The sequence below is a fragment of the Ranitomeya imitator genome, chromosome 6 (genome assembly GCF_032444005.1).
Source record: "Ranitomeya imitator isolate aRanImi1 chromosome 6, aRanImi1.pri, whole genome shotgun sequence".
In the NCBI taxonomy this organism is placed as follows: domain Eukaryota; kingdom Metazoa; phylum Chordata; class Amphibia; order Anura; family Dendrobatidae; genus Ranitomeya; species Ranitomeya imitator.
Window position 1 is genome coordinate 498255163 of NC_091287.1, and position 72089 is coordinate 498327251.

The 72089-nt window shown below is 46.1% G+C and overlaps 2 protein-coding genes across 2 annotated transcripts; one reads left to right on the plus strand and one right to left on the minus strand.

Annotated features, from left to right (window-relative positions):
• Positions 1–15887: 15887 nt before the first annotated feature.
• LOC138643012 (uncharacterized) lies at positions 15888–18348 on the plus strand. Its single transcript, XM_069731684.1, has 4 exons — positions 15888–16011; positions 16429–16544; positions 16666–16812; positions 17202–18348. Exons 1-4 carry the CDS (start codon positions 15928–15930, stop codon positions 18118–18120), a joined length of 1266 nt encoding a protein of 421 aa, XP_069587785.1. The 5' UTR covers positions 15888–15927; the 3' UTR covers positions 18121–18348.
• Positions 18349–19149: 801 nt separating this feature from the next.
• Positions 19150–52383, minus strand: LOC138643436 (uncharacterized). Its single transcript, XM_069732348.1, has 4 exons — positions 52054–52383; positions 20319–20454; positions 20090–20234; positions 19150–20009 (listed from the first exon to the last, which is right to left on the minus strand). Exons 1-4 carry the CDS (start codon positions 52381–52383, stop codon positions 19238–19240), a joined length of 1383 nt encoding a protein of 460 aa, XP_069588449.1. The 3' UTR covers positions 19150–19237.
• Positions 52384–72089: the final 19706 nt, after the last annotated feature.

Here is a 72089-nt window from a genome sequence, read left to right on the forward strand (position 1 = left end):
TATATGTGGGGGGCTGCCTTTTCCTTTGGGGAATTTCTCTGAGGCAAGGTAGGCTTTATTTTTCTATCTTCAGGGCTAGCTAGTTCCTTAGGCTGTGCCGAGTTGCATAGGGAGCGTTAGGAGCAATCCACGGCTATTTCTAGTGTGTCTGATAGGATTAGGGATTGCGGTCAGCAGAGTTTCCACGTCCCAGAGCTCGTCCTTTATTATCAGTAACTATCAGGTCATTCCGTGTGCTCTTAACCACCAGGTCCATTATTGTCCTGACCACCAGGTCATAACAGTAGAGGGCAGGGAGTAAGGCACGTGGGCGTGGGCGCGGAGCAGGGAGAGGAGCAGGGAGAGGACATGGTGATTCTGTGCCTGCTGCGGGCACCGGTGACTCATCATCACTCAGTTTCAGCAGGGAACAGTCCTTCATGCGCAGCTTTGTCGGAGAGCGCCGTGCGCCGCTGCTGCGTGAAGATCAAATTGAAGCCGTTGTCGGATGGATGGCAGCTAACGCATCGGCATCGACTTCAATTAGTGCCACATCCTCTCAGGCACAGACCACTAGAGAGCAGCCATCTGTCTCTTCACCACCTGCCAAATTGGCCAGGCAGTCAGAGAGCCCAGGACAGGAGCCGTCTCTACTTCTGTTCTCTGAATCTCTTGGCTTGGAAACAGGGGGCCAGCCAAGCAGCATTGGAGAAATGGAAGAAGAGGCAGTGTGCAGTGATGCCCAACAGCTTTGTCTCTCTGACTCTGAAGAGGCGGGTGGGCCAGTGCCTCAGGTGACCACAGCACAGTACGCATCTGATGATGAAACTTAGGTGCCGCTTTCTGGTGCGTACTGTGCTGACGAGACTACCCAGGAGGAGCAGTTGGTGGCAGAGGGTAGTGGAGATGATGAGGTCCTTGACCCATCGTGGCGTGAGGAACATGAAGGTGGTGAGAGCAGCTCTGAGGAAGAGATTCCTCTAACGGGCCAAAGAGGGAGAGGGAGGGGGAAGACTGCGGAGCCTGTAGCCTCCACTTTGGCACCCGTTAGGAGCTTGTCTCTTCCAAAAGCCAAAAAGGGCGCTCCCAAGACTTGAAGACACAAAAGAGAATAGTAAAACCAAAAACACTCAGTTTGAAAAAATGTTGCAGTAATCCGCAAGTGCTAGTAAAAGATGTAAAAAACAGGGTATTTGGTTGATACGTTTTTTGCAAAAAATGTATACTAAGCTGCTCTACCAATCTTCACGGTATACCCTTATCAGAGCAGTCCTAACTAATGTATGCAATCCCTATCTGATGTATTTAAAAACCTGATCATCTGTATATAACCTGTGTGAACAGGGTTCAGAGAGGAAAAATCCATGTGTGCATACAGGGTAGAACAGCTTTTGTGCAGATAGCCCAAGAGGAGTGGTGGAACTCCCCAGTCTTGTAGACACAAGAGAACAATTATGGAAACAGGAACACATGGGCTACTTGCACAGTGAACAAGTCTGTATGATCATGTTCACACACCACCAAGAAACCTGAAGACACAAAAGAGAATAGTAAAACCAAAAACACTCAGTTTGAAAAAATGTTGCAGTAATCCGCAAGTGCTAGTAAAAGATGTAAAAAACAGGGTATTTGGTTGATACGTTTTTTGCAAAAAATGTATACTAAGCTGCTCTACCAATCTTCACGGTATACCCTTATCAGAGCAGTCCTAACTAATGTATGCAATCCCTATCTGATGTATTTAAAAACCTGATCATCTGTATATAACCTGTGTGAACAGGGTTCAGAGAGGAAAAATCCATGTGTGCATACAGGGTAGAACAGCTTTTGTGCAGATAGCCCAAGAGGAGTGGTGGAACTCCCCAGTCTTGTAGACACAAGAGAACAATTATGGAAACAGGAACACATGGGCTACTTGCACAGTGAACAAGTCTGTATGATCATGTTCACACACCACCAAGAAACCTGAAGACACAAAAGAGAATAGTAAAACCAAAAACACTCAGTTTGAAAAAATGTTGCAGTAATCCGCAAGTGCTAGTAAAAGATGTAAAAAACAGAGTATTTGGTTGATACGTTTTTTGCAAAAAATGTATACTAAGCTGCTCTACCAATCTTCACGGTATACCCTTATCAGAGCAGTCCTAACTAATGTATGCAATCCCTATCTGATGTATTTAAAAACCTGATCATCTGTATATAACCTGTGTGAACAGGGTTCAGAGAGGAAAAATCCATGTGTGCATACAGGGTAGAACAGCTTTTGTGCAGATAGCCCAAGAGGAGTGGTGGAACTCCCCAGTCTTGTAGACACAAGAGAACAATTATGGAAACAGGAACACATGGGCTACTTGCACAGTGAACAAGTCTGTATGATCATGTTCACACACCACCAAGAAACCTGAAGACACAAAAGAGAATAGTAAAACCAAAAACACTCAGTTTGAAAAAATGTTGCAGTAATCCGCAAGTGCTAGTAAAAGATGTAAAAAACAGGGTATTTGGTTGATACGTTTTTTTGCAAAAAATGTATACTAAGCTGCTCTACCAATCTTCACGGTATACCCTTATCAGAGCAGTCCTAACTAATGTATGCAATCCCTATCAAGACTTGCAGTGCCTGGTCCTTTTTTGACACAGTTGCAGATGACATTTGTTTTGTCAAATGCAAGCTGTGTCATCAGAAAGTCAAAAGAGGTAAAAGTGTCAGCAACCTCAATACCACAAATATGTGGAAACATGTGCGGACCAGGCACGCGGTGGAGTTACAAAAACACACTGAAGACCTAGGCCAAGCAACAGCGGCAGCTACCACCTCTTCAGCTCATGTTGCCTCTTCCTCCAGCTCTCACACAGCTGGTTCGGCTTCCTCCCAGGATCGCCATGGAAAAACCTCTGGCACTGTTGTCCAGAGACCTAGTGTAATTCCACCCACAGCACCACGTTCCCAGTCATCCTCACACTCCCAGCCTACTCTACAGCCATCGGTAGTACAGGCATGGGAGAAAAGGCGGGCATTCTCGGCCAACCACCCCCGAGCACAGGCTCTGAATGCAGGCATTGCCAAACTTCTGTCCCTGGAAATGCTCTCATTCAGGCTGGTGGAGACTGACAGCTTCTGTGACTTGATGGCATTGGCAGTCCCACAGTACAAGGTGCCCAGCCGCTTTTACTTCAGCAGGCAAGCTGTCCCTGCCCTGCACAAGCATGTGGAGGGACACATAAAACACGCGCTACTGAACGCCGTCAGTAGCAAGGTCCACCTCACCACCGATGCGTGGACCAGTCAACATGGACAGGGGCGATACCTTTCCCTCACTGCCCATTGGGTTAATGTTGTTGAGCCAGGTACAGATCGTGCGAGTGGCGCAGGACGTGTCCTGCCCACTCCAAGGATTGCAGGAATCCAGTCTGTACGCATTGACTCCTCCTCATACACAAGTTCCTCAGAATCATCGCTGCAGGAGCCGTCACAGTCCACCTCCACATGGACCCATGAACGTTTACCTGTTACGACCGACATGAGCACAGCCGTGGCCAAACGTCAACAGGCCGTCTTGAAACTTGTTTCTTTGGGGAATCAAAGCCACACAGCGCAGGAGCTCTGGAATGCCATCAAGCAGGAGAGCGATGTGTGGTTTGTGCCAGCGAATCTCCAGCCAGGCATGGTAGTGTGTGACAATGGCCGAAATCTGGTGGCAGCTTTGGCCATTGGCAACCTCACTCACATCCCATGTCTGGCACATGTGCTCAATTTGGTTGGGCAGAGTTTTCTGAGGGACTATCCGGATCTTGATGCACTGCTGCACAAGGTCCGCCTAGAGTGTGCTCACTTGCGGCGTTCCAGCTTGGCAAGATCCCTCATTGCTGCTCTGCAGCGCCAATTCCGCCTTCCGGAACACCGCATCATATATGACCTACCTACCAGGTGGAATTCCACGTTACATATGTTGGAGCGGTTGTGTGAGCAGCAGCAAGCAGTAATGGAATACCAGCTGCATCAGGCGCAAAGAAGTCGCAGTCAGCGCCGATCAGACTTCACAACCACAGAGTGGGCCACTATGAAGGACGTCTGCCAGGTTTTGCGTCCTTTCGACTATTCCACGCGGATGGCAAGTGCAGATGATGCACTAGTCAGCATGACTGTCCCCCTTATCTGCCTGCTTCAACAAACACTGCAAGCGTTAAGGGATGATGTTGTGGAAGAGGTGGAGGATGAGGAGTCACCTTTTCCATCAGCTTCTGGAGAGTCAGCGCCACGTGGTTCCTCACAAAGGGGTAGGCAGGGGCCACTTTGTGAGGAGGATGAGGAGGAGTCAATGGAGGAGGAAGAGCTCCGTCCAGAGGAGGGAATTACACAATTGTCCAGTGGTCAGTGTGTACAGCGAGGGTGGGGTGATGATGAGCGGGCAGAGATCATGTCTGAAGCAGGGGACAGCATTTCTGGGCCAGTTGGCAGTCTGCAGCACATGGTTGATTTCATGCTGCAGTGCCTGAGAAATGACCGCCGCATCGACCACATTCTCAACATGCCTGATTATTGGGTGTTCACCCTCCTCGATCCTCGCTACCGGGACAACGTCCAAAACCTCATCCCAGCGTTGACCCGGGAGCGTAAAATGCGGGAGTACCACGACACACTGGTGAATTCCATCATCTTCTCCAGTCTAACTGAGAGGAGTGCTGCTAGTGCTTTACAAAGCAGCTCAGTGAGTCGAGGCAGTGGAGGAGGCTCTGCACAAAGAGGGAGCAGAAGCAGTGCCTCTGTCCAAGGCAAGACCAGTATGGCACAACTGTGGCAAACTTTTGTGTGCCCGCCCCAAATGTCTACACCATCACCGGCGGCTCCAGTCAGCAGGAGGCAACGGTTCCGTCAGATGGTGACAGACTACATGTCTTGCCCTCTTACTGTACTCCCAGACGGCTCTTCCCCGTTCAAGTTTTAGGTCTCTAAGCTGGATACATGGCCAGAGCTAAACCAGTATGCATTGGAGGTGCTGGCTTTCCCTGTGGCTAGTGTCTTATCGGAACGTGTCTTTAGTGCCGCAGGTGGTGTACTAACAGACCGTCGCATGCGACTATCCTCCGATAACGTTGACCGGCTTACTTTTCTGAAAATGAACCAGGCCTGGATCTCGCAGTAATTTGCCACTCCTCTGCCTGATTAAGTAATTGGGTGTCATCCAGGTCTCCTGATGTGTTCATCTTTCTACCACCTGAACTGCTATTCCTGGGCTCCAACACTGCCAATTGCGGCTCAGAAGTGCAGGCTGCACAGTCAAAACATACGACCCAGTGTTATTGGGTTTCAGTAACGTCAGCTGATCCCCAGCTGTGTAGCCGGCAATGTGTCCTGCGACCGCCACGCTGGCACAACAACCTAAATGTAAGGGAACCTGTAACCCCCCCCCCCCCCTCGGCGTTTGTTACTGAAAGAGCCACCTTGTGCAGCAGTAATGCTGCACAAGGAAAAGGTAGCTCTTTTAGTTTAGCTCCTTGCACACGCAGAACTTAACACTTATAAAGTGTGTTCACTGATACCGTTATACCGTCCCGGAGCTGGGACTTTCCTTCGTAATGTGACGCAGCACAGCCGTCATTCCTCCCCCCTTGGTGCCGTGCGCTGCCTCCTCAGCGTTGTTATAAGCTGTCACGGACCCTGCGCTGTTCTGTTATCCCTTGGCCATGCCCAATTTGCGCTGCCTGTCTTCTGACATAATTTGGTGTCAGGCTGGCTGCGCCTGTGCGGCTGCGCTGCCCGAGATCCCGCCTCGCAGTGTCTTCTGATGGAATCACACTGCGGGCCTGGGATCCATGGGCATGCGCAGTGCATATCTTCCCCTCAGGCTCTCGCTCATCTCCCTCCGCCTTCTTCAGATGATCCCTAATAGCATGCCACGGCCGTGACGCCGCACAGTCTGAAGAAGAGGGAAGGAGGGGAGTGAGAGGCGAGGCTATGCACTGTGCATGCCCATGGATCCAAGGCCCGCAGTGGGATTACATTAGACGACACTGCGAGGTGGGATCTCGGGCAGCGTGGACGCACAGGCACTGCCAGCCTGACACCTAAATGATTTCAGAAGACGAGCACCGCTAAGTGTGCATGGCCAAGGGATAACATAACAGCGCAGGCTCCGTGACAGCTTAAAACAACGCTGATGAGGCAGCGCACGGCACCAAGGGGATAGGAATGACAGCTGTGCTGCGTCCCATTACGAAGGAAATTCCCACCTTCAGGATGGTTTTACGGTATCGGGGGCCACATTTTAAGTGTTTACTTCTGTGTTTGCAAGGAGCATAATTAAAAGAGTAACCTTTTCCTTTTGCATCCTTAGTGCTGCACAAGATGGCTCATTCAGCTACAAACGTCTTGGGGGGGGGGGTTAATGGTTCCCTTTCAACTTGCTCCAATCAGGCTTCGGCCTATACTCTGTTCCTCTGCTCCTCCTGCTGTCCCTGGGCTCTAACACCGCCAGTTGGTGCCTGGAAGTGCTGTCTGCACAGTCAACAGTCGCTCCTCTGTTATTGGGGTTCAGTAACGTCAGCTGATCCCCAGCTGTGTGTGCGGCAATACCTCCAATCTGCTCCTCCTGCTGTCCCTGGGCTCTAACACCGCCAGTTGGTGCCTGGAAGTGCTGTCTGCACAGTCAACAGTCGCTCCTCTGTTATTGGGGTTCAGTAACGTCAGCTGATCCCCAGCTGTGTGTGCGGCAATACCTCCAATCTGCTCCTCCTGCTGTCCCTGGGCTCTAACACCGCCAGTTGGTGCCTGGAAGTGCTGTCTGCACAGTCAACAGTCGCTCCTCTGTTATTGGGGTTCAGTAACGTCAGCTGATCCCCAGCTGTGTATCCGGCAACGTGTCATGCGACCGCCACGCTGGCACAACTAAAATGTAAGGGAACTTGTCCCCCCCCCTAGGCGTTTGTTACTGAAAGAGCCACCTTGTGCAGCACTAATACTGCACAAGGAAAAGGTCGCTCTTTAAATTATGCTCCTTGGAAACGCTGAACTACACACTCATGTAATGTGTCCCCTCACACCGTCAAACCGTCCCGGAGGTGGGACTTTCCTTTGTAATGTGACGCAGCACAGCCGTCATTCCTACCCCCTTGGCTCCGTGCGCCTGTGCGTCCATGCTGCCCGAAATCCCACCTCGCAGTGTCGTCTAATGTGATCCCACAGTGGGCCTGGTATCCATGGCCATGCGCAGTGCATATACTAGCCTCTCACTCCCCTTCTTCACGCTTCTTCAGACTAGGCGGCGTCAGCTGATCCCTAATAGCATGCCACGGCCGTGACGCCTCACAGTCTGAAGAAGCAGGAAGGAGGGGAGTGAGAGGCGATGATATGCACTGCGCATGCCCATGGATCCCAGGCCCGCAGTGGGATTACATTAGATGACACTGCGAGGTTGGATCTCGGGCAGCTTGGACGCACAGGCACTGCCAGCCTGACACCTAAATGATTTCAGAAGACGAGCACCGCTAAGTGTGCATGGCCAAGGGATAACATTACAGCGGGGGCTCCGTGACAGAATCAAACAACGTTGAGGAGGTGGCGCACGGCACCAAGGGGGTTGGAATGACGGCTGTGCTGTGTCACATTACAAAGGAAAGTCCCACCTCAGGAACGGTTTAACGGTGTGAGGGGACACATTATATGAGTGTGTACTTCAGCGTTTGCAAGGAGCATAATTTAAAGAGCCACCATTTTCCATGTGCAGTATTACTGCTGTACAAGATGGCTCTTTCAGCAACAAATGCCTGGGGGGGTTAAAGGTTCCCTTTCAACTTGCTCCACTGCAGGCTTCGGCTTACACTCTGCTCCTACTGCAGACTCTGGGCTCTAACACCGCCAGTTGTTGCCCAGAAGTGCTAGCTGCACAGAGAAAAACACCCGCCATTGTGTCAGTGGGGTTCAGCAACGCCAGCTGTTCCTCTGCTGTGTAGCCGGCAACGTGTCCAGCACAAGCCACGCTGGCACAATAACAGACTTTTTCCTGCCTCCAGTGCAGGCTTCGGCCTACACTTTGCTCCTCTTTGATTCCCTGGGTTTCAACACTGTCAGTTGTCACCTGAAAGTGTTGTCTACACAGAAAAAACACTCGCTGATGTGTCAGTGGGGTTCCGCAACGCCAGCTGTTCCCCTGCTGTGTAGTCGGCAGTGTGTCCAGCACAAGCCACGCTGGCACAACACACCTAAAGCTGCCACCCGTGCAGGCTTCGGCCTACACTCTGCTCCTCTCCTCCTCCTGCTGACCCTGGGCTCAAACACCGCCAGTTTTTGCCCGGACGTGCTAGCTGCACAGAGTAAAACACCCGCCAATGTGTCAGTGGGGTTCAGCAACGCCAGCTGTTCCCCTGCTGTGTAGCTGGCAACGTGTCCTGCAAACGCCACGCAGGCACCTGAACTGAAATTAAAGGGAACCTGCCCCCCCCCAGGTGTTTCTATGTATAACAGCCACCTTGTACAGCAGTAATGCTGCACCCCCCATGGTAGCGCTGCCTGTCTTCTGACATCATTGGTTGGCTGGCTGTGCCTGTGCGTCCGCCCTGCTCGACACAACGACCCTCGTTGTCTGATATATTTTGACTGCGAGGGTGTGATTGATGGGCATGTGCAGTGCATATGTTCGCCTGACTTGACTCATCTCCTTCCGCCTTCTTCAGACTGTGCGGCCTCATGGCCGCGGCATGCGATAAGGGATCAGCGGAGGCCGCCCAGTCTGAAGCAGGTCTAAGGACATGAGTGAGCGGCAAACATATTTACTGCGCAAGGCCACGAATCCCAGCCCTGCAGTGTGACTTTATGAAAAGACACTGCGGGTCTGGGATTCATGGCCATCGCTAACCGCAACGGTCAACATGAAATGAGGTCAGAAGACGGGCAGCGCTAACAGGGCATTGCCAAGGGATAACACAAGAGCGCAGACTCCTGTACAGCAAATAACGACGCTTATGAGTCTGTGCCAACCACCTAGGTGTAAACTTTGACACCTCTGCTGCGTCTCCTTAAAAAGGCAAGTCAGTCACGCCTCCAATACAGTTTGACTGTATAATGGGCTAAATTGTGTACGTGTTTCATTCAGTGTGTGCAAGTAGAAAAATTCATAGAGCAACCTTTGACTTGTGCAGCATTAATGCTGCACAAGGTGTGGCTCTTGTACTTTGCAACACCTGAGGGGGGGGTTAAAGGGTACCTTTGAAATTGGTTCTACTAGGCTTTGGCCTACACTCTGCTCCTCCTGCAGACCCTGGGCTCTAACTACGCCAGTTGGGGCCCGGAAGTGCTGGCTGCACAGAGAAAAACACCCGCCATTGTGTCAGTGGGGTTCAGCAACGCCAGCTGCTCCCCTGCTGTGTAGCCGGCAACGTGTCCAGCACAAGCCACGCTGGCACAACAGACCAAAAGCTGCCACCAGTGCAGGCTTCGGCCTACACTCTGCTCCTCTTTGATTCCCTGGGTTTCAACACTCAGTTGTCACCTGGAAGTGTTGTCTACACAGAAAAAACACTCGCTGATGTGTCAGTGGGGTTCCACAACGCCAGCTGTTCCCCTGCTGTGTAGTCGGCAATGTGTCCAGCACAAGCCACGCTGGCACAACACACCTAAAGCTGCCACCCGTGCAGGCTTCGGCCTACACTCTGCTCCTCTCCTCCTCCTGCTGACCCTGGGCTCAAACACCGCCAGTTTTTCCCCGGACGTGCTAGCTGCACAGAGAAAAACACCAGCCAATGTGTCAGTGGGGTTCAGCACCGTCAGCTGTTCCCCTGCTGTGTAGCCGGCAACGTGTCCTGCAAATGCCACGCAGGCACCTGAACTGAAATTAAAGGGATCCTGCCCCCCCCAGGACCTTGTACAGCAGTAATGCTGCATTTGTACAAGGTGGCTGACTTTTTCTCCTTGCCCACGTGGAACTCAACACGTACAAAATGTGTCTCATTAGAGACCATTACAGTGTCCCTGAGGTGTGACTTTCCTTTTCAATGACACGCAGCACCCCCCTTGGTAGCGCTGCCCGTCTTCTGACATCATTGGTTGGCTGGCTGTGCCTGTGCGTCCGCCCTGCCCGACACAACGACCCTCGTTGTCTGAAATATTTTGACTGCGAGGGTGTGATTGATGGGCATGTGCAGTGCATATGTTCGCCTGACTTGACTCATCTCCTTCCGCCTTCTTCAGACTGTGCGGCCTCATGGCCGCGGCATGCGATGAGGGATCAGCGGAGGCCGCCCAGTCTGAAGCAGGTGTAAGGACATGAGTGAGCGGCAAACATATTTACTGCGCAAGGCCACGAATCCCAGCCCTGCAGTGTGACTTTATGAAAAGACACTGCGGGTCTGGGATTCATGGCCATCGCTAACCGCACTGGCCGACATGAAATGAGGTGAGAAGACAGGCAGCGCTCACAGCGCATGGCCAAGGGATAACAAGAGCGCAGACTCCTGTACAGCAAATAACAACGCTCAGGAGGCTGCGCCCAGCACCAAGGCGTTATTTTTGAACACCTGTGCTGCGTCTCCTTAAAAAGACAAGTCATGCCTCCAATACAGTCTTACTGTATAATGGGCAAAATTGTGTACGTCTTTCATTCAGCGTGTGCAATGAGCAAAATTTAAAGAGCAACCTTTCACTTGTGGAGCATTACTGCTGCATAAGGTGTGGCTCTTCTACATTGTAACACCTGAGGGTGGGTTAAAGGTTACCTTTGAATTTGGTTCAATTAGGCTTCGGCCTACACTCTGCTCCTCTCATCCTCCTGCTGACCCTGGGCTCTAACACCGCCAGTTTTTGCCCGGAAGTGCTAGCTGCACAGAGAAAAACACCAGCCAATGTGTTAATGGGGTTCAGCACCGCCAGCTGTTCCCCTGCTGTGTAGTCGGCAACGTGTCCAGCACAAGCCACGCTGGCACAACAGAACAAAAGCTGCCACCAGTGCAGGCTTCGGCCTACACTCTGCACCTCTCCTCCTCCTGCTGACCCTGGGCTCTAACACTGCCAGTTTTTGCCCGGACGTGCTAGCTGCACAGAGAAAAACACCAGCCAATGTGTTAGTGGGGTTCAGCACCGCCAGCTATTCCCCTGCTGTGTAGCCGGCAACGTGTCCTGCAAACGCCACGCAGGCACCTGAACTGAAATTAAAGGGACCCTGCCCCCCCCCCAGGGGTTTCTATGTATAACAGCCACCTTGTACAGCAGTAATGCTGCATTTGTACAAGGTGGCTGACTTTTTCTCCTTGCCCATGTCGAACTCAACAAACATGTACAAAATGTGTCTCATTAGAGACCATTACAGTGTCCCTGAGGTGTGACTTTCCTTTTTAATGACACGCAGCACCCCCCTTGGTAACGCTGGCCGTCTTCTGGCAACGTTGGTTGGCTGCCTGTGCCTGTGCGTCTGCCCTGCCCGACACAACGCCCCTCGTTGTCTTACTTATTTTGACTGCGAGGGTGTGATTGATGGGCACGAGCAGTGCATATCTTCGCCTGTCTTCACTCCCCTCCTTCCACCTTCTTCAGACTGTGCGGCCTCATGGCCGCGGCATGCAATAAGGGATCAGCAGAGGCCGCCCAGTCTGAAGCAGGTGTAAGGACATGAATGAGCGGCAAACATATTTACTGCGCAAGGCAATGAATCCCAGCCCTGCAGTGTGACTTTATGAAAAGACACTGCTGGTCTGGGATTCATGGCCATCGTTAACTGCACCGGCCAACATGAAATGAGGTCATAAGACGGGCAGCACTAACAGGGCATGGCAAAGGGCTAACAAGAGCGCAGACTCCTGTACAGCAAATAACAACGCTCAGGAGGCTGCGCCCAGCACCAAGGCGTTATTTTTGGACACCTGTGCTGCGCCTCCTTAAAAAGACAAGTCACGCCTCCAATACAGTTTTTCTGTATAATGGGCAAAATTGTGTACGTCTTTCATTCAGCCTGTGCAATGAGCAAAATTTAAAGAGCAACCTTTCATTACTGCTGCACAATGTGTGGCTCTTCTACATTGTTACACCTGAGGGTGGGTTAAAGGTTACCTTTGAAATTGGTTCAATTAGGCTTCGGCCTACACTCTGCTCCTCTCCTCCTCCTGCTGACCCTGGGCTCTAACACCGCTAGTTTTTGCCCGGAAGTGCTAGCTGCACAGAGAAAAACACCAGCCAATGTGTTAGTGGGGTTCAGCAACGCCAGCTGTTCCCCTGCTGTGTAGTCGGCAACGTGTCCAGCACAAGCCACGCTGGCACAACAGAACAAATGCTGCCACCAGTGCAGGCTTCGGCCTACACTCTGCTCCTCTCCTCCTCCTGCTGACCCTGGGCTCTAACACCACCAGTTGGTGCCTGGAAGTGCAGGCTGAACAGAGAAAAACACCCGCCATTGTGTCAGTGGGGTTCAGCAACGCCAGCTGTTCCCCCGCTGTGTAGCCGGCAATGTGTCCTGCAAACGCAACGCAGACACAAAGCTGCCTCCAGTGCAGGCTTCGGCCTACACTCTGCTCCGCCTGCTTACCCTTTGCTCCAACACCGCTAGTTGGGGCTCTAGGAAGACAATCTTGAATAGGCAACGCATCCGGGTTCCAGCACCGTCAGCTGGTCCTCGGTGCCATTGGCTCTTGCACACTTGCGCAACGCATCCGGGTTCCAGTACCGTCAGCTGGTTCTTGGCAGTGTCTTTGTCACAGGTACTCCCTCGTGCCCAGCCTGGTTCCAGCACCGTCAGCTGGTTCCGGGTAGTGTCAAGCTCACTGAGACGCCTATGCGTTGCCCCGTCGTGTTGCGGTCGGGTTAGCCAACTCCATGGTGCCTCCAGTTTAGGAGCTTCCTATGTGGGCTGCAGGAATTGGCAATCAAGGCTGGTTCTGTAGTGCCAGTAGGCCAAGCTCCCCCTGTAGGACTGTTGGTGTTCGGTAACTGCGGCAGCCTCGCGGCCTAGCTGTTCTCTCCTCTCCTGTGGACCTTCTGGTCCACATCCTGGTTCCAGCACCATCAGCTGGTTCCGGGCAGAGCCTTTGGCTTAGGTGCCTCCTTCTGGGTATCCGAGTTCCGCCAACGCCAGGCGGTCCTTGGTAGTGCTTTTAAACGCGGGTACCTACAGCTTACTAACCGGGTTCCAGCACCGTCAGCTGGTCCTCGGTGCCATTGGCTCTTGCACACTTGGGCAACGCATCCGGGTTCCAGTACCGTCAGCTGGTTCTCGGCAGTGTCTTTGTCACGGGTACTCCCTCGTGCCCAGCCTGGTTCCAGCACCGTCAGCTGGTTCCGGGTAGTGTCAAGCTCACTGAGACGCCTATGCGTTGCCCCGTCGTGTTGCGGTCGGGTTAGCCAACTCCATGGTGCCTCAAGTTTAGGAGCTTCCTATGTGGGCTGTGGGAATTGGCAATCAAGGCTGGTTCTGTAGTGCCAGTAGGCCAAGCTCCCCCTGTAGGACTGTTGGTGTTCGGTAACTGCGGCAGCCTCGCGGCCTAGCTGTTCTCTCCTCTCCTGTGGACCTTCTGGTCCACATCCTGGTTCCAGCACCATCAGCTGGTTCCGGGCAGAGCCTTTGGCTTAGGTGCCTCCTTCTGGGTATCCGAGTTCCGCCAACGCCAGGCGGTCCTTGGTAGTGCTTTTAAGCGTGGGTACCTACAGCTTACTAACCGGGTTCCAGCACCGTCAGCTGGTCTTCGGTCGTGCCATTGGCTCTTGCACAGTTGGCCAACGCATCCGGGTTCCAGTACCGTCAGCTGGTTCTCGGCAGTGTCTTTTGCACTTGTACCTTCTGCTCCCCATCCTGGTTCCAGTACCGTCAGCTGGTTCCGGGCAGAGCCTTTGGCTTAGGTGCCTCCTTCTGGGTATCTGAGTTCTACCAACGTCAGGTGGTCCTTGGTAGTGCTTTTTAGCACGGGTACCTCCTGCTTAGTAACCGGGTTCCAGTAACGTCAGCTGGTCCTCGGTAGTTCCATTGGCTCTTGGACCTTCGGCTACCCATCCGGGTTCCAGTACCGTCAGCTGGTTCTCGGCAGTGTCTTTTGCTCTTGTACCTTCTGCTCCCAATCCTGGTTCCAGTAACGTCAGCTGGTTCCGGGCAGAGCCTTTGGCTTAGGTGCCTCCTTCTGGGTATCCGAGTTCTGCCAACGTCAGGCGGTCCTTGGTAGTGCTTTTTAGCACGGGTACCTCCTGCTTAGTAACCGGGTTCCAGTAACGTCAGCTGGTCCTCGGTAGTTCCATTGGCTCTTTGACCTTCGGGTAGCCATCCGAGTTCCAGTTCCATCAGCTGGTTCTCGGCATTTTCTCAGCCTTCTTGTACCTTCTGCTACATTTCCAAGTTCAAGACCCTAAAGACGACGACCCGGAAGACCACCCCTAAGATGACGACGACACCAGAGACGACAATCACTGAGATGACGACGACCCTGGAGATGACGACCCTGAAGACCACCCCGATGACGAAGATGACGGCGGAGACGACGACCCTGGAGACGACGACATGGAAGACCGAGAAGCAGAAGAACAAGATGCTGCAGAACAAAGAGCAGAAGAACATTAAGCATAACACTTAATATCAGAGCAAAAGATATTATCTAAATTAGATGCAGAAGAAGACTAAGCAGTGTATAGGGGTGAGTTTGTTCCTCCTCGTGGTGCCCCTGGATAAAGCCTGATGCTGCAGGCCAAACTGAACGCGGACAAATGTAACTTTTGTGACAGGCAGAACGGAAGGTGTAATCTTCAAACTTTTATAGATAACAACTACGGGAATGCCTGTCACAAATGAGAATATGATGAAGAAGTCGAATAGGAAGAATAATAATAGTTGAAGAAAATGAATATGAATAATGTAATTAAAAAAAAATGTAGAAGATGAAGAAGAAGATGAATAAGGTGAAGAAGAAGTTGATGTCAAAGATGCTGATGATGATGAAGATGAAAGTGTGGGAAAAGTAAAAAAAAAAAGAAGGGGAAGGGCATGGAATAGTGAAACATCAATATCTGACAAAATAAAAAGAAAATTTACATAGTCAATATCTTTGTAACTCCGAACGTCTTTAAAAAAAAATAAAATTCCTGCTATTCTATTTGATTGGGCTAAACCTCTATGCCTTTAATGTCTCCGCCACCTCCCCAAATACATCCTGCATTATTCTTAGTTGTTTTCCTTCATGTAGAATGAACCTACAAGGAAAGAAAGGGTTTATTTTAATTCCGATATTTTGGTCCCATTGACTTGTATTGGGATCGGGTATCAGTATCGGCGATATCCGATATTTTTTGAATATCGGCCGATCCAATCCGATACCGATACTTTCCGATATCGGAAGGTATCGCTCAACACTAGTAAGCAGTTCTTCGTTTGATGGCTTGTGACTATCCATCATCCTCTTGATTACATTCCAGAGGTGTTCAATGGGGTTCAGGTCTGGAGATAGGGCTGCCCATGACAGGTTTTTGATGTGGTGGTCTCTTAATGTTTGCCAGAGCTGTATATAGATAACTCAGGATTCCCCATTCAGGATAGGTGATATCACAGCTCACCTTCGCTTCCTTCCTTCACAATCACCTTTCCACAAATCAGATCACACCACACCCTACAAAAAAAATCCTTATGTGCATCTAAAACTCTTGTCTATGGTTGCTATACAAAACAGGCAGTGTGAGTCTAGTATTAGACTTAGTGACCAGTATAAGGCTATGTGCACACGTCAGGTTTTTTGTGCAGAATTTTCCTGAGATTTTCCTGAGGAGAAATTGGCACCACTCCCAGGAAAACCGTATGCGTTTTTTGTGCGTTTTTTATGCGGTTTTTATGCGTTTTTTATGCGTTTTTTATGCGTTTTTTTACATGCGTTTTTTGTGCGTTTTTTATGCGTTTTTTTACAGCAGATAAAGTTGGTTGAAAAAAAAAAAAAAAAAAACATGAGTTCATTTCCTGGTCCAACCCCTCTTCACCATTTAGCTTCCTTGTTGAATTCAAGATGCCGCACCATCGTCTAACTCCAGAACAGAACTGCCTACTGTTGCATACGGCACTACTTTTGCTGCACCACTACAGCGAGCTGGTAAGAAAATGTCATTAGATGTGAACACTTTCCGTATTAGGCTGGGTTCACAATGTGTACAGCAGCCCGTTCAACACATACGTTCACGGTCTGCTGCAACGCAAGTGCTGACTTTGGCACATCACTAACGCAGATGGAGCATCTGCTAGCTACATCTGCGCTAGCAGTGACAGACACGGAAACGCTGCAGTCAGAGTCTAGAGGTCCGACCGTCACTCAAATGACGGCACATGGCTAGTGATGTCAGACATAGGAGTCAATTGTGGCGCTAGCGGACTACGTTTCACCGCATTATGCAGCGGTGTTACGAAGTCCGTCAAAACGGACTGGGGGAACGCAATGTGAACCCAGCCTTGCCAGCTGTATAACATGTGTTGTACAGTTCCATGTAATAACACATACTATATTCTCCCATAGGAGCAATCGCGGAGAAGAAGGGATAGCAGACGGCAAAAAAGGATGTGGGTTCATCCCATCATTCATGAACGGGAGGAAAAGGGACACTTCCATGTTCTTTATCGTGATTTAAGGAGGTAAGATATAGTGAGAAATGGTATGTTGACAGCTGTGTTTCTTTGTACCTTTTTTTGATATATACAACATACATTATGTGTGTGTTTAAAATTAAAGTTTTATGTTCCTTTTTATTTTCAGCTTTCCAGATAAATTTTCTCAGTTTTGCCGTCTTTCCATTGAGGCATTTGATCGTCTTCTAATTCTTCTTGGTCCACACCTCACTTACGAAGATACGGTCATGCGAAGAGCGATCTCTGCAGAAGAAAGGCTGCTCATCACCTTGCGGTAAGGCCTTGCTGCTAGTGCACCCCTAAATGCTGCCACAAATGCTGCCTGTTTAATCCGTAATGCTGCCGCTATGCTGCGAGTGCCCCCATAATGCTGCCAGTTTCCCTCATAATGCTACCGCAATGCTGCGAGTGCACCGGTTCCCTCATAATGCTGCCGCTATGCTGCGAGTGCACCGTTTCCCTCATAATGCTGCCCCAATGCTGCGAGTGTACCGTTTACCTCATAATGCTGCCCCAATGCTGCGAGTGCACCCTGTTTCCCTCATAATGCTGCTGCAATGCTGCCTGTGTCCCCATAACGCTAGTGGCCATGATGTGGATGTTTTATCTTGCAACACAATTTGTGTTGGTAGGTTTTCTAAAATTTTTTTTTTCTTTCTTCAGGTTTTTAGCCACAGGAGAGAGCTACACATCCCTGCACCTCCAATTTAGGGTTGGCAAATCGACCATCTCGCAAATTGTACGGTGCACATGTACCGTCATCTGGCAGAAGTTGCGGCCCATCGTGATGCCTTGCCCAACCGAGGAGACTTGGCTGCAGGTTGCAGCAGGCTTTCAAACTGTGGCCAATTTCCCCAACTGCGTAGGTGCTGTTGATGGCAAACATGTGAGAGTGCTAAAGCCACCAAGATCAGGATCACGCTTCTTTAATTATAAGAAGTATTTTTCAGTGGTCTTGATGGCGGTGGCTGACGCACATTACAAGTTTGTTGCCATCGACGTTGGTGCCTATGGTAGTACTGGGGATTCTCGGGTGTTGCAATCATCACAGATTGGACTTCAAATTCTTCGAGATGGCGGCACGCTCCCAGCCCCTAGACCTTTGCCAGGTTCCACACATCCAGTACCCTTTGTGATGGTATCGGATGAGGCATTTCCCTTGAAGCCCCACCTGCTGCGCCCATACCCACGAAGAGCACTGGATGACCGGCGGAGGATTTTTAATTATAGGCTGAGCCGTGCACGAAGATATGTGGAATGTACCTTCGGGATCATGTGTAGTCGGTGGAGGATCTTTCACACTGCCATCCAGTTAGATCCGGAGACCGTGGACACTGTGATAAAGGCATGCTGTGTGCTCCACAACTATGCTCGTGAATACAGCACTGAGGTAGTTGAGGAATTACAGGTGTCAGAATTAGATGCAGTGGACAACTTTGGTCAAGGAAGGCAATGTAACACGGGTGTGCGTGTGAGAGAAACCTTTGCAGACTACTTCATGAGTCCTGAAGGTGCCGTGCACTGGCAATACTCTTGTGCCGGTGTTGAGCTGCCAGAACTGCAGAGAAGATCTGATGCCTAAACAGAATCAAGGCCCAAGACTGGACGTGAGATATAACAGCACAGAACATATGACGGCTGAACCCTATCCACTAATGAACCAGTCTGTACGGCACAGATGCTAACACCTGTGAAAATGTGAGGCGTAATCCCTATCAACCGTCGCCAAATCCCTATCTACCAAGGCCCCTTTTTAATTAATCTAATTGTAAACATTGCTAATAAATAAAAAATATTATTTAAACAATAATCGTTTCCATGTTGTTATTGTTTACCGTTGCTTAATCAGATCCCATTTCCGAGCTTCTTATTTTTATGATAATAAGAAATCTGAGTAGTTAAAATAATTTTTTTTAATAAAGTAAAAGAAAAATTAATTACATTAAAGAAACTTTTTTTAATGTATATGAACTTACATTTTATAACAAAACTTAAAGGGAACCTGTCACCCCAAAAATCACGGGTGAGGTAAGCCCACTTCTGTAATGCTGTAGATAAGCCCCCGATGTTATCAGAAAAAGGAGAAAAAGACGTTATGTTATACTCAACCACAGGCGCTCTCGCTGCTGGTCAGGTCAGATTGGCGTCTCCGGTCCGCTGCGGCGCCTCGTATCTTCTTTCCATGACATCCTCTTCTGATCTTCAGCAACGGCTCCAGCACAGGTGTACTTTGCTCGGCCCTGTTGAGGGCAGAGGATAGTACTGCAGTGCGCAGGCGCCGTGCCTCTGACCTTTCCGGCGCCTGCGCACTGCAGTACTATCCTCTGCCCTCAACAGGGCAGAGCAAAGTACGACTGCGCCGGAGCCGTGGCTGAAGATCAGAAGAGGACTTCATGGAAAGAAGATAGGAGGCGCCGCAGTGGACCGGAGACGCCAATCTGACCTGACCAGCAGCGAGACCGCCTGTGGTTGAGTATAACATAACGTCTTTTTCTCCTTTTTCTGATAACATCGGGGGCTTATCTACAGCATTACAGAATGCTGTAGATAAGCCCCTGATGACGGTGGGCTTACCTCACCCGCGATTTTCGTGGTGACAGGTTCCCTTTAAAGAACTTTTGTAAGATTTGGTCATGAACTCAACGGTTTAACATTCAATACACTCCCGTCTCTACTGAAATAGGATGAGATATCAAAACTCAAAATTGATGGTATTCCGGTTGGTAGCCCATATCATTAAATAAGTCAGGTTGGGAGTAGACACTGCTATTGGGCATACTGGAACGATGGCCAGTTGAACTAGGTACAGGTGTATGGCCACTGTACGCATCTACTTGATTGGCCCTGTATGTTGCCGCCTGTCCGTAATGCTGCGATGCAGCAGCTGGTGGTGGTGGTGGTGGTGGAGGCATAATGGGGTTGCTGAAAATGTTGAAAATACCCGTCATTACTTGTGGAGCAGGGGGTAGGGTTGGTGTGTCATCAATTGCCATTAACAGACAATTGACAGCTGTAACGAACATTTGCTGCTTGTCCCGTGGCAGTGTTCTAACACGGTCTGCCAAAAATGACCCAAATTTGTCATGCTCATCTTGCTTAGAAGAATTATCAAGAAGATTGAGCGTTTTACTCGTTAATTGTTCTATAATTTGACCTTGTTTGGTCTTCTTTTGCACCGGTCTTTTCACTGCCACGGGACGGACAGAAGCAGCCCCCCTCCCCATGTGCCTCGACACACCGCCACCAGAGTTTGCACCAGCGTCAGAGGAAGTAGAAGTTGTGGTATTTGCTGCAACGTCATGTTCTCCAAGGGAATCACTTATTTCGTGTGACCTTCCGGACAAAGACATGTTCCCCGGAGATTCTTGGCTGTTCATTATGCTGTCTTCTACTTCCTCTCCAATACTGTCCACCGTGGTGTCACCATCGGTAAGGTCCGGAGGTGTTTGGGCAGAGATGTTGCTTTCTGTTCTGCAGACCCAAAAATAAAACAAAGGTTACAAAAATACAAATCATTACGTCAAGCAACACTATTTCTTTATATTATCTACCTCCTCAAACTCCGGCTTCCCAATATGAACTTCAGCTGGTCTCCATAGGGCACCCTCTTCCTTGGCGGCGAGCTGCCACTCGGAGTCTTGAGTGATTTAAGATATCTGTCTGTGACAGACCGCCATCTCGTCTTCACATCGCCCACTGCAAATTTAAAATTTTTAAATAAAACATTACAAATCCATTCTTCTTACTTTTTTTAAAAAAAGGAAATAAATTTATACTTACAAATCTGTGTTTGCTGCTGTGTTGGGAGATTCGGCCACTCTGGAAAGAGAGCGGTTACTATTTTGGGCCAGGCATCACGTTTTGCCCCCTTGTACTTTTCACTTGACCGGTCCCAGACCTCAGGGTGTTGTTCAATCTTCATAAAAAAGGACAACAAGTAAAAAAAATTGAAATTAATTGTGGCCAACAATAAATACACGGCTATGTACATTTGCATATTTTAGATATAGTAGCATACATCGCAGCAACATAACATAGTGACCAGCCACGTAGTATATTGCACAGGCACTTAGTATATTGGCCAGCCATGAAGTATATTGCCCATCCACGTACTATATATTACCCATCCACGTAGTATATTCCACGTAGTATATTGCCCTACGTTGATGGCCAATATACTACGTGAATGGGCAATATACTACGTGAATGGGCAATATACTACGTGGATGGGCAATATACTATGTGGATGGGCAATATACTACATGGAATATACTACGTTGATGGCCAATATACTACGTGAATGGGCAATATACTACGTGGATGGGCAATATACTACGTGGAATATACTACGTTGATGGCCAATATACTACGTGAATGGGCAATATACTACGTGGATGGGCAATATACTACGTGGAATATACTACGTGGATGGCCAATATACTACGTGAATGGCCAATATACTACGTGAATGGGTAATATACTACGTGAATGGGCAATATACTACGTGGAATATACTACGTTGATGGCCAATATACTACGTGAATGGGCAATATACTACGTGGATGGGCAATATACTACGTGGAATATATTACGTGGATGGCCAATATACTACATGAATGGGCAATATACTATGTGGATGGGCAATATACTACGTGGAATATACTACGTTGATGGCCAATATACTACGTGAATGGGCAATATACTACGTGGATGGGCAATATACTACGTGGAATATACTACGTGAATGGGCAATATACTACGTGAATGGGCAATATACTATGTGGAATATACTACGTTGATGGCCAATATACTACGTGAATGGGCAATATACTACGTGGATGGGCAATATACTACGTGGAATATACTACGTGGATGGCCAATATTTTACGTGAATGGCCAATATACTACGTGAATGGGTAATATACTACGTAAATGGGCAATATACTATGTGGATGGGCAATATACTACGTGGATGGGCAATATACAAAATATAGTATATTGCCCATCCATTTTGTATATTGCCCAGCCACGTAGTATATTGCCCAGCCACATAGTATATTGCCCATCCACGTAGTATATTACCCATTCACATAGTATATTGCCCAGCCACGTAGTATATTACCCATTCACGTAGTATATTGCCCAGCCACGTAGTATATTGCCCATCCACGTAGTATATTACCCATTCACGTAGTATATTGCCCAGCCACGTAGTATATTACCCATTCACGTAGTATATTACCCATTCACGTAGTATATTGCCCATCCACGTAGTATATTACCCATTCACGTAGTATATTGCCCAGCCACGTAGTATATTGCCCATCCACGTAGTATATTACCCATCCACGTAGTATATTGCCCAGCCACGTAGTATATTGCCCATCCACGTAGTATATTACCCATTCACGTAGTATATTGCCCAGCCACGTAGTATATTACCCATTCACGTAGTATATTGCCCAGCCACGTAGTGTATTAATGAAATAAAGACACCGAGTTTTTGACCATATTTTATTATTTGGGTATTGGAAGGGTTAAAAAAAAAATGGTTTACAATGGAACAGGTGCAATTGCACCTGTCCCGTTGTAAACATTACTGCAGATGACATATATCATCTCTGCGCAGCCTCACCGGCTGAACGGAGATGAACTGATAGCATGGGAAAATTTTCCCACGCTCCAGAGTTCACCTCCGGTCAGCCGGAGAGTCCGCGCAGCTGCAGTGACTGCCGAACGAGTTCCCCCGAACAGCGCGAGCTGCGTTTGGGAGAACTCGGTATACAGTGAACGGGATCGCTTTACGATCCCGTTCATTGTATCGGCGGCCGCGGTTTAGAGCAGCCGCATGTTATGTGGCTGCTCTAAACTCCAGATCATCGTGGGACAATCGTTTAATTGGATGCTGCGGAGGGTAGGTATACGTTGTGGTTTGTTATTTTAATTTTTTCTGACAAGGGAATCGTGGAATTGGGCGTTTAGGTGAGTATGGGTTTTTTTTGTTTTTTTTTTATTTTAGGTGGCGATCGCCGGGGACAGGTAATTATAAGGTAACCACTGGCCACCAATGAAATTGTACTTTTTATTATTATTTATTCCACTGTCCACCAATAAAAATAAATAATAATTTACATATCCGTTCCACTGGCCACCAATGATAATTATTAAACACTGGCCACTAATGTTAATACACTGGCCACCAATGTAAATAATTATACACTGGCCACCAATGATCATACACTGGCCACCAATGACAATTAAGTTTAGGGGAGAATAGGGGTATATAACTAAGTTTATTAGGGGAATGGGCCCGTAACCACTGTTCACCAATGACCATAGGGGACATTTCATGGGGGAAATAGTACATTGCAGCAGGGACAGTTCGATGGGAAATACTGCTCCCATCGAGCTGAGCCTGCTGCAACTACTTGGAGGGAACAGACATCGGCCGATGAGACTAGTCTCATCGGCCGCTGTCCGAACACACGCGCACACACATATATACACATACACACACATATATACACATATACACACACACTTACCACACTTATCATCTGCACCACATCCAGCCTCATCCGATCATACCCCTCCATGTCGGCAGCCATAATACAGGAAGACGGGAATGGTGAGTTTCCTCTTCCTGGATTATGGGATGGGCATGAATGGCATGATGGGATAGATGGCATGTCACTTCCTGTAGTTTTTCAGGAAATAAACGCTAGAAATCCGCAAATTTTAATATGATTGCGGATTTCTAGCGTTTCAATACAAGTCAATGCATGCGGGAAATCAGCGATTCCGCAAAAATAATAAACATGTTGCTTCTTTTTCCGCAATTCGTTTTTTTTGCGGAAAAAAACGCTACATTGGCACAATTTTTGCGGATTCAATACAAAAGATTGGGAGCCTTATGTTAGCGTTTTTTTCACGTTTTTATCACGATTTTATTGCGTTAAAAACGCGAAAAAAACGCAAAAAAACCTGAACGTGTGCACATACCCTCACAATTGCAAGAATTTTGCATATTTTAATTTGGATCAAAATATGAAACATTAAAAATTAATCAAACATTGTAGAAAATATCTGTTTAAAATCTGATTTAAACCAAAGGTTATTTTCTGATGACACATTCTCTTTAGCCCCAAGTTCTATCATCCATTCATTACTGATAACAGCAGGAATATCTTTCATAATGGATTCTTCTAAAAAGGAGCATGAAAGCTTCTACACAAGAGCCACATCAGATCTTGTGCTAGGCATAGAATTGTCAGAATTAGATCCTTCATTTAAAGTTTTATAAACAAGCCATCCCACCCATAAAAAAAAGTTTTGGCAGAATAATAAGTTTATTTCTCTGAAAAACTGTACTTCTTAATGAGCCCAATGTTATGATAAGAAGACTGACAATTTATGGATGTGACTAGTGAGCTGTAAATCATTAACGACCACACACAAGTATATAATCAGCGATCTTCCATTTGTCTAGTTTCTGTTTCAGATGTGATAAGATATTTATTTCCTTCTATCAGTAGCGACTGTCTTTTAAATTAATTCTAAGAAACTGTATTCGATTTACTTATTTTAATATATTTGCATATATCTATGCCTCAAACTGATGTTTATTTACTGTCAATTAATCCAGGGAAATGTTAATAGATTTCATAGAATCATAGAATGATTGCTACAAGATAAGAAATTCCTGTAATGATCCATCAAAGGCAATCGACATGTTGTAATTATTGCCTATGGTGGGCTAATGTATTGCTATTAATAAAAACAAAACAAGGTAATATGACAGATCAGACGAATATTACGGATCCTGGTATGCATGGCCCCCTCATCCACATCCTGGTATGCATGGCCACCTCATCCCTATCCTGGTATACACTGCCCCCTCATTCCTATCCTTGTATGCATGGCACCCATCATAAAAACATTAAAAAAAACATCCTACTTACCTTCCCTGCACTCCCTCGCAGCGTCTTTTTTCACAACTGATTTATGCTGCTAAGCAGTGCATGGCAGGGACGTCTTTAATAACGAGCACAGGAACCTCATCTGTTGGCTTGCTGCAGCTGCCAGGCGATCACGTGTGCCCAATACTAAAGGGAATGAATATTCACTGCTCTCCATGCCCATGTGTGTGGAGTGCAGTGAATATTCATTCCTTTAAGTAGCGGGCACACCTGATCATCCAGCAGCTGCAGGAAGCCGGCAGCTGCGACTACTGTGCCCGCTATTAAAGAGCAATGAATATAAACTGCCAGCGCAGTGAATATTCATTTCTCTTTAGCAGCGGGTGCATGCTTTAGCCACAGCAGCCAGTTCATGCCTCCTGTAACCCGCTGCACCGCTGCTCCCCCTCTGTGTTGTGGGACTCTCCCTCGAGTATAAGCCAAGGGGGGATTTTTCAGCATAAAAAAATGTGCTCGAATATATACAGTAAATATTAGTGAGCAGATACACAGAAAGATAGATCTACAGCTCCAATAACAGAATCTAAGTCCCCTCATAACAATCACAGTGATAGTTTCCCCATAAAAGTGTAAGTTATAGTTTCTTAGAATATAATGTGTTCTAATGCAAGATCTAGAGCATGTTCAGATAAGTCCATCTGAAGAACAGTCAAAGATAAAGACTAATGGCCACTGGTTAAAAAATCTTCTTTATTCCAATACTTTAAAACATCGGCGTCGGGAGGATGGGAGCAGGAGTGGAATGGATGACAGCTACTACTGTGACCAGTAGAAGCGCCACTGCAGCGCAAAACGGCTGTCGTCCATTCCACTCCTGCTCCCATCCTCCCGACGCCGATGTTTTAAAGTATTGGAATAAAGAAGATTTTTTAACCAGTGAGTGCCATCCGTTCCTTTCAATTTTTGTGTCCATTGTGACTATTTTCTTTGGAGTGGCACCCCGGCTCATGGAGCACTTACTGCTGTATACATGCTCGCTGCATCAATTCATGCAGTTACCTGTGCACTGAGTGGGCTTCCCCGCTGTGCGGATTAACACTTTGTTGTTTTTACCAGGTAAAAAAAGGACCAGTTTTGCTCTTATTTTATTCCCGTTGGTCCCGAGTATGCCTTTTTAGTTTTTTTTTAATGCACCATAAGGTTCAAGAGATATAGACCTTTTCATGCACTATTAATTAGTGTGGTTTTTACCAAGGGGGAGGTGCTCACAGAGTTCCTTGCGGACTTGTCTTTGGGCTGCTCTACAATATCATACTGTGAGCCACGCACTCTTGGTAAATAACATAAAAATTTGCACTAAATAAGAGCCAAGTGACCACTGGTTACTTTTGACCTCGTGACAGGTCCTCTTTAAACAATACTGTAAGAGAAATTCCACCTAGAGTTTATCTCTTTATGGTTTCTAGTAGAGTTGAGCGACCTTGACCTTTTTAGAGTCGAGCCGGGTTTCGCGAAACCCGACTATCTCAAAAGTCGGGTCGAGTGAAATCAGCCGATTTTGACGTAAAGTCGGGATCGACCGAAACACGAAACCCAATGCAAGTCAATGGGGCAGCATAGTCGGCAGTGAGTGGGGGCCAGGAAAACACCTAGAGTGCCCATTTTAATGTCAAAACCATCCATTCTTCTTAATGAAGCTTGTCAAGCGTAATTTACCTTATAATAATTGGAAGGCATTTGAAATTGGGGGTCATTTGGCTAAAGTTGTGGTGGGTAGGGCTGGTTCAAGTAATTAGTGGGCCCAGGAAATCTGGACCACGTCACGGCAGTGGAGCAGGGAGAGGTAAGTATTTCAACTTTGCAAGTGCTGTGAACCTGAGCAAGCAGGGGGGGGCCCACTCGTTGGCATTGGCACTGGCACAGGGCCCCTCAAAGTACAGCGGTGTGTTTGCACGGCGGGGGCGCCTCCCACCGGCAGCAACACTTTTGCGTACTATGAGAGGCCCTGTGCCAGTGACGTTGCCAACTAGTATTCCTCCCGCCACCTGATGAAGGAACCTGCACTTTCATCTGCACCTTCCTCTTTGTCCCCGTGTAAGGTGGTATGGTATGCGGGAAGAGCAACCTGACTTTCAGCAGGGTCACAATGTTGTTGTGTAGCGTGCACGGGGAATGTTGCGTTATGGGTCAATGTACCAGCAGACTCATCTATCACTGGCTGGGCAATGGGCAGGATGAGGAGGAAACACAGATATAGGCCCAAAGAATAAAGTTGGCTAAATGCAGTTCAAAATTGGTAACACAGGAATAACCAGGGGGCATTGCAGTGGAGGACAACTGGAATGAGAGGCTGACACAGAGAGTAGGCCCAAATCAGTAAGTAGTCGAAATGCAGTTCAAAATTGGCAACCGTAGTAAACAGGCGGCACAGCTTTGTTCAGTGGAGGAGAACAGCAAGGAGTGGCAGACACCGATAGTAGGCCCCAACCCAACTAGTAGGCCAAATGCAGTCTAACATTAACAACTACTTAACGAGCGCCTGAAAACGGAATTTCAGGACAGGAAACCAGGAGAACAGCAAGGAGCGGCAGACACTGTTAGTAGGCCCCAAACCAACTAGTACGCCAAATGCAGTTGTTCCATTTAACCACAATTTAACGAGAGCCTGAAGATAGAAGCTCAGGAAAGGCAACCTGGAGAACACCTTGGAGTGGAACACACCATCTCTCTCCACCCCATACCCATTTTGTAGGCCTAATGCAGTGTAGTTTTCTACAACTACTAAACGAGAGTCGGAAGACCGAAGCAATGGCGAGGAAACCTGGGGAACACCTTGGAGTGTAACACACCATCTCTCTCCACCCGATACCCATTTTGTAGGCCTAATGCAGTGTAGTTTTCTACAACTACTAAATGAGAGTCGGAAGATCGAAGCAATGGCGAGGAAACCTGGAGAACACCTTGGAGTGTAACACACCATCTCTCTCCACCCCATAGCCAATTTGGAGGCCTAATGCAGTGTAGTTTTCTACAACTACTAAACGAGAGTCGGAAGACCGAAGCAATGGCAAGGAAACCTGGGGAACACCTTGGAGTGTAACACACCATCTCTCTCCACCCGATACCCATTTTGTAGGCCTAATGCAGTGTAGTTTTCTACAACTACTAAATGAGAGTCGGAAGATCGAAGCAATGGCGAGGAAACCTGGAGAACACCTTGGAGTGTAACACACCATCTCTCTCCACCCCATAGCCAATTTGGAGGCCTAATGCAGTGTAGTTTCCAACAACTACTAAACGAGAGCATTAAGATCAAAGCTCTGGAAAGGCAACCTGGAGAACACCTTGGAGTGTAACACACCATCTCTCTCCACCCGATACCCATTTTGTAGGCCTAATGCAGTGTAGTTTTCTACAACTACTGAACGAGAGTCGGAAGACCGAAGCAATGGCAAGGAAACCTGGGGAACACCTTGGAGTGTAACACACCATCTCTCTCCACCCGATACCCATTTTGTAGGCCTAATGCAGTGTAGTTTTCTACAACTACTAAACGAGAGTCTGAAGACCGAAGCAATGGCAAGGAAACCTGGGGAACACCTTGGAGTGTAACATACCATCTCTCTCCACCCGATACCCATTTTGTAGGCCTAATGCAGTGTAGTTTTCTACAACTACTAAACGAGAGTCGGAAGACCGAAGCAATGGCAAGGAAACCTGGGGAACACCTTGGAGTGTAACACACCATCTCTCTCCACCCCATACCCAATTTGTAGGCCTAATGCAGCCTACTTTCCGACAACTACTAAACGAGAGCATGAAGATCGAAGCTCAGGAAAGGCAACCTGGGGAACACCTTGGAGTGTAACACACCCTCTCTCTACACCACGGAAGGGCTGATTCTTAGGAAGGAAGGCTGTCGGAAAGAAGCAGGGCGCATCCGAGGGTGATTATATTCTTATTAGGTATATACTCACCCTCGGACGCGCCCTGCTTCTTTATTTGTAATGAATGTTTATTTGCAATGTGGTTTTGACTTACTCTATTTTTTTGGTAAATAATGATTTTATTATTTTCATTGTTTTGCATCTTCTTGGCAATAATATAAAGAAGACGCGACAGGACAACACTCGGTGGATGCCATATCTGTGTTTTAAATTGAAAAAAACTTTCAGTTAACTACTTGCAGGAGAAAGTTATTGTAGCTGGTGGCCATTTTTAGTACTGTACCAGATTTTTGTTGTATGTGTTTGTTTTTAATGTTAAAATGTCTGCATTTGATATCTCTCCAGTATTTTCTTTTTTATAAGCAAAATACTTATTTTTATATTTTCTGATGTTGGTTCAAGGGGTACACGGGCAGCAGTAGACAGGTCAGTGAAGGCCTAGTGGAAGGAGGGACCGCAGACAGGCTTCGAAGGCCTAACATAATAAATTGGGCTGGCTGTAGGCAATTTAAAATTTGTTCCAGGGGAACACGGGCAGCAGTGGCCTGGTCTGTGTAGTAGTAGTGGAAAGAACGGGCCGCAGACAGGCTTCGAAGGCCTAACATAACAAAAATTGGGATGTAGGCAATTTACAATTGGTTCCAGGGGAACACGGACAGCAGTAGACAGGTCAGTGGAGGCCTAGTGGAAGGAGTGACCGCAGACAGGCTTCGAAGGCCTAACATAATAAATTGGGCTTGCTGTCGGCAATTTTAAATTGGTTCCAGGGGAACACGGGCGGCAGTAGCCAGGTCAGTGTAGTAGTAGTGGAAAGAACGGGCTGCAGACAGGCTTCGAAGGCCTAACATAACAAAAATTGGGCTGTAGGCAATTTAAAATTGGTTCCAGGGGAACACGGGCAGCAGTAGACAGGTCAGTGGAGGCCTAGTGGAAGGAGGGACCGCAGACAGGCTTAGAAGCCCTAACATAATAAATTGGGCTTGCTGTCGGCAATTTTAAATTGGTTCCAGGGGAACACGGGCGGCAGTAGCCAGGCCAGTGTAGTAGTAGTGGAAAGAACGGGCCGCAGACAGGCTTCGAAGGCCTAACATAACAAAAATTGGGCTGTAGGCAATTTAAAATTGGTTCCAGGGGAACACGGGCAGCAGTAGACAGGTCAGTGGAGGCCTAGTGGAAGGAGGGACCGCAGACAGGCTTCGAAGCCCTAACATAATAAATTGGGCTGGCTGTAGGCAATTTAAAATTGGTTCCAGGGGAACACGGGCAGCAGTAGACAGGTCAGTGGAGGCCTAGTGGAAGGAGGGACCGCAGACAGGCTTCGAAGGCCTAACATAATAAATTGGGCTGGCTGTAGGCAATTTAAAATTGGTTCCAGGGGAACACGGGCAGCAGTGGCCTGGTCAGTGTAGTAGTAGTGGAAAGAACGGGCCGCAGACAGGCTTCGAAGGCCTAACATAACAAAAATTGGGCTGTAGGCAATTTAAAATTGGTTCCAGGGGAACACGGTCAGCAGTAGACAGGTCAGTGGAGGCCTAGTGGAAGGAGTGACCGCAGACAGGCTTCGAAGGCCTAACATAAGAAAAATGTCAATACAATGGTATTGACAGTGCCAGGCATTGAAGGATGTCAGCGCATAGACTAAACATTGGTGGAGCTGTGAGAGAAAATTTTGCAAGTGGTAGAGCACTGTTTGAGCTGGGGGGGGGGGACTGTCTTGTGGCCGGCGGTACAGGCCCAGGGCCCCTCATATTACAACGGTGTGTCTGACGTTGGGTGCGCACCACCGCCAGACACTCTATTGTACTATGAGGGAACTAGTGGCAGTGCCGTCGACCAAAAGCGGGCACACCCACCTCCTCAGACAAACAGTACTCTCACGGGTGCTGGCGCCAAGTGGCGATACCACGGCCCCGTGTGGGGACTTTGGCCATTTAGGGAGGTGTTAAGATGTCGGATGCTGGACAATCAGGTGCTGCAAATTACGAGATTGGAAAAGTCGTTCAGAATAGTCCACAGGCAAGACCTTTAAATAGGAAAGCTAGGTGTCAGCCGGGCAAGGTGGGGCAAAAGATTTCGAAATCCAGTTGTGGTTCATTTTAATGAAGGTTAGATCATCTACATTTTGGGTAGCCAGACGAGTCCTTTTTTCTGTTAGTATTGAACCTGCAGCACTGAATACTCTTTCTGATAGGACACTAGCTGCCGGGCAAGCAAGCTCCTGCAATGCATATTCTGCCAATTCTGGCCAGGTGTCTAATTTTGATGCCCAGTAATCAAATGGGAATGACGGTTGAGGGAGAACGTCGATAAGGGATGAAAAATAGTTAGTAACCATACTGGACAAATGTTGTCTCCTGTCACTTTGAATTGATGCTGCAGTACCTGTCCTGTCTGCGGTCATAGCAAAATCACTCCACAACCTGGTCAGAAAACCCCTCTGGCCAACGCCACTTCTGATTTCTGCCCCTCTAACACCTCTGGTCTGCTGGCCCCTGCAGCTCGTGTTAGAACGATCACGGGCGCTGTGTGCAGGGAATGCCAGAAGCAAACGGTCAACAAGAGTTGATTGTTTGGTTGCTAATATTAGTTCCAAGTTCTCATGTGGCATTATATTTTGCAATTTGCCTTTATAGCGAGGATCAAGGAGGTAGGCCAACCAGTAATCGTCATAGTTCATCATTTTAGTAATGCGTGTGTCCCTTTTGAGGATACGTAAGGCATAATCCGCCATGTGGCCCAAAGTTCCAGTTCTCAAATCTGTGGTTGTGCTTGGTTGAGGGGCAGTTTCAGGCAAATCCACGTCACTTGTGTCCCTCCAAAAACCAGAACCCGACCTTGCCGCGCCAACAATTTCCACTGGCCCCGGAAAAGCTTCCTCATTAAAAATATAATCATCCCCATCATCCTCCTCGTCCTCCTCCTCCTGTTCGCCCGCTACCTCGTCCTGTACACTGCCCTGGCCAGACAATGGCTGACTGTCATCAAGGCTTTCCTCTTCCTCAGCTGCAGACGCCTGATCCTTTATGTGCGTCAAACTTTGCATCAGCAGACGCATTAGGGGGATGCTCATGCTTATTATGGCATTGTCTGCACTAACCAGCCGTGTGCATTCCTCAAAACACTGAAGGACTTGACACATGTCTTGAATCTTCGACCACTGCACACCTGACAACTCCATGTCTGCCATCCTACTGCCTGCCCGTGTATGTGTATCCTCCCACAAAAACATAACAGCCCGCCTCTGTTCACACAGTCTCTGAAGCATGTGCAGTGTTGAGTTCCACCTTGTTGCAACGTCTATGATTAGGCGATGCTGGGGAAGGTTCAAAGAACGCTGATAGGTCTGCATATGGCTGGAGTGTACGGGCGAACGGTGGATATGTGAGCAAAGTCCACGCACTTTGAGGAGCAGGTCGGATAACCCCGGATAACTTTTCAGGAAGCACTGCACCACCAGGTTTAAGGTGTGAGCCAGGCAAGGAATGTGTTTCAGTTGGGAAAGGGAGATGGCAGCCATGAAATTCCTTCCGTTATCACTCACTACCTTGCCTGCCTCAAGATCTACAGTGCCCAGCCACGACTGCGTTTCTTTCTGCAAGAACTCGGACAGAACTTCAGCGGTGTGTCTGTTGTCGCCCAAACACTTCATAGCCAATACAGCCTGCTGACGTTTGCCAGTAGCTGCCCCATAATGGGAGACCTGGTGTGCAACAGTGGCAGCTGCGGATGGAGTGGTTGTGCGACTGCGGTCTGTGGACGAGGTCTCGCTTCTGCAGGAGGACGAGGAGGAGGAGGAGGAGGGGGTGCGAACGGCTACAGCCAACTGTTTCCTAGACCGTGGGCTAGGCAGAACTGTCCCAAACTTGCTGTCCCCTGTGGACCCTGCATCCACCACATTTACCCAGTGTGCCGTGATGGACACGTAATGTCCCTGGCCATGCCTACTGGTCCATGCATCTGTTGTCAGGTGCACCTTTGTGCTCACAGATTGCCTGAGTGCATGGACGATGCGCTCTTTAACATGCTGGTGGAGGGCTGGCATGGCTTTTCTGGAAAAAAAGTGTCGACTGGGTAGCTCGTAGCGTGGTACAGCGTAGTCCATCAGTGCTTTGAAAGCTTCGCTTTCAACTAACCGGTAGGGCATCATCTCTAACGAGATTAGTCTAGCTATGTGGGCGTTCAAACCCTGTGTACGCGGATGCGAGGCTAAGTACTTCCTTTTTCTAACCATAGTCTCATGTAGGGTGAGCTGGACTGGAGAGCTGGAGATCGTGGAACTAGCGGGGGTGCCGGTGGACATGGCAGACTGAGAGACGGTGGGAGATGGTATTGTTGCCGCCGGTGCCCTAGATGCAGTGTTTCCTACTACGAAACTGGTGATTCCCTGACCCTGACTGCTTTGGCCTGGCAAAGAAACCTGCACAGATACTGCAGGTGGTGCAGAAAATGGTGGCCCTACACTGCCGGAAGGGATGTTGCGTTGATGACTAGCTTCATTGGCCGAGGGTGCTACAACCTTAAGGGACGTTTGGTAGTTAGTCCAAGCTTGCAAATGCATGGTGGTTAAATGTCTATGCATGCAACTTGTATTGAGACTTTTCAGATTCTGGCCTGTGCTTAAGGTAGTTGAACATTTTTGACAGATGACTTTGCGCTGATCAATTGGATGTTGTTTAAAAAAATGCCAGACTGCACTCTTTCTAGCATCGGATACCTTTTCAGGCATTGCAGACTGAGCTTTAACCGGATGGCCACGCTGTCCTCCAACAGGTTTTGACTTTGCCACGCGTTTTGGGCAAGATACGGGCCCGGCAGATGGAACCTGTTGCGATGTTGATGCCTGCTGCGGCCCCTCCTCCTCCGCTTCAGAACTGCTGCCGCCTGCACCCTGTTCCCCCAATGGCTGCCAATCGGGGTCAAGAACTGGGTCATCTATTACCTCTTCTTGTAGCTCGTGTGCAACTTCGTCTGTGTCACCGTGTCGGTCGGTGGTATAGCGTTCGTGATGGGGCAACATAGTCTCATCAGGGTCTGATTCTTGATCAGCACCCTGCGAGGGCAATGTTGTGGTCTGAGTCAAAGGACCAGCATAGTAGTCTGGCTGTGGCTGTGCATCAGTGCACTCCATGTCAGATTCAACTTGTAATGGGCATGGACTTTTAACTGCTTCACTTTCTAAGCCAGGGACGGTATGTGTAAAGAGCTCCATGGAGAAACCCGTTGTGTCGCCTGCTGCATTCTTCTCTGTTGTTGTTTTTGCTGAAGAGGACAAGGAAGCGACTTGTCCCTGACCGTGAACATCCACTAACGACGCGCTGCTTTTACTTTTACCAGTTTCACGAGAGGAGGCAAAAGAGCTAGAGGCTGAGTCAGCAAGATAAGCCAAAACTTGCTCTTGCTGCTCCGGCTTTAAAAGCGGTTTTCCTACTCCCAGGAAAGGGAGCGTTCGAGGCCTTGTGTAGCCAGACGACGAACCTGGCTCCACAGCTCCAGACTTAGGTGCAATATTTTTTTTCCCACGACCACCTGATGCTCCACCACTACCACTACCCTCATTACCAGCTGACAATGAACGCCCCCGGCCACGACCTCTTCCACCAGACTTCCTCATTGTTTTAAAAACGTTACCAAACTAACGGTATTTGTTGCTGTCACACAACTTACACGGTGAGCTATAACTTCAGTATGATTTAGCTACCCCTTTACAGGTGGGTGAGACCACAACGAAAATCAGGCACAATGTTACACACTCTGTTGTTGGTGGCAACAAATGAGAGAGATGCCACACACGCAGGACTGTCACTGAAGCGCAAATGTAAATATTAATCTCCCACTGATTTGTTTGTTTTTTTTTAAAAGGGAGACTTTAGAAAAAAAAAATAATAAAAAAAAATGATTTTTTAAGGAAGAATTTATAAACCAAATAAAATGAAATGATTGTTTCAGGGAGAATTTAGAAAACAAATGTAAAAAAAATAGGCTTTCTATGGCCCACTGAGTGAGAGAGGACGCACACAGGAGTCAGGAGTGGCACACAAGCCCAGAGGCCAATATTTATCTCCCACTGATTGATTTAGTGATTTTTTCAGGTAGATTTTGGAACCCAAATCAAGCAAAAAAATAAATAGGCTTTCTATGGCCCACAATTGGAGAGAGAGAGAGAGATGGCACACCCAGGAGTCAAGACTGGCACACAAGCAGAAAGGGCAATATTAATCTCCCACTGATTTGATTTTTTTTTTTTTTTCAGGGAGACTTTAGAAAAAAAAAATACAAAAAAATGAATTTTTCAGGAAGAATTTAGAAACCAAATAAAATGAAATGATTGTTTCAGGGAGAATTTAGAAAACAAATAAATAAAAATAGGCTTTCTATGGCCCACTGAGTGAGAGAGGACGCACACAGGAGTCAGGAGTGGCACACAAGCCCAGAGGCCAATATTTATCTCCCACTGATTGATTTAGTGATTTTTTCAAGTAGATTTTGGAACCCAAATCAAGCAAAAAAATTAATAGGCTTTCTATGGCCCACAATTGGAGAGAGAGAGAGAGATGGCATACCCAGGAGTCAAGACTGGCACACAAGCAGAAAGGGCAATATTAATCTCCCACTGATTTGATTTTTTTTCTTTTTTTTCAGGGAGACTTTAGAAAAAAAAAATACAAAAAAAATGATTTTTTCAGGAATAATTTAGAAACCAAATAAAATAAAATGATTTTTTCAGGGAGAATTTAGAAAACAAATAAAACAAAAAATAGGCTTTCTAGGGCCCACTGAGTGAGAGAGGACGCACACAGGAGTCAGGAGTGGCACACAAGCCTAGAGGCCAATATTTATCTCCCACTGATTGATTTAGTGATTTTTTCAGGTAGATTTTGGAACCCAAATCAAGCAAAAAAATAAATAGGCTTTCTATGGCCCACAATTGGAGAGAGAGAGAGAGATGGCACACCCAGGAGTCAAGACTGGCACACAAGCAGAAAGGGCAATATTAATCTCCCACTGATTTGATTTTTTTTTTTTTTTTCAGGGAGACTTTAGAAAAAAAAAATACAAAAAAATGAATTTTTCAGGAAGAATTTAGAAACAAAATAAAATAAAATGATTGTTTCAGGGCGAATTTAGAAAACAAATTAAAAAAAAATAGGCTTTGTAGGGCCCACTGAGTGAGAGAGGACGCACACAGGAGTCAGGAGTGGCACACAAGCCCAGAGGCCAATATTTATCTCCCACTGATTGATTTATTGATTTTTTCAGGTAGAATTTAGAACCCAAATCAACCAAAAAAATAAATAGGCTTTCTATGGCCCACTATTTGTGAGAGAGATGGCACGCTCAGGACTGGCACACAAGCCCAGAGGCCAATATTAATCTCCCACTTTTTTTTTTTTTTTCCAGGGAAAATTTATAAACCCAATAAAAAAAATAATAAATAGGCTTTCTATGGCCCACTATCTGAGAGAGAGAGATGGCACGCTTAGGACTGGCACACAAGCCCAAAGGCCAATATTAATCTCCCACTGATTGATTTATTGATTTTTTCAGGTAGAATTTAGAACCCAAATCAAGCAAAAAAATTAATAGGCTTTCTATGGCCCACTGAGTGAGAGATGGCACACACAGGAGTCAGGAGTGGCACACAAGCCCTGAGGCCAATATTTTTCTCCCACTGATTGATGTTGTGATTTTTTCAGGTAGATTTTGGAACCCAAATCAAGCAAAAAAATAAATAGGCTTTCTATGGCCCACTGAGTGAGAGATGACACAGACAGGGATGGCACTCTAGCAGAAATGCCAATCTTAATCCCCACAAAAAAAAAAAGGAACTGTCCTTCAATTACTATCTCCCTGCAGTAATCTCAGCCAGGTATGGCAGGCAGCAATAAGGAGTGGACTGATGCACAAATTAAATAAAAAGTGTGGACAAACAAACAAGATAGCTGTGCAGAAAGGAAGGAACAAGAGGATTTGTGCTTTGAAAAAAGCAGTTGGTTTGCACAGCGGCGTACACACAGCAATGCAGCTATCAGGGAGCCTTCTAGGGCAGCCCAATGAGCTACAGCGCTGAGGAAAAAAAAAAATGTAGCTTCCACTGTCCCTGCACACCGAAGGTGGTGTTGGGCTGTGGAAATCGCTACAGCACAAGCGGTTTGGTGGTTAATGGACCCTGCCTAACGCTATCCCTGCTTCTGACGAAGCGGCAGCAACCTCTCCCTAAGCTCAGATCAGCAGCAGTAACATGGCGGTCGGCGGGAACGCCCCTTTATAGCCCCTGTGACGCCGCGGACAGCAAGCCAATCACTGCAATGCCCTTCTCTAAGATGGTGGGGACCAGGACCTATGTCATCACGCTGCCCACACTCTGCGTTTACCTTCATTGGCTGAGAAATGGCGCTTTTCGCGTCATTGAAACGCGACTTTGGCGCGAAAGTCGCGTACCGCATGGCCGACCCCGCACAGGGGTCGGATCGGGTTTCATGAAACCCGACTTTGCCAAAAGTCGGCGACTTTTGAAAATGAACGACCCGTTTCGCTCAACCCTAGTTTCTAGTCTTTACTTTGCACCTACCTCCTCCTTGTTAGGAAGTAGGCGGCATATAATCTACCAGTCTGTACTCTTTACTTTACTCACAGTGGCATCTTTCCTTTTTTAGCACACATTTCTTTTTGAAGGTAATTCACCTTCTGCACTTCCTTCCGATTCTTTAGGAGGAAAGTGAAGCACTTGATGGCTTTTTAGGCAGTTTAGGTCCGATCCACAATCTTCTAGTCTCTGTTTAGGGCTATCTCTGCTGACACAGGAGCCAATAGAGACTGCAGGTCAGGAAATCAAGACTGTTAAGGAATGGACAGGGTCAGTTGCAGTTTTTAGTTTATTACTTAAATTCCCAAATGAATTGCTTGCTACTCAAGCATAGCAATAAGTTCATCTTATTTTGATCAAGATGAAGTTGATCTGTTTTTCCAGAGTGGATGTGAAGGAGGCAGGGTGGAGGAAAATAAGTGGCTCATAAGTGGAGAAAGAAGCAAAATTCATTGATAATATATGCTTTGTTACAACGTTTCTTATAATTGCCAGTATTATTAATTTATGCAGTTTGCTGAAAAAAACAAGGGAGTGCTTCATTCATTCTGAAATTAAATTAACAAAATATCTTGAAACAGAAAGTTGAAAAATCAAAAATGTCTCTTGAAACTTTTTTTTTTTAGGCTTACATAAGATGTACATTGTGTAATATTCCACTAAATATGATAGGTCATAGAAATGATCTTTGTGCCAATTATGCCAAATATGATAACATCAAAAACTGTGGATGCCATGGGAACCCAGGGCAGGAATGGAACAGCTGAATATTGTCTGTTTTGCTATTGTACCATATAGAGCAGCCAGAGTTCTTTTTTTTTATGTGTGAACAAGTCTTCAACATGCATTTACATTAATACTTAATCTATCAAACTGCAGTGTAACAGGTAGATAATGAGACAGATAGATAGATGATAGATAGATAGATAGATAGATTAAAAAAAAAAGAGTAGAGAAAACAGCACAGTTAAGAGTTAGGGTGCAGACGCCTCACAGGTACATACCAGTCCTAGTAAATACTTATCCAAAAAAGTTGAGGCAGCACACAAAATCCAAAGTTACAAAGGGCCTTTTAATGGCCCACGTGGCGACGTTTCGGTCCTGGGTACAGACCTTTCTCAAGCTAGATAATAGATAGATAGATAGATAGATAGATAGATAGATAGATAGATGATTGATAGATAACTGATAGATAAATAATAGATTGATAAATAGATTGATAGACACTGTTGATATGTGATAGATAGATAGATAGATAGATAGATAGATAGATAGATAGATAGATAGACAGATAGATAGATAGATAGACAGATAGATAGATGATTGATAGATAAATGATAGATAAATAATAGATTGATAAATAGATTGATAGACACTGTTGATATGTGATAGATAGATAGATAGGTAGATAGATAGATAGCAAAAAGTGCATCAGCAAGACATGTGCACTGCAAACACTTAATATATGAAATGTAAACTGCATTACTGACATATTGATCATACTCATAAATTGAGATACTTTGCGCCCAAATTGGCCAATTTGTGTGTACCCACCAGCCTCTACAAGGTGTCCTTACGTCTGCGACAAGGGGACATACTTCTCCTGGTGAAAAAGCCTTCAAATCTAAAAGGGATAATCCATGATTCGATAGTTCTTAGGCCCAAAGCAAAAAACTAACAAAATGGTAGTTACTAACGACATGCCTGTTGTGCACGATGCTGATCTCTGCCAGCACAGAGCAGTCACAGACCACTCCCGCCGGCAATTCTGCAGCTTCTGCTGATATCAAGTTGACAGAGCAGCGGCTTCTCTTCTGCTCTACTCTATTGATGGAGCGTGACTGCCAATGTCATGCTGATAGTCAACCAGGTCTCCGCTGCCCAACTGTGTGCAATCTACCTCACAGCATGGAATTTCACTGTTTTTTTAGAATTTGCATCAGTTCATGTAAAGAACATGCCTACAATATGAACATTTGTTTTTCTTTTTATTGTCAAGCAAACAACAAATAGGATAAAATAACTGAAAACTTCAGTGTGCATAACTATTCACCCCTTAACCCCTCCATGACCCAGCCTATTTTGACCTTAAAGACCTTGCCGTTTTTTGCAATTCTGACCAGTGTCCCTTTATGAGGTAATAACTCAGGAACGCTTCAACGGATCCTAGCGGTTCTGAGATTGTTTTTTCGTGACATATTGGGCTTCATGTTAGTGGTAAATTTAGGTAAATAAATTCTGCGTTTATTTGTGATAAAAACGGAAATTTGGCAAAAATTTTGAAAATTTCGCAATTTTCACATTTTGAATCTTTATTCTGTTAAACCAGAGAGTTATGTGACACAAAATAGTTAATATATAACATTTCCCACATGTATACTTTACATCAGCACAATTTTGGAAACAAAATTTTTTTTTGCTAGGAAGTTATAAGAGTTAAAATTTGACCAGCGATTTCTCATTTTTACAACGAAATTTACAAAACCATTTTTTTTAGGGACCACCTCACATTTGAAGTCAGTTTGAGGGGTCTATATGGCTGAAAATACCCAAAAGTGACACCATTCTAAAATATGCACCCCTCAAGGTACTCAAAACCACATTCAAGAAGTTTTTTAACCCTTCAGGTACTTCACAGCAGCAGAAGCAACATGGAAGGAAAAAATGAACATTTAACTTTTTAGTCACAAAAATTATCTTTTGCAACAATTTTTTTATTTTCCCAATGGTAAAAGGAGAAACTGAACCACGAAATTTGTTGTCCAATTTGTCCTGAGTACGCTGATACCTCATATGTGGGGGTAAACCACTGTTTGGGCGCACGGCAGGGCTTGCAAGGGAAGGAGCGCCATTTGACTTTTTGAATAAAAAATTGGCTCGACTCTTTAGCGGACACCATGTCACGTTTGGAGAGCCCGCGTGTGCCTAAAAATTGGAGCTCCCCCACAAGTGACCCCATTTTGGAAACTAGACGCCCCAAGGAACTTATCTAGATGCATAGTGATCACTTTGAACCCCCAGGTGCTTCACAAATTGATCCGTAAAAATGAAAAAGTACTTTTTTTTCACAAAAAAAATCTTTTAGCCTCAATTTTTTCATTTTCACATGGGCAACAGGATAAAATGGATCCTAAAATTTGTTGGGCAAATTCTCCTGAGTACACCGATACCTCACATGTGGGGGTAAACCACTGTTTGGGCACATAGTAAGGCTCGGAAGGGAAGGAGCGCCATTTGACTTTTTGAATGAAAAATTATCTCCATCGTTAGCGGACACCATGTCGCGTTTGGAGAGCCCCTGTGTGCCTAAACATTTGTGCTCCCCCACAAGTGACCCCATTTTGGAAACTAGACCCCCCAAGGAACTTATCTAGATGCCTAGTGAGCACTTTAAACCCTCAGGTACATCACAAATTGATCTGTAAAAATGAAAAAGTACTTTTTTTTCACAAAAAAATTCTTTTTGCCTCAATTTTTTCATTTTCACATGGGCAATAGGATAAAATGGATCATAAAATTTGTTGGGCAATTTCTCCCGAGTGCGCCAATACCTCATATGTGGGGGTAAACCACTGTTTGGGCACACGGCAGGGCTCGGAAGGTAAGGCGCGCCATTTGACTTTTTGAATGGAAAATTAGCTCCAATTGTTAGCGGACACCATGTCGCGTTTGGAGAGCCCCTGTGTGCCTAAACATTGGAGCTCCCCCACAAGTGACCCCATTTTGGAAACTAGACCCCCCAAGGAACTTATCTAGATGCATATTGAGCACTTTAAACCCCCAGGTGCTTCACAGAAGTTTATAACGCAGAGCCATGAAAATGAAAAATAATTTTTCTTTCCTCAAAAATGATTTTTTAGCCTGGAATTTCCTATTTTGCCAAGGGTAATAGGAGAAATTGGACCCAAAATGTTGTTGTCCAGTTTGTCCTGAGTACGCTGATACCCCATATGGGGGGGTAAACCACTGTTTGGCCGCACGGCAGGGCTCGGAAGGGAAGGCACGCCATTTGGCTTTTTAAATGGAAAATTAGCTCCAATCATTAGCGGACACCATGTCACGTTTGGAGAGCCCCTGTGTGCCTAAACATTGGAGATCCCCCACAAATGACCCCATTTTGGAAACTAGACCCCTAAAGGAACTAATCTAGATGTGTGGTGAGGACTTTGAACCCCCAAGTGCTTCAAAGAAGTTTATAACGCAGAGCCATAAAAATAAAAATAAAAATATTTTCTCAAAAATGATCTTTTAGCCTGCAATTTTTTATTTTCCCAAGGGTAACAGGAGAAATTTGACCCCAAAAGTTGTTGTCCAGTTTCTCCTGAGTACGCTGATACCCCATATGTGGGGGTAAACCACTGTTTGGGCACATGCCGGGGCTCGGAAGTGAAGTAGTGACGTTTTGAAATGCAGACTTTGATGGAATGCTCTGTGGGCGTCACGTTGCGTTTGCAGAGCCCCTGATGTGGCTAAACAGTAGAAACCCCCCACAAGTGACCCCATTTTGGAAACTAGACCCCGAAGGGAACTTATCTAGATGTGTGGTGAGCACTTTGAACCCCCAAGTGCTTCACAGAAGTTTATAATGCAGAGCCGTGAAAATAATAAATACGTTTTCTTTCCACAAAAATAATTATTTAGCCCAGAAATTTTTAATTTTCCTAAGGGTAACAGGAGAAATTTGACCCCAATATTTGTTGTGCAGTTTCTCCTGAGTACGGTGATACCCCATATGTGGGGGTAAACTACTGTTTGGGCACATGCCAGGGCTCGGAATTGAAGTAGTGACGTTTTGAAATGCAGACTTTGATGGAATGCTCTGCGGGCGTCACGTTGCGTTTGCAGAGCCCCTGATGTGGCTAAACAGTAGAAACCCCCCACAAGTGACCCCATTTTGGAAACTAGACCCCGAAGGGAACTTATCTAGATGTGTGGTGAGCACTTTGAACCCCCAAGTGCTTCACAGAAGTTTATAATGCAGAGCCGTGAAAATAATAAATAAGTTTTCTTTCCACAAAAATAATTATTTAGCCCAGAATTTTTTAATTTTCCTAAGGGTAACAGGAGAAATTTGACCCCAATATTTGTTGTGCAGTTTCTCCTGAGTACGGTGATACCCCATATGTGGGGGTAAACTACTGTTTGGGCACATGCCAGGGCTCGGAATTGAAGTAGTGACGTTTTGAAATGCAGACTTTGATGGAATGCTCTGCGGGCGTCACGTTGCATTTGCAGAGCCCCTGATGTGGCTAAACAGTAGAAACCCCCCACAAGTGACCCAATTTTGGAAACTAGACCCCGAAAGGAACTTATCTAGATGTGTGGTGAGCACTTTGAACCCCCAAGTGCTTCATAGAAGTTTATAATGCAGAGCCGTGAAAATAATAAATACGTTTTCTTTCCTCAAAAATAATTATTTAGCCCAGAATTTTTTATTTTCCCAAGGGTTACAGGAGAAATTGGACCCCAAAAGTTGTTGTCCAGTTTCTCCTGAGTACGCTGATACCCCATGTGTGGGGGTAAACTACTGTTTGGGCACACGTCGGGGCTCAGAAGGGAAGTAGTGACTTTTGAAATGCAGACTTTGATGGAATGGTCTGCGGGCGTCACGTTGCGTTTGCAGAGCCCCTGGTGTGCCTAAACAGTAGAAACCCCCCACAGGGCTCGGAAGGGAAGGCACGCCATTTGGCTTTTTAAATGGAAAATTAGCTCCAATGATTAGCGGACACCATGTCACGTTTGGAGAGCCCCTGTGTGCCTAAACATTGGAGATCCCCCACAAATGACCCCATTTTAGAAACTAGACCCCCCAAGGAACTTATCTAGATATGTGGTGAGCACTTTGAACCACAAGTGCTTCACAGACATTTACAACGCAGAGCCGTGAAAATAAAAAATCATTTTTCTTTCCTCAAAAATGATGTTTTAGCAAGCATTTTTTTATTTTCACAAGGGTAACAGGAGAAATTGGACCCCAGTAATTGTTGCGCAGTTTATCCTGAGTATGCTGGTACCCCATATGTGGGGGTAAACCACTGTTTGGGCACACGTCGGGGCTCGGAATTGAGGGAGCACCATTTGACTTTTTGAATACAAGATTGGCTGGAATCAATGGTGGCGCCATGTTGCGTTTGGAGACCCCTGATGTGCCTAAACAGTGGTAACCCCTCAATTCTAAGTCCAACACTTACCCCCCCACACCCCGAACCCTAATCCCAACTGTATCCATAACCCTAATCACAACCCTAACCACAACCCTAATTCCAACCCTAACCCTAAGGCTATGTGCCCACGTTGCGGATTCGTGTGAGATTTTTCAGCATCATTTTTGAAAAATCCGCGGGTAAAAGGCACTGCGTTTTACCTGCGGATTTTCCGCAGATTTCCAGTGTTTTTTGTGCGGATTTCACCTGCGGATTCCTATTGAGGAACAGGTGTAAAACGCTGCGGAATCCGCACAAAGAATTGACATGCTGCGGAAAATACAACGCAGCGTTTCCGCGTGGTATTTTCCGCACCATGGGCACAGCGGATTTGGTTTACATGGTACTGTAAACCTCATGGAACACTGCTGCGAATCCGCAGCGGCCAATCCGCTGCGGATCCGCAGCCAAATCACACTGCGGAAAACGCTGCGGATCCGCAGCAGTTTCCCATGAGTTTACAGTTCAATGTAAACCTATGGGAAACAAAAATCGTTGTACACATGCTGCAGAAAAACTGCACGGAAATGCAGCGGTTTACATTCCGCAGCATGTCACTTCTTTGTGCGGATTCCGCAGCGGTTTTACAACTGCTCCAATAGAAAATCGCAGTTGTAAAACCGCAGTGAAATGCGCAGAAAAAACACGGTAAATCCGCCATAAATCCGCAGCGGTTTAGCACTGCGGATTTATCAAATCCGCAGCGGAAAAATCCGCAGAGGACCAGAATACGTGTGCACATACCGAAACCCTAACCCTACCCCTACCCCTACCCCTAACCCTAACCCTAGCCCTAACCCTAACCCTAGCCCTAACCCTAACCCTAGCCCTAACCCTAGCCCTAACCCTAGGCCCTAACCCTAACCCTAGCCCTAACCCTAACCCTATTCTAACATTAGTGGAAAAAAAAAATCTTTATTTTTTTATTGTCCCTACCTATGGGGGTGACAAGGGGGTGGGGTCATTTATTATTTTTTTTTATTTTGATTACTGTGATAGATTATATCTCAGTGATCAAAATGCACTTTGGAACGAATCTGCCGGCCGGCAGATTTGGCGGGCGCACTGCGCATGCGCCCGCCATTTTGGAAGATGGCGATGCCCAGGGAGAAGACAGACGGACCCCGGCAGGATCGGTAAGTATGGCTGGGTCGGGGGGGGAACACGGGGGGGGGGAATCAGAGCATGGGGGGGTGTATCGGAGCGCAGGGGGTGGAACGGAGCACGGGGGGTGGAATGGAGCACGGGGGAGTGGAACGGAGCACAGGGGGGGTGGAACGGAGCACAGGGGGGTGGATCGGAGTGCAGGGGGGGTGATTGGAGCACGGGGGGGTGATTGGAGCATGGGGGGAGCGGACAAGAGCACGGGGAGAGCGGAGCACAGGACGGAGGGGAGCCGGAGCAGTGTACCGGACAGATCGGAGGGCTGGGGGGGCGATCGGTCGGGTGGGGGCACATTAGTGTTTCCAGCCATGGCCGATGATATTGCAGCATCGGCCATGGCTGGATTGTAATATTTCACCAGTTTTAATAGGTGAAATATTACAAATCGCTCTGATTGGCAGTTTCACTTTCAACAGCCAATCAGAGCGATCGTAGCCACGGGGGGGTGAAGCCACCCCCCCTGGGCTAAACTACCACTCCCCCTGTCCCTGCAGATCGGGTGAAAGGGGAGTTAACCCTTTCACCCGATCTGCAGGGACGCGATCTTTCCATGACGCCACATAGGCGTCACAGGTCGGCTTGGCACCGACTTTCATGACGCCTACGTGGCGTCAAAGGTCGGGAAGGGGTTAAAGTCAGTATTTTGTAGAGTCTCCTTTTGTGTCAATTACAGCTGCAAGACGCTTTGGATAAGTCTCTATGAGCTTACCACATCTTGCCATTAGGATTTAAGCCCATTCATCAAAGCAAAACTGCTCCAGCTCCTTCAAGTTAGATGGGTTTCCTCTGGTGAACAGCAAAATTCGTGTCTGACCTGAAATCCTCAATTATATTAAGGTCTGGGCTTTGACTAGACCACTCCAAAACATTTCCATGTTTCCCTTTAAACCACTCCAGTGTTGCTTTAGCAGTGTGCGTTTGGTCATTGTCTTGTTGGAAGGTGAGCCTCTGTCCCAGTCTCAAATCACTAAGAGACTGAAACAGGTTTTGCTCAAGGATATCCCTGTATTTCGCACCATCCCTCTTCCCCTCTACTCCTACTATTTTCCCTGACCCTGCTGCTGAAAAACATCCCCACCATGTTTCACTATGTGGATCGTGTTCTTGGGGTGATGAGCTGTGTTGTTCTGGTGCCAGACATAGCGTTTAACTCGGTGGCCAAAAAGTTCAAGTTTGGTGTCATCTGATCATAGCAACTTTCTCTATACATTTGGAGAGTCTCCGACATGTCTTTTGGCAAACTCAAAATGAGCCTTACAATTGTTGTGTATAAGAAAGGGATTTTTCTGTCTACCTTTCTATAAAGGTCACCTGTTATGACCTGGTGGTCAGGACAATAATGGACCTGGAGGTTAAGAGCACACGGAATGACCTGATAGTTACTGATAATATCGGACGAGCTCTGGAACGTGGGAACTCTGCTGACCGCAATCCCTAATCCTATCAACCACACTAGAAATAGCCGTGGATTGCTCCTAACGCTCCCTATGCAACTCGGCACAGCCTAAGGAACTAGCTAGCCCTAAAGATAGAAAAATAAAGCCTACCTTGCCTCAGAGAAATTCCCCAAAGGAAAAGGCAGCCCCCACATATAATGACTGTGAGTAAAGATGAAAATACAAACACAGAGATGAAATAGATTAAGCAAAGTGAGGCCCGACTTACTGAACAGGCTGAGGATAGGAAAGGTAGCTTTGCGGTCAGCACAAAAACCTACAAAAAGACCACGCAGAGGGCGCAAAAAGACCCTCCGCACCGACTCACGGTGCGGAGGCGCTCCCTCTGCGTCCCAGAGCTTCCAGCAAGCAAGACAACAATCCAAATAGCAAGCTGGACAGAAAAATAGCAAACCAGAGAAAAACAAGCAGTCACTTAGCTTCTGCAGGGAAGACAGGTCACAAGAACGATCCAGGAGTGAACTAGACCAATACTGGAACATTGACAGGTGGCATGGAGCAAAGATCTAAGTGGAGTTAAATAGAGGAGCCAGCTAACGAATTAACCTCGTCACCTGTGGAAGGAAACTCAGAAACACCCACAGCCACCAGAGAAAGTCCATGGACAGAACCAGCCGAAGTACCATTCATGACCACAGGAGGGAGCCCGACAACAGAATTCACAACAGTACCCCCCCCTTGAGGAGGGGTCACCGAACCCTCACCAGAGCCCCCAGGCCGACCAGGACGAGCCAAATGAAAGGCACGAACCAGATCGGCAGCATGAACATCAGAGGCAAAAACCCAGGAATTATCTTCCTGACCATAACCCTTCCACTTGACCAGGTACTGGAGTTTCCATCTCGAAATACGAGAATCCAAAATCTTCTCCACCACATACTCCAACTCCCCCTCAACCAACACCGGGGCAGGAGGATCAACGGATGGAACCACAGGCGCCACGTATCTCCGCAACAACGACCTATGGAACACATTATGGATGGCAAAAGAAGCAGGAAGGGCCAAACGAAATGACACAGGATTGATAACCTCAGAAATCTTATACGGACCAATGAAACGAGGCTTAAACTTAGGAGAGGAAACCTTTATAGGAACATAACGAGACGACAACCAAACCAAATCCCCAACACGAAGTCGAGGACCCACACAACGCCGGCGGTTAGCGAAACGTTGAGCCTTCTCCTGGGACAATGTCAAATTGTCCATCACATGAGTCCAAATCTGCTGCAACCTATCCACCACAGTATCTACACCAGGACAGTCCGAAGACTCAACCTGCCCTGAAGAGAAACGCGGATGGAAACCAGAATTGCAGAAAAACGGCGAAACCAAAATAGCCGAGCTGGCCCGATTATTAAGGGCGAACTCAGCCAACGGCAAAAAGGACACCCAATCATCCTGATCAGCAGAAACAAAGCATCTCAGATATGTTTCCAAAGTCTGATTAGTTCGTTCGGTTTGGCCATTTGTCTGAGGATGGAAAGCCGAGGAAAAAGACAAATCAATGCCCATCCTAGCTCAAAAAGATCGCCAAAACCTCGAAACAAACTGGGAACCTCTGTCAGAAACGATGTTCTCCGGGATACCATGTAAACGAACCACATGCTGGAAAAATAATGGCACCAAATCAGAGGAGGAAGGCAATTTAGACAAAGGTACCAAATGGACAATCTTAGAAAAGCGATCACAAACCACCCAAATGACCAACATCTTTTGAGAGACGGGGAGATCCGAAATAAAATCCATAGAAATATGCGTCCAGGGCCTCTTCGGGACCGGCAAGGGCAAAAGCAACCCACTGGCACGAGAACAGCAGGGCTTAGCCCGAGCACAAGTCCCACAGGACTGCACAAAAGAACGCACATTCCGTGACAAAGACGTCCACCAAAAGGATCTAGCCACCAAATCTCTGGTACCAAAGATTCCAGGATGCCCAGCCAACACTGAACAATGAATCTCAGAGATAACTCTACTAGTCCATCTATCAGGGACAAACAGTTTCTCTGCTGGGCAACGGTCAGGTCTATCAGCCTGAAATTTTTGCAGCACCCGCCGTAAATCAGGGGAGATGGCAGACAAAATTACCCCCTCTTTGAGAATACCCGCCGGCTCAGGAACACCCGGAGAGTCAGGCACAAAACTCATTGACAGGGCATCAGCCTCCACATTCTTAGAGCCCGGAAGGTACGAAACCACAAAATCAAAACGGGAGAAAAATAACGACCATCGAGCCTGTCTCGGATTCAACCGTTTGGCAGACTCAAGATAAGTCAAATTCTTGTGATCTGTCAAGACCACCACGCGATGCTTGGCTCCTTCAAGCCAATGACGCCACTCCTCGAATGCCCACTTCATGGCAAACAACTCTCGATTACCAACATCATAATTGCGCTCAGCAAGCAAAAAATTTCTAGAAAAGAAAGCACATGGCTTCATCACCGAGCCATCAGAACTTCTTTGCGACAAAACAGCCCCAGCTCCAATCTCAGAAGCATCAACCTCGACCTGAAACGGGAGCGAAACATCTGGCTGGCACAACACAGGGGCAGAAGAAAAACGACGCTTCAACTCCTGAAAAGCCTCTACAGCTGCAGAAGACCAATTGACCACATCAGCGCCCTTCTTGGTCAAATCAGTCAACGGTTTAGCAACACTAGAAAAATTAGCGATGAAGCGCCGATAAAAATTAGCAAAGCCCAGGAACTTTTGCAGGCTCTTCACAGATGTCGGCTGAGTCCAATCGTAAATGGCTTGGACTTTAACAGGGTCCATCTCGATAGTAGAAGTGGAAAAAATGAACCCCAAAAATGAAACCTTCTGAACTCCAAAGAGACACTTTGACCCCTTCACAAACAAGGAATTAGCACGAAGGACCTGGAACACCATTCTGACCTGCTTCACATGAGACTCCCAATCATCCGAAAATACCAAAATATCATCCAAATACACAATCAGGAATTTATCCAGGTACTCTCGGAAGATGTCATGCATAAAGGACTGAAATACTGATGGAGCATTGGAAAGCCCGAATGGCATAACCAGGTACTCAAAATGGCCCTCGGGCGTATTAAATGCTGTTTTCCATTCATCGCCTTGTTTAATACGCACAAGATTATACGCCCCTCGAAGATCTATCTTGGTGAACCAACTAGCCCCTTTAATACGAGCAAACAAATCAGACAGCAACGGCAAAGGATACTGAAATTTGACTGTAATTTTATTGAGAAGGCGGTAATCAATACAAGGTCTCAAAGAACCATCCTTCTTGGCCACAAAAAAGAACCCTGCTTCTAACGGTGATGACGACGGGCGAATATGGCCTTTCTCCAAGGATTCCTTTATATAACTCCGCATAGCGGCGTGTTCTGGCACAGATAAATTGAACAATCGGCCCTTAGGAAACTTACTACCAGGAATCAAATTAATTGCACAATCGCAATCCCTATGAGGAGGTAGGGCACTGGCTTTGGGCTCATCAAATACATCCCGATAATCCGACAAAAACTCTGGAACTTCAGAAGGAGTGGAAGACGAAATAGACAAAAATGGAACATCACCATGTACCCCCTGGCAACCCCAGCTGGACACAGACATAGATTTCCAGTCCAATACTGGATTATGAACCTGTAGCCATGGCAACCCCAAAACGACCACATCATGCAAATTATGCAACACCAGAAAGCGGATATCCTCCTGATGTGCAGGCGCCATGCACATGGTCAATTGGGTCCAGTACTGAGGCTTATTCTTGGCCAAAGGCGTAGCATCAATTCCTCTCAATGGAATAGGATACTGCAAGGGCTCCAAGAAAAAACCACAGCGCCTAGCATACTCCAAGTCCATCAAATTCAGGGCAGCGCCTGAATCCACAAATGCCATAACAGAATAGGATGACAAAGAACAAATCAGAGTAACGGACAATAGAAATTTAGACTGTACTGTACCAATGGTGTCAGACCTAGCGAACCGCTTAGTGCGCTTAGGACAATCGGAGATAGCATGAGTGGAATCACCACAGTAAAAACATAGCCCATTCCGACGTCTGTGTTCTTGCCGTTCAGCTCTGGTCAAAATCCTATCACATTGCATAGGCTCAGGCTCATGCTCAGATAGTACCACCAAATGGTGCACAGCTTTACTCTCACGCAAGCATCGATCGATCTGAATGGCCAAAGACATAGACTCATTCAGACCAGCAGGCATGGGAAATCCCACCATGACATCCTTAAGGGCTTCAGAGAGACCCTTTCTGAAGATTGCTGCCAGGGCACATTCATTCCACTGAGTGAGCACAGACCACTTTCTAAACTTCTGACAATATATCTCCGCTTCATCCTGACCCTGACACAGAGCCAGCAAGATTTTCTCTGCCTGATCCACTGAATTAGGTTCGTCATAAAGCAATCCAAGCGCCAGGAAAAACGCATCAACATCACGCAATGCCGGATCTCCTGGCGCAAGGGAAAATGCCCAGTCTTGAGGGTCACCACGTAACAAAGAAATAATGATCTTTACTTGTTGAACAGGGTCACCTGAGGAGCGAGGTTTCAAGGCAAGAAACAATTTACAATTATTTTTGAAATTCAAGAACTTAGATCTATCACCAAAAAACAAATCAGGAATTGGAATCCTAGGCTCTGACATCGGATTCTGAACCACAAAATCTTGAATGTTTTGTACACTTATAGTGAGATTATCCATCAAAGAGGACAGACCTTGAATGTCCATGTCTACACCTGTGTTCTGAACCACCCAGATGTAAAGGGGAAAAGAGAGACAAAACACACTGCAAAGAAAAAAAGATGGTCTCAGAACTTCTCTTATCCCTCTATTGAGATGCATTAGTACTTTGGGCCACCTGTACTGTTATGACCTGGTGGTCAGGACAATAATGGACTGGAGGTTAAGAGCACACGGAATGACCTAATAGTTACTGATAATATCGGACGAGCTCTGGGACGTGGGAACTCTGCTGACCGCAATCCCTAATCCTATCAACCACACCAGAAATAGCCGTGGATTGCTCCTAACGCTCCCTATGCAACTCGGCACAGCCTAAGGAACTAGCTAGCCCTAAAGATAGAAAAATAAAGCCTACCTTGCCTCAGAGAAATTCCCCAAAGGAAAAGGCAGCCCCCACATATAATGACTGTGAGTAAAGATGAAAATACAAACACAGAGATGAAATAGATTAAGCAAAGTGAGGCCCGACTTACTGAACAGACTGAGGATAGGAAAGGTAGCTTTGCGGTCAGCACAAAAACCTACAAAAAGACCACGCAGAGGGCGCAAAAAGACCCTCCGCACCGACTCACGGTGCGGAGGCGCTCCCTCTGCGTCCCAGAGCTTCCAGCAAGCAAGACAACAATCCAAATAGCAAGCTGGACAGAAAAATAGCAAACCAGAGAAAAACAAGCAGTCACTTAGCTTCTGCAGGGAAGACAGGTCACAAGAACGATCCAGGAGTGAACTAGACCAATACTGGAACATTGACAGGAGGCATGGAGCAAAGATCTAAGTGGAGTTAAATAGAGGAGCCAGCTAACGAATTAACCTCGTCACCTGTGGAAGGAAACTCAGAAACACCCACAGCCACCAGAGAAAGTCCATGGACAGAACCAGCCGAAGTACCATTCATAACCACAGGAGGGAGCCCGACAACAGAATTCACAACAGTCACCTATATGAAGTATATGGCTTATTGTGGTGGTATGGACAGATATTCCAGTCTCTGCTTGAGATCTCTGCAGCTCCTTCAGGATTTCCTTTGGTCTTGTGGTCTCTGTGCTGAATCTTTGATTAATACCCTCCTTGCCTGGGCTGAGAGTTCTGAGGAGTGGCCCTCTCTTGGCAGGTTTGTTGTGGTACCAGGTTCTTTCCATTTGATGATAATGAATATGATGCTGCTTCGGGAGATAATCAGAGATTGTGATATCTTTTTATAATCTAACCATGATTTGTACTGCTCAACAACTTTGTCCCTGCCTTGTTTGGAGATCTCCTTGGTCTTCATGATTTTGTTTGGTTAGTGGTGCCTCTTGCTTATTGGTGTTGCAGCCTCTTTGGCTACTCAGAAAAGGTGTGTATATACTGGCAGAGAGGTGACACTTATGAAGGTAATTGCTTGTGTAACGGGAGCCAGGGCTATAGTCGTGGCCCTTGCTGGCTGCTTTGGCACACCCTGGCCTCCTGCCACATAAACACAGTGTCCCCTCTGTTGTGCACTTGGTAGTTCACTTACTTGCACATCAGAGTCCTCTCCAGGCTGCTGGGGGTTTCTCCCTTTAGTTACCATGCAAAGACAGGCAGAGTCCCGTTTCAACCAAACAACTTTACTCAGTTCTTTACACAGCTCGTCGAGATTAGTCACAGGTACAACACAAGATTCTTTACAAGGTACAGTCTTTCCTTTCCCTGTGCTGTCCCTCACTCCTCCAGGAATATCGCAGGGTCGTACCGTCGCCTTTGGTACCGCAGTGCTCTGTCTGGCCAGCCTAACTCGCTTTAGGAGTTCACTGTCCGTTTTGCACCGGACATTTGGGGTTGATTCCACGTAATTAGCTGTCACCATGTTGAAGCTGCCCTGTATTCCTTCACCTCCAAGGTGACTGTTAGCTCCTAGACCCTGGACAAGCTGGGCTCTTCACCTTTAACATTGCGGGGCACAACTGCCCTGTCCGGGTTCCCAGGCCCTACTAACTAAATGCCGGAAGCTCTCTCTAACTTAGACACAGTTGGCCGCTCCTAACTAACTAGTTTCTATCGTGCCCCCTCTAGTGTGCTAATCTAGTTCGCTTCATCACAAGAAATATATGTACACTACATTATACATTAAAGCAGCATTATCAAACATTTTATAGTAATATACAACATGACAATATTATAAGAAAAGCAAAACATATCAGACATATACCATATCAACTGTACCAGCTTCTCGCTAACGCATGCAGGGAGTGTGGGGTATAAACCAGTCTCTGTATCCCCCTTACACTTGCAGAAAAAAAAAAACGCAAAAAGAGTTTATTTAAGTAAACCAAAATAGATTTTTTTAATTAAAAAATATGACATTTCAGTTTCATTTATGAAGGAAACAAGAACTGCCAAAAATAAAGGACTCAGATACACCCTGTATTAGACATAAAGGTGGGGGCTCATATACATTCTGTTCAAATTGTCATGTATTGGTACTCTAGGCTCAAAGTCTATTCACTTTTGAGGCATATATTTTGCAACAAAATGTTCCCAAAAAGATGTAAAACCGTATGGATGAGCAATATAATACTATACGCGTCCGCTCTTCGCCAGTCGTTACACTGGCTACCCATTCATTACAGGATACAATTCAAAGTACTTGTTCTCACCCACAAAGCTCTCCACAGTGCGGCACCCCCTTACATCTCCTCCCTCATTTCTGTCTATCAGCCTAACAGACCACTGCGCTCTGCAAATGACTTTCGATTAACCTCTGCACTACGTACCTCCCACTCCCGACTACAAGACTTCTCCCGTGCTGCGCCAATCCTCTGGAATGCTCTACCCCAAGATATTAGGACCATCCATAATTTGCATAGTTTTAGGCGCTCGCTCAAAACACATTTGTTCAGAGCGGCCTATCACGTTCACTAATCAAAGTTATGTTATGTTTGTGTGTGTGTAGCCCATTCACTATCCCCATCTATCCCCCACCCCCTGAAGATGGCTGGACCATCATTGTAAATACATCATTGTAAATACACACCTGTACTTTGCATCTCCCCCACCTCATTGTAGATTGTAAGCTCTCACGAGCAGGGTCGTCTTATTTTGCTTTAATTATTGTATTGTTAACGTTGTTACTTATGACTTTTGTGTTTGAAACTGTTAAACTGTAAAGCGCTGCGGAATATGTTGGCGCTATATAAATAAAGATTATTATTATTAATACATTTTTAACAAGTTTTTTGAGGGTTATATTATATACCAACGAAATGTACCCAAGAATATGTGGTCAAAACGTTGGTACCTTTCATTTAATGACAGAAAAACCCACAATGGTCACAGAAATAAATTGAATCTGACAAAAGAAATATTAAATAAAAGATCTATGAACAAATGAAAGTCAGACATTGCTTTTCAACCATGCTTCCACAGGAAAAAAAAATTAAAACTCATGAAATAGGCCTGGACAGAAATAATGGTACCCCTGAAAATAATGTGACAAAAGGGACATGTTAATTCAAGGTGTGTCCACTAGTTAGCATCACAGGTGTCTACCATCTTGGAATCAGTGAGTGGCCTGTATATAGAGCTACAGATACTCACTGTGCTGTTTGGCGACATGGTGTGTATCACACTCAACATGGACCAGAGGAAGCGAAGTAAAGAGTTGTCTCAGGAGATTAGAAAGAAAATTATCGACAAACATGTTAAAGGTAAAAGTTATAAGACCATCTCCAAGCAGCTTGATGTTCCTGTGACTACAGTGGCACATACTATTCAGAAATGTAAGATCCATGGGACTGTAGCCAACCTCCCTGGAGGTGGCCACAGGAGGAAAATTGATGACAAATCAAAGAGACAGATAATACAACAAGAGAGCCCAGAAAAACGTCTAAACAGATTAAAGGTGAACTTCAAGCTCAAGGAACATCAGTGTCAGATCGCACCATCCATCGTTGTACGAGCCAAAGTGGACTTCATGGGAGACGACCAAGGAGGACACCATTGTGGAAACAAAATCATAAAAGAGCCAGACTGGAATTTGCCAAACTATATGTTCACAAGCCACAAAGCTTCTGGGAGAATGCCCTATGGACAGATGAGACAAAAATGGAACTTTTTGGCAAGGCACATCAGCTCTATGTTCACAGATGAAAAAATTAAGCATATCAAGAAAAGAACACTGTGAAACCTGGAATAGGCTCTGTTATGTTCTGGGGCTGCTTTGCTGCATCTGGCACAGGGGTCTTGAATCACAGACTGCACACGAGACAACAGTGTGATGCAGCAGCAAAAGGCAAACACATTTCTAGGATTTATTATGAGAAGCAAAGAGTCTTAATTAATTAAAAGTAATTACCCCCCTCTACTACTCCTTGGTCAGGTCTCACCTGCTATAATACTGTACCAAGTAAGTTCTGGGCACCACATTTTAAAAAACGTGTAATATATAGACTAAAGTTGCAATTGCACTCCCATATCAAAGAAAAAGCGGTGCTTTAGAGGAAAAAACTCGGTATATAGAAAAAAGATAACCTCAAGCACTCATCCATGAATGAGTCTTATTTTTATTGAGTGGAATCCACAGGCGATATAATAACAGAAAAACCTTTTTCCAACGTTTCGGCCTACTTCTGGCCTTTCTCAAGGGTGTTTTTCGACATATAAACATAAAAATACAAAAACATCCAAAGTCATCATATAGTCGATGAATAACATACAAAAACATCATGTGAACAATGAACAATGAAAACATCATGTTATTAACACCATATATATGTCTGCTTGTGGATAGCCTGAAAAAACAAAATAGGTTTGGACTAATATCATCAGAACGCCAGTATCTTGATTAAACATTTTAGCTGCAACACTAGAAAAGGCTACTCCCCTTGCATTCGGGCTTTTTTGGCCTTTTCCGGCCTTTATTGTAGGCGCATGCGCACTTCGTTCACTACCGCGACTGCGCACTTACTCCGTTCTGGCACTCGTCTTTTCTCAGCAGAGTTCACTGCGGATCACATGATGCACCCGGAAGTGGAAGCGGTGATGGCGCATAAAAGGGCCCTTCTCAGCACAGTATATACCTTCTATCACACCGGACCTGGCGCACGGCATACCTGCCGATTTTCCTGTTACAGGTTAGTTACCTGGGTCGCTTACAGATATTTCTGTGACTCTCCTTAACCATGGATTAGTTGCTCTTATACTTAACTGTTGTGAATTCTGTGGCAGAGCTCCCTCCTGTGGTCACAAGTGGTACTTCGGCTGATTCTCTCTGTGAGCTTCCGTTGGTGGAGGAAAGTGGTACTGCGGCTTCTGAGTTTCCTTCCTCAGGTGATGTGGTGAAGTCGTTAGGTGCTGCTCTATTTAACTTCACCTAGTGCTTTGATCCTGGCCTACAGTCAATGTTCTAGTATTGGACCTGTTTCCTCCTGGATCGTTCCTGTGGCCTGCTGCTCTGCATAGCTAAGTTCCTCTTTGCTATTTGTTTGCTGTTTTTTTCTGTCCAGCTTGTCAATTTGTTTTTTTCTGCTTGCTGGAAGCTCTGGGATGCAGAGGGTGTACCTCCGTGCCGTTAGTTCGGTACGGAGGGTCTTTTTGCCCCCTTTGCGTGGTTTTTGTAGGGTTTTGTGTTGACCGCAAAGTTACCTTTCCTATCCTCGCTCTGTTCAGAAAGTTGGGCTTCACTTTGCTTAATCTATTTCATCTCTACGTTTGTCTTTTCATCTTAACTCACAGTCATTATATGTGGGGGCTGCCTTTTCCTTTGGGGTATTTCTCTGAGGCAAGGTAGGCTTATTTTCTATCTTCAGGCTAGCTAGTTTCTCAGGCCGTGCCGAGTTGCATAGGGAGCGTTAGGCGCAATCCACGGCTGCCTTTAGTGTGGTTGGAGAGGATTAGGGATTGCGGTCAACAGAGTTCCCACGTCTCAGAGCTCGTTCTTGTTTTTTGGGTTATTGCCAGGTCACTGTATGTGCGCTGACCTCTATATCCATTGTGGTACTGAATTACCTTTCATAACAGTACTGGAGGCCAAAAGTACTAATGATTCTCAATAGAGGGAAAAAAGAAGTTCTGAGACCATTTTTTTTCCTTTGCACTGTGTTTTGCCTTTTTTTTCCCCTAGACATTTGGGTGGTTCAGGACACAGGTGTAGCAATGGACATTAAAGGTCTGTCTTCATGTGTGGATCAGCTCACGGCAAGAGTACAAAGTATTCAAGACTTTGTGGTTCAGAATTCTATGTTAGAACCGAGAATTCCCATTCCTGATTTGTTTTTTGGAGATAGAACTAAATTTCTGAGTTTCAAAAATAATTGTAAACTATTTCTGGCTTTGAAACCTCGTTCCTCTGGTGACCCAGTTCAACAAGTTAGGATCGTTATTTCTTTTTTGCGTGGCGACCCTCAGGACTGGGCATTTTCTCTTGCGTCAGGAGATCCTGCATTAAGTAATATCGATGCGTTTTTCCTGGCGCTCGGATTGCTGTACGATGAGCCTAATTCTGTGGATCAGGCAGAGAAGAATTTGCTGGCTCTGTGTCAGGGTCAGGATGAAATAGAGGTATATTGTCAGAAATTTAGAAAGTGGTCCGTACTCACTCAGTGGAATGAAGGTGCGCTCTGTTATGAAAGGCAATTCAGTATCACAATGGACATGGAGGTCAGAGCACATACAGTGATCTGACAATAACCCAAAATAATAGAACGAGCTCTGAGACGTGGGAACTCTGCAGACCGCAATCCCTGATCCTCTCCAAACACAACTAGAGGCATCCATGGATTGCGCCTAACGCTACCTATGCAACTCGGCACAGCCTGAGAAACTAACTAGCCTGAAGATAGAAAAAATAAGCCTACCTTGCCTCAGAGAAATACCCCAAAGGAAAAGGCAGCCCCCCACATATAATGACTGTGAGTAAGATGAAAAGACAAACGTAGGGATGAAATAGATTCAGCAAAGTGAGGCCCGATATTCTAGACAGAACGAGGATAGGAAAGATAACTTTGCGGTCTACACAAAACCCTAAAGAAAACCACGCAAAGGGGCAAAAAGACCCTCCGTACCGAACTAACGGCACGGAGGTACACCCTTTGCGTCCCAGAGCTTCCAGCAAAACAAATAGACAAGCTGGACAGAAAAAATAGCAACAAATAGCAAAGAAGCACTTAGCTATGCAGACGCAGCAGGCCACAGGAATGATCCAGAGAAACACAAGTCCAACACTGGAACAATGACAGGAAGCATGAATCAAAGCATTAGGTGGGGTTAAGTAGAGAAGCACCTAACGACCTCACCAGATCACCTGAGGGAGGAAACTCAGAAGCAGCAGTACCAGTTTCCTCCACAAACGGAAGCTCCCAGAGAGAATCAGCCGAAGTACCATTTGTGACCACAGGAGGGAGCTCTGCCACAGAATTCATAACAGTACCCCCCCCTTGAGGAGGGGTCACCGAACCCTCACCAGAGCCCCCAGGCCGAACAGGATGAGCCACATGAAAGGCACGAACAAGATCGGGAGCATGGACATCAGAGGCAAAAACCCAGGAATTATCCTCCTGAGCATAACCCTTCCATTTAACCAGATACTGGAGTTTCCGTCTTGAAACACGAGAATCCAAAATCTTCTCAACAATATACTCCAATTCCCCCTCCACCAAAACCGGGGCAGGAGGGTCAACAGATGGAACCATAGGTGCCACGTATCTCCGCAACAATGACCTATGGAAGACGTTATGTATGAAAAAAGAATCTGGGAGGGTCAGACGAAAAGACACAGGATTAATAACCTCAGAAATCCTATAAGGACCAATGAAACGAGGTTTAAACTTCGGAGAGGAAACCTTCATAGGAATATGACGAGAAGATAACCAAACCAGATCCCCAACACGAAGTCGGGGACCCACACGGCGTCTGCGATTAGCGAAACGTTGAGCCTTCTCCTGGGACAAGGTCAAATTGTCCACTACATGAGTCCAAATCTGCTGCAACCTGTCCACCACAGTATCCACACCAGGACAGTCCGAAGACTCAACCTGTCCTGAAGAGAAACGAGGATGGAACCCAGAGTTGCAGAAAAATGGCGAAACCAAGGTAGCCGAGCTGGCCCGATTATTAAGGGCGAACTCAGCCAAAGGCAAAAAGGACACCCAGTCATCCTGATCGGCAGAAACAAAGCATCTCAGATAGGTTTCCAAGGTCTGATTGGTTCGTTCGGTCTGGCCATTAGTCTGAGGATGAAAAGCCGAGGAAAAAGACAAGTCAATGCCCATCCTACCACAAAAGGCTCGCCAAAACCTCGAAACAAACTGGGAACCGCTGTCAGAAACGATATTATCTGGAATGCCATGTAAACGAACCACATGCTGGAAGAACAAAGGCACCAAATCAGAGGAGGAAGGCAACTTGGACAAGGGTACCAGATGGACCATCTTAGAAAAGCGATCACAGACCACCCAAATGACTGACATCTTTTAAGAGACGGGAAGATCTGAAATAAAATCCATAGAGATATGTGTCCAAGGTCTCTTCGGGACCGGCAAGGGCAAAAGCAACCCACTGGCACGAGAACAGCAGGGCTTAGCCCGAGCACAAATCCCACAGGACTGCACAAAAGAACGCACATCCCGCAACAGAGACGGCCACCAAAAGGATCTAGCCACTAACTCTCTGGTACCAAAGATTCCAGGATGACCAGCCAACACCGAACAATGAACCTCAGAGATCACTTTATTTGTCCACCTATCCGGGACAAACAGTTTCTCCGCTGGACAACGATCAGGTTTATTAGCCTGAAATTTTTGCAGCACCCGCCGCAAATCAGGGGAGATGGCAGACACAATTACTCCTTCCTTGAGGATACCCGCCGGCTCAGATAAACCCGGAGAGTCGGGCACAAAACTCCTAGACAGAGCATCCGCCTTCACATTTTTAGAGCCCGGAAGGTACGAAATCACAAAGTCAAAACGGGCGAAAAACAGCGACCAACGAGCCTGTCTAGGATTCAAACGCTTAGCAGACTCGAGATAAGTCAGGTTCTTATGATCAGTCAATACCACCATGCGATGCTTAGCTCCTTCAAGTCAATGACGCCACTTTTCGAATGCCCACTTCATGGCCAGCAACTCTCGGTTGCCCACATCATAATTCCGCTCAGCAGGCGAAAACTTCCTGGAAAAAAAAGCGCATGGTTTCATCACTGAACAATCAGAACCTCTCTGCGACAAAACAGCCCCTGCTCCAATCTCAGAAGCATCAACCTCGACCTGGAACGGAAGAGAAACATCAGGTTGACATAACACAAGGGCAGAAGAAAAACGACGCTTCAACTCTTGAAAAGCTTCCACAGCAGCAGAAGACCAATTGACCAAATCAGCACCCTTCTTGGTCAAATCGGTCAATGGTTTGGCAATACTAGAAAAATTGCAGATGAAGCGACGATAAAAATTAGCAAAGCCCAGGAACTTTTGCAGACTTTTCAGAGATGTCGGCTGAGTCCAATCATGGATGGCTTGGACCTTAACAGGATCCATCTCGATAGTAGAAGGGGAAAAGATGAACCCCAAAAATGAAACCTTCTGCACACCAAAGAGACAGTTTGATCCCTTCACAAACAAAGAGTTAGCACGCAGGACCTGAAAAACCGTTCTGACCTGTTTCACATGAGACTCCCAATCATCCGAGAAGATCAATATGTCATCCAAGTACACAATCAGGAATTTATCCAGGTACTCTCGGAAGATGTCATGCATAAAGGACTGAAACACTGATGGAGCATTGGCAAGTCCGAATGGCATCACTAGATACTCAAAATGACCCTCGGGCGTATTAAATGCAGTTTTCCATTCATCGCCTCGCCTGATTCGCACCAGATTATACGCACCACGAAGATCAATCTTGGTGAACCAACTAGCCCCCTTAATCCGAGCAAACAAATCAGATAACAAAGGCAAGGGGTACTGAAATTTAACAGTGATCTTATTAAGAAGGCGATAATCTATACAAGGTCTCAACGAACCATCCTTTTTGGCTACAAAAAAGAACCCTGCTCCTAATGGCGACGATGACGGGCGAATATGCCCCTTCTCCAGGGATTCCTTCACATAACTGCGCATAGCGGTGTGCTCAGGCACGGATAAATTAAACAGTCGACCTTTTGGGAATTAACCACCAGGAATCAAATTGATAGCACAATCACAATCCCTATGCGGAGGTAGGGCATCGGACTTGGGCTCATCAAATACATTCCGGTAATCAGACAAGAACTCTGGAACCTCAGAAGGGGTGGACGACGAAATTGACAAAAATGGAACATCACCATGTACCCCCTGACAACCCCAGCTGGACACCGACATGGATTTCCAATCCAATACTGGATTATGGGCTTGTAGCCATGGCAACCCCAACACGACCACATCATGCAGATTATGCAACACCAGAATGCGAATATCCTCCTGATGTGCAGGAGCCATGCACATGGTCAGCTGGGTCCAGTATTGAGGCTTATTCTTGGCCAAAGGCGTAGCATCAATACCTCTCAATGGAATAGGACACTGCAAGGGCTCCAAGAAAAACCCACAACGCTTAGCATATTCCAAGTCCATCAAATTCAGAGCAGCGCCTGAATCCACAAACGCCATGACAGAATATGATGACAAAGAGCAGATCAAGGTAACGGACAGAAGAAATTTTGACTGTACAGTACCAATGGTGGCAGACCTAGTGAACCGCTTAGTGCGCTTAGGACAATCAGAGATAGCATGAGTGGAATCACCACAGTAGAAACACAGCCCATTCAGACGTCTGTGTTCTTGCCGTTCAACTCTGGTCAAAGTCCTATCGCACTGCATAGGCTCAGGTTTAAGCTCAGGTAATACCGCCAAATGGTGCACAGATTTACACTCACGCAAGCGTCGACCGATCTGAATAGCCAAAGACATAGACTCATTCAAACCAGCAGGCATAGGAAATCCCACCATGACATCCTTAAGGGCTTCAGAGAGACCCTTTCTGAACATAGCTGCCAGCGCAGATTCATTCCATTGAGTGAGCACTGACCATTTTCTAAATTTCTGGCAATATACCTCTATCTCATCCTGACCCTGACAAAGAGCCAGCAAATTCTTTTCTGCCTGATCCACTGAACTAGGCTCATCGTACAGCAATCTGAGCGCCAGGAAAAACGCATTGATATTACTCAATGCAGGATCTCCTGGCGCAAGAGAAAATGCCCAGTCCTGAGGGTCGCCGCGCAAAAAAGAAATAATAATCAAAACCTGTTGAACTGGATCACCAGAGGAACGAGGATTCAAGGCCAGAAATAACTTACAATTATTTTTGAAACTCAGAAACTTAGTTCTATCTCCAAAAAACAAATCAGGAATAGGAATTCTTGGTTCTAACATAGATTTCTGATCAATAGTGTCTTGAATCTTTTGTACTCTTGCCGAGAGCTGATCCACAAATGAAGACAGACTTCTAATGTCCATCGCTACACCTGTGTACTGAACCACCCAAATGTCTAGGGGAAAAAAAAGACAAAACACAAAGCCAAGAAAAAAAAATGGTCTCAGAACTTCTTTTTTCTCTCTATTGAGAATCATTAGTACTTTTGGCTTCCTGTACTGTTATGAAAGGCAATTCAGTATCACAATGGACATGGAGGTCAGAGCACATACAGTGATCTGACAATAACCCAAAATAATAGAACGAGCTCTGAGACGTGGGAACTCTGCAGACCGCAATCCCTGATCCTCTCCAAACACAACTAGAGGCAGCCGTGGATTGCGCCTAACGCTACCTATGCAACTCGGCACAGCCTGAGAAACTAACTAGCCTGAAGATAGAAAAAATAAGCCTACCTTGCCTCAGAGAAATACCCCAAAGGAAAAGGCAGCCCCCCACATATAATGACTGTGAGTAAGATGAAAAGACAAACGTAGGGATGAAATAGATTCAGCAAAGTGAGGCCCGATATTCTAGACAGAACGAGGATAGGAAAGATAACTTTGCGGTCTACACAAAACCCTAAAGAAAACCACGCAAAGGGGCAAAAAGACCCTCCGTACCGAACTAACGGCACGGAGGTACACCCTTTGCGTCCCAGAGCTTCCAGCAAAACAAATAGACAAGCTGGACAGAAAAAATAGCAACAAATAGCAAAGAAGCACTTAGCTATGCAGAGCAGCAGGCCACAGGAATGATCCAGAGAAACACAAGTCCAACACTGGAACATTGACAGGAAGCATGAATCAAAGCATTAGGTGGGGTTAAGTAGAGAAGCACCTAACGACCTCACCAGATCACCTGAGGGAGGAAACTCAGAAGCAGCAGTACCAGTTTCCTCCACAAACGGAAGCTCCCAGAGAGAATCAGCCGAAGTACCACTTGTGACCACAGGAGGGAGCTCTGCCACAGAATTCACAACAGCGCTCGCAGCTATTTTCAGAAAAGGTCTCTGACGCCCTTAAGGATGTCATGGTGGGATTTCCTATGCCTGCTGGTCTGAATGAGTCTATGTCTTTGGCCATTCAGATCGGTCGACGCTTGCGCGAGCGTAAATCTGTGCACCATTTGGCGGTATTACCTGAGCTTAAACCTGAGCCTATGCAGTGCGATAGGACTTTGACCAGAGTTGAACGGCAAGAACACAGACGTCTGAATGGGCTGTGTTTCTACTGTGGTGATTCCACTCATGCTATCTCTGATTGTCCTAAGCGCACTAAGCGGTTCGCTAGGTCTGCCACCATTGGTACTGTACAGTCAAAATTTCTTCTGTCCGTTACCTTGATCTGCTCTTTGTCATCATATTCTGTCATGGCATTTGTGGACTCAGGCGCTGCTCTGAATTTGATGGACTTGGAGTATGCTAGGCGTTGTGGGTTTTTCTTGGAGCCCTCCCAGTGTCCTATTCCATTGAGAGGAATTGATGCTACGCCTTTGGCCAAGAATAATAATAATAATAATAATAATCTTTATTTTTATATAGCGCTAACATATTCCGCAGCGCTTTACATTTTTGCACACATTATCATCACTGTCCCCAATGGGGCTCACAATCTAAATTCCCTATCAGTATGTCTTTGGAATGTGGGAGGAAACCGGAGTGCCCGGAGGAAACCCACGCAAACACGGAGAGAACATACAAACTCTTTGCAGATGTTGTCCTTGGTGGGGTTTGAACCCAGGACTCCAGCGCTGCAAGGCTACAGTGCTAACCACTGCGCCACCGTGCCGCCCAGAATAAGCCTCAGTACTGGACCCAGCTGACCATGTGCATGGCTCCTGCACATCGGGAGGTTATTCGCTTTCTGGTGTTGCATAATCTGCATGATGTGGTCGTGTTGGGGTTGCCATGGCTACAAGTCCATAATCCAGTATTAGATTGGAAATCCATGTCTGTGTCCAGCTGGGGTTGTCAGGGGGTACATGGTGATGTCCCATTTCTGACTATTTCGTCATCCATCCCTTCTGAGGTTCCTGAGTTCTTGTCTGATTACCGGGATTTATTTGATGAGCCCAAGTCCGATACCCTACCTCCGCATAGGGATTGTGATTGTGCTATCGATTTGATTCCTGGTAGTAAATTCCCAAAAGGTCGACTGTTTAATTTATCTGTGCCTGAGCACGCCGCTATGCGGAGTTATGTGAAGGAGTCTTTGGAGAAGGGGCATATTCGCCCGTCATCGTCGCCATTAGGAGCAGGGTTCTTTTTTGTAGCCAAGAAGGATGGTTCACTGAGACCTTGTATAGATTACCGCCTTCTAAATAAGATCACGGTTAAATTTCAGTACTCCTTGCCATTGTTATCTGATTTGTTTGCTCGGATTAAGGGGGCTAGTTGGTTCACCAAGATAGATCTTCGTGGTGCGTATAATCTTGTGCGTATTAAGCGAGGCGATGAGTGGAAAACTGCATTTAATATGCCCGAGGGCCATTTTGAGTATCTAGTAATGCCATTCGGACTTGCCAATGCTCCATCAGTGTTTCAGTCCTTTATGCATGACATCTTCCGAGAGTACCTGGATAAATTCCTGATTGTGTACTTAGATGACATTTTGATCTTCTCGGATGATTGGGAGTCTCATGTGAAGCAGGTCAGAACGGTGTTTCAGGTCCTGCGTGCTAATTCTTTGTTTGTGAAGGGATCAAAGTGTCTCTTTGGTGTTCAGAAGGTTTCATTTTTGGGGTTCATCTTTTCCCCTTCTACTGTCGAGATGGACCCTGTTAAGGTCCAAGCCATCCATAATTGGACTCAACCGACATCTCTGAACAGTCTGCAAAAGTTCCTGGGCTTTGCTAATTTCTATCGTCGCTTCGTCTGCAATTTTTCTAGTATTGCTAAACCATTGACCGATTTGACCAAGAAAGGTGCTGATGTGGTCAATTGGTCTTCTGCTGCTGTGGAAGCTTTTCAAGAGTTGAAGCGTCGTTTTTCTTCTGCCCCTGTGTTGTGTCAACCAGATGTTTCGCTTCCGTTCCAGGTCGAGGTTGATGCTTCTGAGATTGGAGCAGGGGCTGTTTTGTCACAGAGAAGTTCTGATTGCTCGGTGATGAAACCATGCGCCTTCTTTTCCAGGAAGTTTTCGCCTGCTGAGCGAAATTATGATGTGGGCAATCGAGAGTTGCTGGCCATGAAGTGGGCATTTGAGGAGTGGCGTCATTGGCTTGAAGGAGCTAAGCATCGCGTGGTGGTCTTGACTGATCATAAGAACTTGACTTATCTCGAGTCCGCCAAGCGGTTGAATCCTAGACAAGCTCGTTGGTCGTTGTTTTTTGCCCGTTTTGACTTTGTGATTTCATACCTTCCGGGCTCTAAAAATGTGAAGGCGGATGCTCTGTCTAGGAGTTTTGTGCCCGACTCTCCGGGTGTATCTGAGCCGGCGGGTATCCTCAAAGAGGGAGTAATTGTGTCTGCCATCTCCCCTGATTTGCGGCGGGTGCTGCAGAAATTTCAGGCTAATAAACCTGATCGTTGCCCAGCGGAGAAACTGTTTGTCCCTGATAGGTGGACGAATAAAGTTATCTCTGAGGTTCATTGTTCGGTGTTGGCTGGTCATCCTGGAATCTTTGGTACCAGAGAGTTAGTGGCTAGATCCTTTTGGTGGCCATCTCTGTCGCGCGATGTGCGTACTTTTGTGCAGTCCTGTGGGATTTGTGCTCGGGCTAAGCCCTGCTGTTCTCGTGCCAGTGGGTTGCTTTTGCCCTTGCCGGTCCCGAAGAGGCCTTGGACACATATCTCTATGGATTTTATTTCAGATCTTCCCGTCTCTCAAAAGATGTCAGTCATTTGGGTGGTCTGTGATCGCTTCTCTAAGATGGTCCATTTGGTACCCTTGTCTAAATTGCCTTCCTCCTCTGATTTGGTGCCATTGTTTTTCCAGCATGTGGTTCGTTTACATGGCATTCCAGAGAATATCGTTTCTGACAGAGGTTCCCAGTTTGTTTCGAGGTTTTGGCGAGCCTTTTGTGGTAGGATGGGCATTGACTTGTCTTTTTCCTCGCCTTTCCATCCTCAGACTAATGGCCAGACCGAACGAACCAATCAGACCTTGGAAACATATCTGAGATGCTTTGTTTCTGCTGATCAGGATGACTGGGTGTCCTTTTTGCCTTTGGCTGAGTTCGCCCTTAATAATCGGGCCAGCTCGGCTACCTTGGTTTCACCGTTTTTCTGCAACTCTGGGTTCCATCCTCGTTTCTCTTCAGGGCAGGTTGAGTCTTCGGACTGTCCTGGTGTGGATACTGTGGTGGACAGGTTGCAGCAGATTTGGACTCATGTGGTGGACAATTTGACTTTGTCCCAGGAGAAGGCTCAACGTTTCGCTAATCGCAGACGCTGTGTGGGTACCCGACTTCGGGTTGGGGACTTGGTTTGGTTATCTTCTCGTCATATTCCTATGAAGGTTTCCTCTCCTAAGTTTAAACCTCGTTTTATTGGTCCGTATAGGATTTCTGAGGTTCTTAATCCTGTGTCTTTTCGTCTGACCCTTCCAGATTCTTTTTCCATACATAACGTATTCCATAGGTCATTGTTGCGGAGATACGTGGCACCTATGGTTCCATCTGTTGATCCTCCTGCCCCGGTTTTGGTGGAGGGGGAGTTGGAGTATATTGTGGAGAAGATTTTGGATTCTCGTGTTTCAAGGCGGAAACTCCAGTATCTGGTTAAGTGGAAGGGTTATGCTCAGGAAGATAATTCCTGGGTCTTTGCCTCTGATGTCCATGCTCCCGATCTTGTTCGTGCCTTTCATATGGCTCATCCTGGTCGTCCTGGGAGCTCTGGTGAGGGTTCGGTGACCCCTCCTCAAGGGGGGGGGGTACTGTTGTGAATTCTGTGGCAGAGCTCCCTCCTGTGGTCACAAGTGGTACTTTGGCTGATTCTCTCTGTGAGCTTCCGTTGGTGGAGGAAAGTGGTACTGCGGCTTCTGAGTTTCCTTACTCAGGTGATGTGGTGAAGTCGTTAGGTGCTGCTCTATTTAACTCCACCTAGTGCTTTGATCCTGGCCTCCAGTCAATGTTCTAGTATTGGACCTGTTTCCTCCTGGATCGTTCCTGTGGCCTGCTGCTCTGCATAGCTAAGTTCCTCTTTGCTATTTGTTTGCTGTTTTTTTCTGTCCAGCTTGTCAATTTGTTTTTTTCTGCTTGCTGGAAGCTCTGGGACGCAGAGGGTGTACCTCCGTGCCGTTAGTTCGGTACGGAGGGTCTTTTTGCCCCCTTTGCGTGGTTTTTGTAGGGTTTTGTGTTGACCGCAAAGTTACCTTTCCTATCCTCGCTCTGTTCAGAAAGTTGGGCCTCACTTTGCTTAATCTATTTCATCTCTACGTTTGTCTTTTCATCTTAACTCACAGTCATTATATGTGGGGGCTGCCTTTTCCTTTGGGGTATTTCTCTGAGGCAAGGTAGGCTTATTTTCTATCTTCAGGCTAGCTAGTTTCTCAGGCCGTGCCGAGTTGCATAGGGAGCTTTAGACGCAATCCACGGCTGCCTCTAGTGTTGTTTGGAGAGGATTAGGGATTGCGGTCAACAGAGTTCCCACGTCTCAGAGCTCGTTCTTGTTTTTTGGGTTATTGCCAGGTCACTGTATGTGCGCTGACCTCTATGTCCATTGTGGTACTGAATTACCTTTCATAACACTTAACCACCTTGGGTGGTTCTCCGGTTGTTCCCCATGTCAAAATATTTTTAGTTGATATATCTCTGACTCTTGGTTTTTCATGTAGCCTTTTCTAGTGTTGCAGCTAAAATGTTTAATCAAGATACTGGCGTTCTGATGATATTAGTCCAAACCTATTTTGTTTTTTCAGGCTATCCACAAGCAGACATATATATGGTGTTAATAACATGATGTTTTCATTGTTCATTGTTCACATGATGTTTTTGTATGTTATTCATCGACTATATGATGACTTTGGATGTTTTTGTATTTTTATGTTTATATGTCGAAAAACACCCTTGAGAAAGGCCAGAAGTAGGCCGAAACGTTGGAAAAAGGTTTTTCTGTTATTATATCGGCTGTGGATTCCACTCAATAAAAATAAGACTTATTCATGGATGAGTGCTTGAGGTTATCTTTTTTCTACATTTTAAAAAAGACATTGAAAAATTGGAGGGGGTACAGAGAAGAGCTACCAGAATGAAGAATGATGAGCGGACTGCAAAGTATGTCCTACGAGGAACAGTTAAAGGATCTGTGAATATTTATCTTGCAAAAAAAGAAGGCTAAGAAGAGACTTAATAGCTGTCTACAAATATCTGAGGGGCTGTCACAATGTAGAGGGATCATCCTTAAGGTACCGTCACACATAACGATTTCTTTAACGATATCGTTGCTGTTTGTGACGTAGCAATGATATCGTTAACGAAATCGTTATGTGTGACAGCGACCAACGATCAGGCCCCTGCTGGGAGATCGTTGGTCGCTGGGAGTGATCAGGACCTTTTTTTTGGTTGCTGATCACGCACTGTCATCGCTGAATCGGCGTGTGTGACGCCGATCCAGCGATGTGTTCACTGGTAACCAGGGTAAATATCGGGTTACTAAGTGCAGGGCCGCGCTTAGTAACCCGATATTTACCCTGGTTACCATTGTAAATGTAAAAAAAAAAAACAGTACATACTCACATTCCGGGGTCTGTCACGTCCCCCACCTTCAGCTTCCCGCACTGACTGTGAGCGCCGGCCGTAAAGCACAGCGGTGACGTCACCGCTGTGCTCTGCTTTACGGCCGGCCGGCGCTGACACAGTCAGTGCGGGAAGCTGACGCCGGGGGACGTGGCAGACACCGGAATGTGAGTATGTGTTTTTTTTTTTTTTACATTTACAATGGTAACCAGGGTAAACATCAGGTTACTAAGCGCGGCCCTGCGCTTAGTAACCCGATGTTTACCCTGGTTACCCGGGGACTTCGGCATCGTTGGTCGCTGGAGAGCTGTCTGTGTGACAGCTCTCCAGCGACCACACAACGACTTACCAACGATCACGGCCAGGTCGTATCGCTGGTCGTGATCGTTGGTAAATCGTTTAGTGTAACGGTACCTTTATTCTCATTTGCACATGGAAACACATGAAGCAATGGAATGAAACAGAAAGGGAGAAGATACAGACTAAATAGTAGAAAAAAAATGTTGACATTGAGTCATCAATGAGTGGAACAGGCTGCCACTAGAGGTGGCGAATTCTCCTTCAATGGAAGTCTTCAAACAAAGGCTGGGCAGACATCTGTCTGAGATGGTTTATTGAATCCTGCATTGAGCAGGGGGTTGGACATGATGACTCTTTAGATCTCAGGTCTCTTCCAACTCTAACATTCTGTGAAAAGAAGCCCCAGTAGCCAGTGTGAAAATTGCAAGAATTCTGATTTTGATTGAATTCAGAGAGAAAAAAATGCTAAAAATGTTTTAAAAAATACATTTAATATGAAAACCTAATTTAATAATAGGTCATTTTCTGATGACACAGTCCCTTTAAGTGTTTTTCATTACTAATGATTTTTGCATAACACACTTTAGTGTTTGCTGAATTTCTTTATGGGAATCTGTACTTCTCAGGTAGGCAGGGGAATATTTTCTTGTACATATCTTTGTAGAAGTATTTTGGGCTGAAGTTTTAAGAGCTAGAAAAAAACAGACTTATCTCTGTGGACAGTAGAGCTGCGCGCTCTGTGGTTCGCTCCCATTTGCTCTGACTGCTGGGTGAGAGGCTAATTATTTTGGTTAGCTGTCCTTAGAAGATCTGCATTATATCTCTGCTATTGCATTTTTCACCTACTGTTATAATAACCAGAATGTTCTATCTAACTTTATTTGCTATTTGAATATGATTTTCAGTTATATATTGTTTTGTTTTTTTTCTTTCTTTAGATCTAGAAATATAACAATTGCTCATTTTTTCTAGTCTGATTGGGAAAAAAGGTAACTTGTTGGAGGGGCAGATGTAGAAAGATGATTTTGTCATTTAACTCTTTGGCGCCACGGCCACTATTTAAAGAAAATGAATAGGATGATCTGATTTGGTTTGTAAAACTTGTATAAATCTGACATTTGCAATGATCCTTATAATAAATAAAACAGAGGAGCTTTGCATGGCCTACAAGTCTCCTTACTCTATCATGTCAGACATGTCACTCTCCACATGGAAAGATATTTCCCCTTACACCCCCAATACAATGCATCTCATACAGCCAAATCAGATCCTTTGGTTTGCACTGAAGAGGGGCAATATCACCGAAACATGTGTCTGCAAATTCATATTCTGGTTTGCCTTTTATGTTGTCGTTTTGCAAGTCTCATTAAACTGTCAACAATAATTTTTAGGATTCCTACTTCCAATAGGTGGGGCTAGAGCTGAAGTCCTTTTCCTCTCTGAAGATGCAATTTGCTTGCCTCATAACAAAAGCATAGCCTGACATATCTTGAAATTACGATAAGTTATGCAAAATGGCAAACTAAGCACAGCCTCTGAAAACTGAGGTTGTAAACATAAGTTATGCTATGTTTGTTTTTTACTTGCATACCTGCAGTGGTTGCATGAAGAATCTTATGTGGGGTTTCTGAGTTCTTGAGATCCCCCACTTACTTAGCAGTTCAGAAGGAAGCATTAAAGACTTTTGGACCAAATTGGTAGATTATCACCGAACCAGAGGATAGGTGATAACTTACTGATTGCAGTCAGAACCTTAGTGGTCAAAAAGTTGACACCCATACTATGAATAGATGATGACTCACAGACCTACTGCAAACCTTATAGGGGAAAGAAGGTGAATTCTGTCATCTCTGTTGTGGTCTCCAGTACACATGAAACCCTTTCTTTAAAAATCTTGTATCTGGTTCTAAAATTGTATGGAATTAATAAAATGATATATGTGAATAGCAAAAGCTCTAAAGCTTTGTAAAGTGAGAAGATTTATCCAGACACTGATGAATGTTTGTACAATGTTACAAATGGTTTCCTAATCCACAATGTGCTGCATAAAACCAGAGATCCTCCCCATAGTATTTGTTGCATCATTAGTGCTCTCCTTAAGTATGCTGTAAATGTAACATCCAGGTACCGCAAATCTACTGGAATTTTGGATTTTATTCAATTATTTGTTTTCAGAAAGTGAGTTTTATTTAAAGCTTCTTAAAAAAATATTTCGCTACCCAGAGCCATAATATTCCCGAGGACTTGAGTTTGCAACACAAACCTGCATGGGTCTAATTTTTAGATAACCTATTTTGTGCTAAATTGTATATTTGCAGTGCGTTAAAGGCGAGGGTCACATGACCGATTTTCTTTCATCGGAGAAAATCGGTCCGATTATGCTAATCGCACTCTGATTAGAGTGTGATCAGAATGTGATCCGATTTTCTAGAATGTGGAGAAAAAAAAGTTTCTCCATCTTGTACATACATGCAGTGTGTCCGTGAAAATCAGACAACACTCTGATGTCATCCGAGTGTGGTCCAATGTTTTCCACGAACCCAGAGACATGAATGGCTGAGTACAATCTGATCGGCATAGGCAACTCGTGCATGCTGCAATTTTTTTTCTTCGGATTGAATTGGACCGAGGAAAAAAAAAAATCTGACATATGCTCTCCCTCATTGAATGTCATGGGGAAGAGCGCTATCCCTCAAAATGAGGGATAGAACTTGTCTCATTATTATGGCCATGTGTATAAACCTTAATACCCAGGATAAACCAATTCCATTTTTAGACACAGGGCAGATACTTGGACCTGTTGAAGAGTCACACAGAAACAAAACGGCCATCGTCCACAGCACGACCCGCTCCTCTGCATCCATAATTTAATCTCTCTCTCAAAAAAGATTTTTCACCAGTACAGTCTACCGCCTCTTGATCTCTTTTATTTGATTCTTGACTATGTTGTTTGTCTGAGGTGATGCACCTGGGTCTGTGAAGCTACCTAGTCTTCATGGCTGCAAAAGGTATGCATTGTTTTGATCAGTGCTGATGTCCTCACATTGTTTGATGATTTATCTAAGATTGTTGCTAGATTTTGGATGTGTGCAAATCCTCTCCTCCTCCTACTACATTGGTCTTTCCCATCCTTCACTTCCTGGTGTCGCCCTCTGT

Coding starts and splice junctions, on each gene's coding strand:
- LOC138643012 (XM_069731684.1), top strand. CDS start 15,928: ATGCCGCACCATCGTCTAACTCCAGAACAGAACTGCCTACTGTTGCAT. Junction 16,012..16,428: donor TGCACCACTACAGCGAGCTG/GTAAGAAAATGT, acceptor ATTCTCCCATAG/GAGCAATCGCGGAGAAGAAG. Junction 16,545..16,665: donor CTTTATCGTGATTTAAGGAG/GTAAGATATAGT, acceptor TTTTATTTTCAG/CTTTCCAGATAAATTTTCTC.
- LOC138643436 (XM_069732348.1), bottom strand. CDS start 52,383: ATGGTGACAGCTAATTACGTGGAATCAACCCCAAATGTCCGGTGCAAA. Junction 20,235..20,318: donor ACAGCAGCAAACACAGATTT/GTAAGTATAAAT, acceptor TTAAATTTGCAG/TGGGCGATGTGAAGACGAGA. Junction 20,010..20,089: donor GGAAGCCGGAGTTTGAGGAG/GTAGATAATATA, acceptor TTGGGTCTGCAG/AACAGAAAGCAACATCTCTG.